We start from the raw sequence: 72,089 nt of genomic DNA, 5'->3' as shown, positions 1-72,089 counted from the left end.
TAGGAAACAGGGTAACCAGATCTCCTTAGTGGGTATGTGTAGTTTTTACTCCTGTATATCATACCAGTATTTAAGTATATATGATACAAAGGAATACTTCATAAATTAAAAGATAATATCTTAAGATATTATTACTATTATATGTTAGTTTCTGTGACATGCACTAGGTCCAGAAATGGCCACATGCACACTTGGGACAGAGAACCCAGAAGCTGCTCAGTCTGACAGGCTGGCTGCTTCTGCAATGATAATCTGGCAGTGAAAGGAAGAAGTTCCTGGGAGCTGGTGCTGCTGAGTCCACATCCTCCTGGTGCAGGTCTGGGTCAGTGCTGCTCTCTACCATGCTCAGAGAAGCTTCTTCTGCACATCCAGACCCAGGATGGAAGGAGAGTGAACTCACACTGGTTTCCTCTGACTGCACAGGGACACTTTGCACACGTGCACTAGCACTCACACACACGTGACACACACACAGTGACAACATAAGGACCCTAAAGTATGGAGAATTCACTGTTGAAAACAATATTTTTTTTCTTTTAGTTAGGGCCTAACTACATAGCACAACATGGAATGGAACTCACTCTGTAGACCAGGCTGTCCTGGACCTCAGAGATCCAGCTGTCCCTACATCCCCAGCATTGTGCTTAAAGGTGTGTGTACCACACCTGACTGATTCTTGGATTTTGAGCTCTTATGGGGTGCTATTAAGTATCACTAATGTAAGATGCACTGTTTCTCCCTAATTAATGTATAACTATAGTGGCATTAAGTAGACTGGCCATATTCAGATATCTCAGGCATCACTAAAGGAAACCTGTAACAACTAATCCAAGGAAAGAGAAATTGAGGACCAGTTGTTTAGTAGAAGTCACTGGTAATGTCTGTCCTTTATTTTCATTACTGGAAGCCATCTGATTGCTGACTTGGCATCTTTAAAATGCCATCTTTCTGGTCATATGTTTATGAACTTTCTTCTTGTGATTGCTTTACAGATGTTCATGTTTCTACAAATGTGTGCATGGCTTCATTGTTGTCAGGGTTTCTGTCCTGCCCAGTTCCCACAATTGTTAAGTCCCAAAGAAATCACACAGAAATCTACATTAGTTATAAACTGATTAGCCCATTAGCTCATACTTCTTACTAACTCTTAAAGTTATATAGCCCATTATTAACCCATTATTCTTATTTGTGTTAGCCATGAGGCTCAATACCTTATTTAGCAGGGCAGTCACATCTTGCTTCTTCTGTGGTCGGGTCAGGACTGCAGAGGAATGGACTTCCTCATTCCCAGAATTCTCCTGTTCTCATTGACCTACCTATACTTCCTGCCTGGCTACTGGCCAATCAGAATTTATTTAAAATAATAATTGACAGAATACAGACCACTCTCCCACACCAGTGCATTGTGTGATTTTTCCTAAAATTTTTCAAAGAATCATCTTGTCATTATTTTATTTTACTTTTCAAGGTTTGTGACAATGTATGTTTCATTTGTGGTAAAGTAATTGTAATATTCTTTTGTTCTTTGTTAATCTGTAAAAGACCTGTCAAAATCAGTATACACTTTTTGGGGGTTTTAAAGGGAGGTTGAGTATGTTGATATTTTGCATGTGGTTTAACAAATAAAGCATGCCTCTGGATCAGAGTGCAGAACTAAGCCACTAGAGGCCAAGGAGTGTTGGCAATCTCAGGAGATGAGAGAGGCAAAGGGATCTCTGCTGTAGGAAAATCCTACAGCCAGTAGTTTCAAGTTACCCGCCCACTGGGGAGTGGACTCTTATACTATGTATGCCAATTAAAGCTTGAAGTGTTGCCTTTTCCAGCGTGGGATTTGGTTTCTATTCTCCATTCCAAGAGACAATTCTGATTTGTAAGTGTACTCCTAAATAAATAACTGTCTATTATTCTCAACTCTGAGCTAGTGTGGGATTTCTTTTAAGCGTCCTTCTTCAGATTTCTGTTAGTTCAAGACCACCCTGGGCTACACGAGATTGAATCTGTCTACAAAAGAAACAGGGCTCCCACAAAGTTGACCCCAGAACTTGGGATCACATGTCTTTAATCCCAGCTCTTGGGAAGTGAAGAAAAGAGTGACATGATAGGGTGGGGAAAGGAATAGAAGTTGGGAAGAGATAGGAGCTCAGTGCTCTTTTACTAAAGAACAGTAAAGTCTGAGACAGTAAGTTTTAGCAGTCTGAGGATGCACCCTGAGGACAAGATTACCCCTTTAGTCTGAGCATTGGTAGAGGTAAGAATTCTCTAGTGGCTGGTCACTTTGCTTCTCTGATCTTCAGCATTAACCCTTGCATCTTACTCTGTGCTTTCATTATTAGCACCAATTAGAACTCATATTACTTCTGGTGCCCAGATGTTTGGGGTATGAATTCATGAAAGTGCAGGCACCTCCATATGCCGGAACTACAGACAATCAAAGTCATCACTCTACCAGCTAGGTTTTCCTTTTTTTTTCTCCTGATGGACTTTCCCTGAACCCCTTCTTGGGCTGCTGCTAAACTAGGCAGCTGCCATAAAATCATTCAGGTTTCAAACTGTTTTATGCAGCAACCGTGAGTATTACAACTTCATCATCAACATCATCAGATTTGGTGAGAAAATTGGGAATTCTGAAAGGAATAATTAGTTAAAAAATAGAGTTTTTCCAACATTAAAAGATTGGAAATACAATTAAAATAGAGCAATTAGGTCTCTGTATGATTACACGATGCATGATTTTAAAATGGGACAATTGAATAAAAAAATCATCAACTTAACCAGGATTGACATTCTATAAAATATCCCTACAATCATTTTTATAATCCTTGTTTTCACTTTAATAACTCTTGGTTAATCTCTTAAAAGTTGCTTAAGAAAAATAGTTGTTTGGTTTGACTCCCATTAATAAAACAGATTATAGAAATATTCAAATGTAGATAGAAGAAGTTAATGGAGATCCAGTTTCAGGGCTGCATCTGGGGGTCCTACCACCCTCAGATAGCCAAGGGTGTCATGGAAATGAGGATCCAGAAGCTAGTAGACATCTGGAAGAGAGGCTTCTCCCCCTGCTCTTCAAAGGAATTTGGGTGTCACAGAGCCAGGGTTCCTATGGCTTCCTGCTCCCACTTTGTACCTCCCCTGCATGTTTCTCTCACAGATTCACATATTTTTAGTTGCAGCTTCACTGTGAAGACTCATTCCACACCTAGAGAGCCTTTCTCTAAAGAACAGTGCTCAGTGGATGGGGTGCCTCTCCAACTATATGATAATGACAAATAAAAACAGGAGGGGAATGCTCCTAAGAAATGTGCGGATTTGTACCCACACTAAAAGACATTGGAGAAGAGTTGAGGAAGCAGCTACTTACCATGAACAAGAGGCAGACCAGGCAAGCGGTAAGTATAGGACAGAATGCAAAGATAGAAGGTGCTAATCAGACCCAGGAAGGACAGAGCCCACGTGGGAAGGGGCTGTGGTTGTATGTGTATGAAAGGGCTGAATACTGGTCTAGGATGGAAGTACTTGGTACCCAATGAGTAAGAAATGACAAGCAAACAGGAAAGAATATAGTTCCCTAAAACATATGGAGAAAGCCTTGACCTTCGAGGAGGTGATGCTTCTATAGAGGATAGAAGGTGATGGTTTGTGTGTCATTTGCAAGTGCTCACATCTTTCACATCACCATGGTATCTCAATATAAAGAAGGACAACCCATTGATTGGGAATTTCACCATTGACAGACAGTATAATTCAGCTTTAATCCAAAGAACATGAAATGGGCAGTGATTCATGATAACTCCATAGGTATAGACAAATTGGAGAATAATACTGAACTAGCAAAACAGTTAGAGTTAGCAATGCTCTCCATTGGAGATTCTGGTTGTTTCCTCAAGGAATTCTTACTGCACTGGATGACAATGCCAAGTAAGTAGTTAGGTGGATTATCACAAGAAACATCCATATGATGGGGAAGACATGGCAGTTCTCATGAAAATCTGGTGATTTCCCTATGTGGACATCAGCATATGTTCATAATGGAAGATATGGCAGACTGAGTGAGTGGCTTCTTGATAGTCTTTCTGTCTGGGAAGCCAGTGATGACCACAAGGATATCTTTTCCCACCTCACCTCCCAGTGTTTCTCATTCCCTATTAACCAATGGCCCAGACACCACAAGACCTGTTAAGGGGTCCCAAGTTGGCATGAATCACTATAAATTTCCAGCCTTTTCTACCTCACTTATAGCTGCCCTTCCACCAGCTCTAAATCACTTTGAAAGAATTTGTTATAGTCCAATCACAGCAAATATATCCCTTTGTTTAATGGTTCTATAGATAATAGTTTTCTTTGTGAATGAAATAAACTCTGTAAGGACACGGTACACACAGCTCTATTTCTCTTCTACTCAGGAATTATAAACAATTACTACACATGAGTGCCTCAGGCTGCCTGGGAAGAGAAGATGCTGATGGGGAATGTGTTTTGAGCTATATCCAGAATTTTTTGTTTTTTTTAAAGGATCAACATCATGGGCCCCCAAAATTGGAAATGGTACATCTCCCTCCCAGCTTCCATCTCCCATGAACACCACGCAGCTTTCATCTACCAGCCAATTTCTCAGTAACAAGGAATTTAACATCAATGCAGCAGTCATCCCTGCCATCGTTCCGTTCCATATGTCATTATTTGCATTTGCATTTACAAGTGTGTGAAGAGTAAATCTCATCCCCAAGGAGGTAAGGAGCAGACTAGGGTTTCACTTTGGTACTTGGTAGGGTTAGTCTGCTGAGGACATGGAGCAGGTGTCCCACTAGGTATCAGAGATGTGAATTCCAGTCTTCATGCTTCAATAGCAAGGGCTTTATTTACTAAGCAGTCTTGCCAGGCACCAACACTGACGTTTTGATGGTCCAGTTGACTATTCCATATACTATGTTCTTCTCTGTAGGGATAAGTCCCACCCCTTAGGGGGCATGTTCGCCTCGGGCTAATGTCTGCCTATAAATTTGGCCAGCGTGCTCCCAGCGTAGCTTCTGCTTTCCTGGTCTCTGCTGGAACGGTGGTTCTGTAAGTCTCTTTCGACATGAATACAGTGTCCGTGTAATTATTTTGGGGCATAAGCTAGCCAAGCAGGCGGCTGGGGTGTTGGGGATGCAGCCCCGCTGCTCCTATTACTACACTTCTCAGACACCAGGAACTGGATGAAACAAGTTTCAGAATGTCTCACTGTTGGCAGAAATCACTAGTTGTTTTCCCCATTCCCCTACTCAAAATAATCACATAGAATCTATAGTATTTGCAATACTGTTTGGCCAGTAGCTTGAGCAGATTTTTAGCTAGCTATTAAATCCTAAAGTAACTCATCTCCATTAATCTGTGCATCACCATGTGACTATGGCTTATTGGCAAGTTGCCAGTGATTCTGTCTCCTGTGGGTGGCTACATGACTTCTATCATACTTTGCTTACTTTCTCTATATCTCTCTTTCATCTTTGCTTTACTCTTTTAAGCCATTGGCTGTCTTTATTAACCAATGACAATTAAATACATTCAGATCACACATCACCTTCCCTTTTCTGCCTAAACAAAAAGGAAGGTTTTAACTTTAACATAGCTAGATTACATATAACAAAACAAGTATTAATCAAGAATTATAGTGACAATATATCTACTTTATCTTTTATCATAACTAACAAAAACCATAATTATAACTATTTTTCAACTCCATCAGAGACTACAGAAGGATGTAATATTTCCTAAGAAAAGAGGAAGTGCATTGTAAGCAACTTTCAAAACTCTAGAATTGACAGAGACATCTCACTGCCTGAACAGTCACCCAAAGCTCTTTTGCAATATTTCAGGCACCCTACTCTCCATAGTATTAGGCAGACTTTTCCATAAAGCAGAAAATTTCAAAGACAATTGGCAGTTTGTCAGTCACTTTCTTCTGTGTTCTGAAGAATGTCTGGCAGACTCTTTCATGAAGTAGAAACCTCAAAGGAATGCCTCACCCTCTTTAGGCAGCTTTAGCACTCATTTTTCTGTGGGTCTTGCAATTTCAGTCAAGAAATTCAGGCAAGAGCAGTTTTTTTGCCCAAATGTCTCATTGTCATGAAAAGTCTTAAGTCCTTAAAACATTTTAAATGCCATATACTGTTAGTCTGTGAAAGGTTTGAAGAATACCTATTCATCTGAAATACATCTCTGTATGTCTAGAAAACCTAACTGAAATCACTACAAAATTGACTATTATAGATGCCTACCTATTAACCTATATTTCTTAATTATACATTACATTTTTAAGTGAGCTTCACAGACACAATACCTTAATCAAGAGCAGAAATATACATATAACAAAACTGACCTAAAATTGGTATCAGTAGACCAAGATGCATACCAATGGAAAGTATTCATTTCTATAGCATATTCCCCTTTAAATATAAATAAACATTTATAAACAATATTTGGGATTTTGGGCATAGTTCTTTCTAAACTGCTTTTAACTTTTTGTTGGGTGAAGCATTTTTATGGATATTCACAGCCACCTTCTGAGGTCTTGGCACAACAAACCACATTAGTCTGGAAGGAATCCACAGGTTCTCATTCTCTGTAGAAATAAAAGAATAACCTCTTTTCCAAAACAACATATCCTTATACTCAAATTTTGAAGTCAAGATACCTTTAAAGTACATATGTTGGTTTAGCTTAGCATTCCCTAGAATCAAATATCTCTCTGCAGTCAAAAAATTCAAAGAAAAGACAATGGTATATCATAATCCAGACTCTCTGTGTATATTTCATATTTACATGGATGATTTTTAATTGATTTTTATTGAGCTCTACATTTTTCTCAGCTCCCCTCCCTGCCTCTCCCCTCCCTCTTCAACCCTTCCCCAAAGTTCCCATGCTCCCAATTTACTCAGGAGATCTTGTCTTTTTCTACTTTCCTTGTAGATTAGCTCTATGTAAGTCTCTCTTTGGATTCTCATTGTTTTCTAAGTTCTCTGGGATTGTAATTTACAGTTTGTAGGCTGGTTTTCTTTACTTTATGTTTAAAAACCACCTACATGGCTTATTTCTAAGAAATTATTTTTCCTACAAGTTTACTCTGTCTCTTTAAAGACTTTGTTTCTTAAAAAAACCATTTACTTCTTTTTATAACTCTTTATACTCTTTTTCTTCTCTCTCCCAAGCCTACATACAGTTTTTGAACATACTGCCACCCATTTAGAGGTCTTTTTCATCTGAATTTGTCTTTATTGTGTATCTGTAGTCCTTTTCTGACTAGGACCACTTCTTTTTTTTTTTATTTACCTGCACAATGACGCCTTTATTTTTATACCAGGCCAAGGGGCTCTTTAACTCCTGTGTAGGACCACTTCTTAAAATGCACAATGGCATGGCTAGGACTAATGCTACTTTGCCTTTTGGCTCCACCCAATCCAACATGGTAGTGGTCAGGACACTGCCTTTGAGACTGCTGGGTGGGAGCCACACTCACTACCTCAACTCTGGCAACCAGTTGGCCCATGCTACCTACAAACCCATTCAAGTGCTCTGTCTCCTTAAAGGCCCAGAGTTCATGATATCAGCATGGCACAGGAAGCCAATGCATCAAAATCACATGGGATTTGTGTTTTCTGCCACTGCTGAATCAGGAAGGCCTCTCCACTTGCTTCTAGAAAACAGAGCCCACCCAAGAAAATGCTGCTACCAAAAAGCCATGATTAACCCTGCTCTTTTGTGTCTAAGATTCCTTTCCAAGCCTTTTCAGGTTTTATGTAGATTTAATCAGCCACACTTTGTTGGTAGATTCTGCTAGTTTATTTCCTGACTGCCCTGACTCAAAATAATCACAGAGAAGCTGATTTGCAATAGTGTTTGAGCAAAAGCTTAAGCTTATTGTTAGTTAGCTCTTATATCATACACCAACCCTTCTCCATTAATCTGTGTATTGCCATGTGGCTGTGCATTACCGGCAAGATTCTGATGTGTTTCCCGCAGGCGGCTACATGGCTTCTCTCTGACTCTACGTACTCTCTCTAGATACCTATTTCAGCCTGGCTTTACTCTGTTAAGTCATTGGCAGAAAGCAGGTTCTACATTAGCCAATGGCAACAAAACATATTCACAGCATACATCACCTCTCACATGAGCTCATGCGCATGTGCCACCACCATGACACTTGCCATGTACTCACTCCAGAGACTTTTGTCAAGTTATTTTCACACAATGTATTAGGACACCCCATCTTACTCATTCTGTCTCTCTCCTCTCCTTACAACATACAGTTGTGTCACTGTTTAAATTTTTATTTAAAGGGGAAGCCAACTAGGAATGGATTTATAGTGGCTTAGTGGGATTTGGCTCTGAGATCAAACTCTTTCATATATAGTTGATACTGACATGCAGGAACCACAAGTTGACTGTGGTGACTCACTAAATACCACAACACAAGAACATTTTGAAGAGGCATGTGGATTAACATGGAGAGTAGTATATGACGACACCTGCCAAGCAGAAAGGATGCAATGAGATATAACTGTAGACAAAAATGTAAAGTACTGCCCCAAGAACAGAATCACAACCTCAAGAGTCTACTCAGTTTCCAGCCACCACTCAGTTCCCATGTAGGAAAGACTTATCATCTAAGGAGTCATTGACCCAGTCATTATTGGTGTCTCCATCACTGTAAAAAAAGTTAAACACTACAGGAGGTGAAGAACAGGCAGGCCATTGGCACCTGACAAGGTCCACTGAACTTACGGTCAAGAAGTGAACCACATAGTTACAAGAAATCCTCTCCCAGTAAGCTTCTTGAGCATTGCATTTGCTCTAGAAAACTTCTCATGTTTTGAACCTATTCACATCACCACAAAAGACCAAAATTTGTGGAGTCAATCCTTCCATCCTCACTTGTTGTCTAGTGATTTAGCTCAGGTTACCATGTTTGTACCATCAGCTCTTTAGCCACTGAGCTGTCTCACTGACCCTAGGACAAGGAGTGGCTACAGTTGTGGTGAGCTATGGCACAGCAGGGTGACCATAAGGACAGTGCTGCTCAGTTGGAAGGCATCCAAAAAGTCCTTAATAGAGACATTTCTCAATTCAGTTTACCTATTTTGTTCTCAAACATTTCAAGTTCAGTTTTCTTTACCAAAAAACATGGTCATGTGAGTAGCTGGAGCGCAGACCTAGAGAAGGGAACATAAAACAACTTTTCAGAATTTAGACTGTGTGGAACTTAGAATTTATGCCTGATGGTAACCATTAAAGACCTACAAATGCTCTAATGTTTACTTTGCAATTCTTTATGGTTTAGCCAAAATGCTATTAGTGCAACGTTTTTGAAATTTCTGGAGTAGTGTCTGATGAACACAGGAGCATATAACTAGAATTCCCAACGCTTGGAAAGTAAAGGCACAAGGATCAGGAATAAAAGGCCATCTTTAATAACATAGTGATTTGACTCCATCTTTCTTTGTTCTCTTTCTCATTCTTAGACTATGACTTTGAGGAGATCAGGCTGTACCTTGCCTGCTTTAAAACACTCCTTATTATGTAAACTCATGGCTTCCAGACTGGGTCTTTCCTAAGGTGGCTCCATTTTACAAGCAACAAGTTGATGCTTGGGTATCTCCTGTGCTTTCTGTCACGTACCACCCATAGGGCAAAGCCAGATAAATGCCTTATTCCTAAAAGTGAAAAGACATCACTCATGGACATATCAAAATGAATTAGACACACGAGAATGGTGACATTAAAATTATAATTGTGATGAATAGTTTTATATCAACTTGACACAAGTTAGAATTATCTGTAAGGAAAGGACCTCAGTTGAGAAAAATGTCTCTATATGATCCAACTGTAGGGTGTTTAACTAATTAGTGGTTGATGGTGGAGGGCCCAGCCCATTGTTGCCAGACCCAAGCCTGGATGGGTGGCCCTGGGCTCTATAAGAAAGCAACAGAAAATGTCATGGGGAGTAAGTCAGTAAGCTGCACCCTTCCATGGCCTGTGCATCAGCCCTGCCTCCAGGTTCCTGGCCTCTTTCAGTTTCTATTCTAGTTTTCTTTCTGATGGACTATAATATTAGAGTGTTAACCAAATAAACTCTTTCCTCTGCAACATGCTTTTGGTCACAGTGTTTAATCACATTAATAGAAACTCTAAAAAGGATAACATGTGAAAAATCAGACCTGAGATATTTTCAAATATTCCAAACTGAAGGAGGAACAACAGCTTCACCTGGACTCACAGGAAGATCACATCTTAATCCTTCTATGTCCTTTCTAAAACCTACACACATACATCAAGTACATGGATATACACACACACATCATATACATACACACACAAATATATATACCTTTTTCAGAAATTCCATAATGTACACACACACATCACATACACGGATACACAAACACACCACATACCCGCATGCACATTATATATCTATACACACAATCACATACATACCTCCTTCAGGAATTATATAACTTCCACACATGCATTGCATACATGGACATACATATACACAAATCACGTACATACACAAACATGATATATGTATATATATATATATATATATATATATGTTCTTCTTTAGCCATTCTATACCCTACACACATACATCAAATACATTCAAGTACATGCATACACTTACATATACTGTGTGATATATAATAAAAGATCTGAATTTTAAAATTAGTAATTAATATTGGAATAAAAAACACATATTTCCCAGTGGCCATTTATCAAAAATAATTGAAATTCCTTGAGAAACTGTAGCCAAAGACACTGCTGTGGGATTGTGGATTCATTATTATTCAATACTGATATTGTAAAAAGATATAAGCATATCCATTTATATTTCTAACAAAGCTTATTCATGGCAGAATTTCAATTGTTAGAGGAATCCAATAAGAAATCAGTCTTTGGCAAAGTAATCGGGTACATACAAAATTTTGTCAATCAAGTTTAACTTCTTGTTGATGTAAATTAAATTCATCAACTGTGCCAGAGATTCATGAACAGACACTCTGCTTTCTCTGTTGACACAGACCCTACTGCATACTACAGTGTAGCCTTACAGTATTCAGGTGACACCTGACCCATGAACTAGAATGAGAGAAGCCTCCAATCCAGGTTGATGAAGAGTCAGAGGTAAGAAGACTGGACAGCCACATTGCTTCATCTGTGAGGGGTTCTAGCTCATAAGAGTTGTAAGGAGACTGCTTGTCCATCCCGGCTGCCCAAAATCAAAATAATCACACATAGAAACTGTATCAATTAAACCACTGCTTGGCCTATTAGCCCTACTTTCTTATTGACTAACTCTTACATATTAATTTAACCCATCTCCATTATTTTATAATTTACCATGAAGCTCATGGCCTACCAGCAAGGTTATGACGTCTGTCTCCAGCAGGGCTACATGGCTTCTCCCTTACTCTGCTCTTATTTCTCCCACCATTCAAATTAGTTTCTCCTGCCTACCTAAGTTCTGACCTATCAACAGGCCAAGGCAGTTTCTTTATTCATTAACTAATAAAAGCAACACATAGACAGAAGGATCTCCCACACCATTTCCCCTTTACTGTTTAAACAAAAAGGAAGGTTTTAACTTTAACATAGTAAAACTGGATATAACAAAACAGGTATCAAACAAGAATTATAGCTACAAAACTATCACATCTCGGTCTGGTTGGAAATATTTATATGTACTTTATCTTTTATCATAACTAAGGAAAAGTATGACTATAAATTCTTCAACTCCATCAAAGATTTCAGAAGGATATAACATTACCTAAGTTAACTGGAAGTTCATTGTAAGCAACTTCTAAAATTCTAGAATTGACAAGAGACATCTCTCTGCATGATCAGTCACCCAAAGTTCTTCTGTACCATTGGGGGCATCTTCAGCCTACTGGCTCATAGTATCTAACAGACTTTTCCACGAAGCAGGAAATATCAAAAAATTTCCACCGACATTGGCAGCTTGTCAGTTACTTTCTTCTGTGTCCTGCAGAATTTCTAGCAGGCTCTTTCATGAAGCAAAAACCCTGAAGGACGGTTTCACCTTTATGCAGTTTAGCAGTCATTTCTCTGTGGGTCCTGCATGTCCATTTCATAAAGCATGCCATCAAGCAGTTCAGGCAAGTGAAGTTTCTTACCCAGATGGCTAACCAACTCCATAAGGAGCCTCTTCGATGCCCATCTTCCTCTTGAAGTAGCTTGTGCTGCCAGGAGCAGATGTGTCTCATTGTCATGAAAAGTCCTAAGTTATTAGAACATTTTAAATGTCATATTCTGAAGGTCTTTGAAAGTTTGAAGATTACCTATCTAACTAAAATATATCTAGAAAACCTAACATGTCTAGAAGCTTGACTATTATAGTTAACACTATATTAATCTATATTTCTTAATTATACATTATGTTTTCAAAAATGCTGCACAAACACAATACCTTAATCAAGAGCAGAAATATATATACATATATATATATAGTATAACAAAATGGACCTTAAATTTGTATCAATAAACTGATATTCATACCAATGAGAATCTCTATAGCATATCCTCCTTTAAATGTAAACAAATACTTATAGATGATATTTGGGAATATAGGTATAGTTCTCTTCAAACTTTTTCCTGCTGTTTATTGGGCAAGGTAATTTTTGATGTGTTCATAGTGACCTTATGTAGGTTCTTGGTCTATCAAACCACATTAGCCTGGAATGAATCCACAGCTTCTCATCCTCTGTGGAAACAAAAGAAGAACCTCTTTTCCAAGGAACCATATCCCTAGATCTGTATTTTTAAGACAAAATACCTTTAAAACATAATGTAGGGTCTTGGTCTATCAAACCACATTAGCCTGGAATGAATCCACAGGTTCTCATACTCTGTGGAAACAAAAGAAGAACCTCTTTTCCAAGGAACCATATCCCTAGATCTGTATTTTTAAGACAAAATACCTTTAAGACATATGTGTTGGTTTAGCTTTGCAGCCCATACAATGAAATGTCTCTCTGTACTTAGCTTCTTCACAGTCAAAAAATTAAAAAAAATCACAATAATATTCATAATCCAGACTCTCTGTGTATATTCCATTTTAAATAACTTATTTTTTTACTCCTTTAATCTATGACTGTCTGTACTGTCTCTTTATAGACTTTACCTTTTCTAATACCTTTTACTTCTATTTGTAACTGTCTATATTATTTTTCCTTTCTTTCGCAGGGCTAGATACATTTATCCGACACTGTGACTCATTTAGAGGTTTTTTTTTTTTTATGTTTGAATCTGTCCTATTGTGTATCTGTAATTCTTTTCTGTCTTGAAGAGCTTTTAAAATGGTAAGCACCTTGGTTTCAGCGGCTCTGGATGCTGGCTCAACCTCTCTCCACTTTCAAAATGGTGGAGGTACCATTACTTCCAGCTCTGGGACTATTGGGTAGGAGCCTTGCTCAGCATTCTAATCATAGTCATGGCAGAATTTCAATTGTTAAAGGAATCCAATAATGAAACAGTCTTTGGCCAACTAATCAGGTATATACAAAATTTTGTCAACCAAGTTAACCTACTTGGTGATGTAAATTAAATTCATCAACTCTGCCAGAGATTGATGAACAGACCTATGCTTCCTCTGCTGACGTAGGGCCTACTGCATACTACAGTGTAGCCTTACATTATTTAAATGACACCTGACCCAGGAACTAGAATGAGGGAAACCTCCAATCCAGGTTGATGAAGAGTCAGAGGTAAGAGGAATGGACAGCCACATGGCTTCATCTATGAGGGGTTCCAACTCTTAAGGAATTGTTTAGCAAAATTAAGAAAGAAATAAAGCAATGCATAAAGAAGTGACTCTCAGATCACATCTCACATATCTCAGGTTTTCTGAAAAGGTCTCTGCTGTTTATTCATTACTTGTGACCCAAGTTAGGCCAGTCCCAAAGCCATGTGTGTCCAGGCAAACATGTCAATTTCAAGAAGGATCATTACTACATGTGCTATTAAAATATTACCTAGATTCATTGAGGTATCTTTTTTTCAAGGCTGATGTTCTCTAATCTGAAAGCCTGCAATTTGTGACTTTATTCACCTTTCAGGAGCCACATAAGTGCAGAGGCAGTTGAAGATCACTTTGACAGGTACAAAGACTTCAGCTCAATAGTTGAACCAACTTTGCGACCATTTTAGTTAGGTTTTATTGCTGTAAAGAGACACCATGATCACAACTACTCTTATAATAGAAAACATTTAATGGGTCTGACTTACAGTTTCAGAGGTTTAGTCTATTATCATCATGGCATCATGGCATGACATGGCAGCTTGCTGGCAGACAGGGTGTTGGAGAAGAACTGAGAGCTTTAAATTTTGATCTAAAGGCTACAGCAGAAAAGTCAGTCACACTGGCTCAACTTGAGCTTCTAGGAACTCAAAGCTAACCTCTGTGGTGACACCCTTCCTCCATCAAGGCCACACTTTCTCCACAAGGTCACATTTAACAGTAGTGCTACGCTCTACGGGCCAGGCATTTAAACACCTGAGTCTATATGGGTCGCATCAATTCAAACCACCAGTCACAGTTCAGATGTCTATCCTATCTCTCTCTTCCTGGAGGACATGAGATGCACCAGACAGAGAGAAACATATAGGTCTTAGGCTCCTACAGTGAATATTTCTTGGCTGATGACTGATGACTTGGTGCTTATTGTCATCCTAGAGGTGAGGTGAGACATCAAACTCACTGTCTCAGACTGAGCAGCAGGCTTTGTGCTTAGAAGACAGAAATTTGAGTGTCTCTAGGTAGCTGCCTGGATCCTCACCCTGTCCTGCTGTGCTAGATGTAGCAGCAGCTGTGTTAGGAGGGACCTGTGAGGTCTCTAAGATCTTCACACTCCTGAGCACTGGGATGTGCCATGTGCAGTTCAGCCTTGGACCCCGAGTCCAGGTTTGCACTCTCAGTCCTCACTGCTGACTCCACTGGGCCTGTTCTTCAAGGAAATCCAGGCTTCAATTTAATAGCTTTACACAATGGCCTCTCTACTAGTCCTTCATTCAGGGACATTCCTGACACATGGTTGGCTTCAGCATCTTTATTCCATTTCTGTCCTTAACTCTAAATCCAGGATCATATGACTGAAGCTACCATGTTCTGCTATTTTCTGGGGCTAGAACATTGCTCCCTCATTCAATTATACCTTCATCAACCTTTTGTCTTTCACTGTCTGCTTAACTGTCCTGAAACTTACTTGTAGACCAGGCTGACCTCAAACTCTGAGACATGCCAGCCTCTGCCTTCCTAGCGCAGGGCTTAAAGGCATACACTACCACACTTGTTCTAACCTTTTCTTTAGTTTCTTTCTACAGGTTTGAAATTTAGCTGTTTGGAATCTTGCCCTAAGGTCACCTTTCCCCCTTATTCCATTTCTTAATCCATTATCTCATTGGACATAGGACTTAGCTCCATTCAATTTCTCGGTGCTCTTTTTCTCCTCAAAATTTACTATGCTCACCTTGATCCTTTTCATTATTAAATCTTCATTACCTATAACATCCGCACAACAGTGTCTGTATTAGGCTCTTTTGAGATGTATTCTGACAATGGAACTAATCCAAATCTCTTCACTTTAACCTCAGGCTACAAGAGCAAATGGTAGCCACTTTTTTTCTTCAAAATATCACAAGAATAATCTCTAGGCAGCATGGTAAAATTCTTCTCCTCTGATACCTCCAGACTGAGTCCCCACCATTCATCAAATCACACTCAGTACCACTGTCTTCCATGCTGCTACTAGTATGGATCATAAAGCAGTGTTTAAATCATTCCACCATTTTCATAACCTAAAGTAGCAAAGTCCAAATTCTTCCCCCAAAACACATGATCAGGCATATCACAGCAATACCTCAGTCCCTGTTACCAACTTCTGTCTTAGTTTGGGTTTCTATTGCTCTGAAGAAACACCATGACCATGGTGACTTTCCTAAAGCGAACATTTAATTGAGGGTAACTCGCTTATGGTTTCAGACGTTGCGTTCATTATGATCATGCAGGGAAGCATGGCAGCACGCAGGCAGATGTGGTGCTGGAGCTGAGAGTCCTAGATCTTGCAGGCCGTAGGAGTTTTTGATTGACTGTCACACTGAGGGAAGCTTGAGAAAAAGATACTTCAAAGCTTGCCCCCTCTGTGACTGACATACTTCCTCCAAGAAGGCCACACCTCCTAATAATGCCACTCACTTTGGGGGCCATTTTCTTTCAAACCACCACAGTAACTAAGGCAGTGTCTGTGATCAAAAGAACAGGCGACTCTACAGGTAGGCCATAAAATAAGTAAATCTTAAAAAAAAAAGCGAGTTAAAGAAGTTTTAAATAAAATAGTTCTTTTTAAAGTTGACATATCTTCTTCTGACAAAGATTAACCTTATGGGTTTTGTTGATCAAATAAATACATTTCCTACAGAAATCTTTTCTTATCCAAAAACATTCCCTTTTCATTGTGACTGAGTTTATACACGTATACCATTCTCTTTCTCACATTTACTGGTCTCTTTCGGTTTTACTGTCTTTCCTAAAATTCTTCACAATTTGTGAGACTCTTTTCTTAAGTTATTAAAAGCCTGGACATAGTTCACATTTGACTCTTTCTGTCATTTACAAATGTAGTTAGATGATGCCATCAAAGTTACAGTGCTATTGATTAAATGTTTCAGCACCTAATGTCAGTCATCTGGTGATATTGCACAGTTTGTATGGGTCAAGTTTGTCAAAGGTCAAAGGGAAAGTAACTAATTTGTTACATTTTCTTACATCCAGTGAATTAAAAGGAATTGGGACTAAATTTAAATGTAAACCTATATGTAAAAGCCAATTTGTATTAGCTCCTTTGGGGGAAATCTTATGGGAACATATACATATTCGCATCACATATATCACAGTATGTAGCTAAGGTAGATAGCTAAGTATATCAAATCACATGTGCTGCTATCAGCTGGATCCATAGAACAAATGGCACCTAAGCAGTTACTTAGAAGAACTACAGAAACTCTAATTAGCATCTCAAAGCACAGGTAGAAACTGTTGTAGTATGAGCGGCAGGGCTGCATCCCCGCCACCCGGCTGCCTGCATGGCTAGCTTTATACCCGAAATAATTACACGGACACTGTATTCTTTTAAACACTGCTTGGCCCATTATATCTAGCCTCTTCTCGGCTAACTCTTGCACCTGTACTAGCCCATTTCTAATAATGTGTGTAGCCCACGAGGTGGCTTACCAGGGAAGATCTTAACCTGTGTCTGTCTGGAGTGGGAGAATCCTGGTGACTGCTTTGACTCAGCTTCTTTCTCCCAGCATTCTGTTCTGTCTACTCTGCCTACCTAATTTTATGTCCTATTAAAGGGCCAAGGCAGTCTCTTTATTTAACCAATGAAATTAACACAAAACAGAAGACTCTCCCCCATCATAGAAACTGTATTTCATTAGAGCGCTTCCAAAGTGGACATTCGAATCCCAACCATGAAGACTTCACTCTAAGTGCCATGGGGACACAGCTTCTTCTCTGAGTTCCCTGCAAGGAATTTTCTAGGCAGTGTGTGCTGAAAGAACACTGGGTAGGGGGTGTCCCGGACTACAGGTCACTCAGGCTGCACAGCAGCCTCAGACATTCTCTTGAGGTGTATAATGGTATTGCCTAGTGGCTGAGTTATTATGAGAATGCGTGAATGAAGGCTACAATTGAGGAGCTCACTAAAGTTGGGAGGTGGAGGCACATGCCTTTAATCCCAGCACTCAAGAAGTAGAGGCAGGTGTATCTCTGTGATTTTGAAGCCAGTCTTGTCTACAGAGTGGGTTCCAGAACAGCCAGGAGAAACACAATGAAGCCCTGTCTCAAGAAGAATAAGAAGATGAAGGAGAAGAAGCTCACCAAATAGGAAACTCTAAGTGAACAGACGCTCAGTATGGAGAGATAGCTGAGTCATACAGTGCTTGCCCTGTCGGCATCAAGACCCAAGTTTGAGCCCTAGAATCCATGTTGTAGAGGGAGGGGTGGTAGAGCATTCTGGCCAGCTCAGAAGTGCTACGGTAAAGACAAGTGGATTCTTGGGACTCACTGGCAGGCAACGTAGTCTTTCTCTTGGTAATCCCCAAGTCGGTGTCAAACAAAAGATGGAAACCAGAAAGAGAACTACAGCCTTGATCATCTCTGTCATCCCCTGCATGGGAGGTGTGTGGGCACTGCCCCTGAGCATAAGCACTCAGTCCTGCCCTTCACAACCAACACAGGAAGTACGAAGTGTAGGAGTAACATATTCCTGACTGCCAGTGCTAATATTTTCTTTATAAACTGATCTCTGCGGTTGTTTGTTTTATTATTTTTTTTGAGACAGTATCTCCCCATGGAACTTTGCCTGGCCTTTAACTCAACAGAGATCTGCTGCCTGCCTCTGCCTCCCAAGGGCTGGGATGAGAGGAGGGTGCCACCATGAGCAGCTAAGAAGTTGCTTTCATTTTCAAAACTGCAGCCTTGTAAGCAAGAGGCCCTGCATTTCATCCTCCAGAACCCACACGAATCTCCCAGAAGAGATGGTTTGCGTCTGTAATTCTTGACACAGGAAGATTCCCAGCATTTGAAAGTTGTTCAGTCCATCCAAATCTGTATTCCCAACTTTAGAGGAAAACCCTACCTCAAAAAAACAAGTTCACTCTCTGCAAGACATGTGCACACCCAATATTGACCACTGGCTTCCACAGGCAAGATGATGAGGGCCATAGAATTGACTAGAAAAGCGCAACTTAGCCGGGCTATGGTGGCGCATGCCTTTAATCCCAGCACTCGGGAGGCAGAGGCAGGCGGATCTCTGTGAGTTCGAGACCATCCTGGTCTACAGAGCTAGTTCCAGGACAGGCTCCAAAGCCACAGAGAAACCCTGTCTCGAAAAACCAAAAAAAGAAAGAAAAGCACAACTTTCAGACATGATAGACTACAACTCTGATTTCTCAGGTGGGGCTGAACTTAAGTTTTTTAGGGTTTTGCCTTATTGTTTTTTGTTGTTATTGTTTTGTATTTAGTTTTTCGAGACAGGGTTTCTCTGTAGCTTTGGAGCCTGTCCTGGAACTTGCTCTGTGGACAAGACTGGCCTCAAATTCACAGATATCTACCTGTCTCTACTTCTTAGATTTTTAAGACAAAAAACAAACAAACAAAAAACACCAAGAGCAGTCTGAAAGCAAAGATATAGATAAGAAGAGAGGAGGTGGGGTGTGGAGCTGAACAACCATGACCAGACAGATGCTAGGAGGCTCCCTAGGAAGGCAGCAGGAAGTTGGACATATCAGAGGTGGGGAGTGGGGATGGGTGTAGCTGACCCCACAAAAACATGCACACTGCATCCTGGATAACTTGCCTCTGGTTGCAGCTCCCTGTGGGCACTTTATTTGTCTTCTGTCCAGCTTTGCTGCCCCAACGTCTCCAAGGGCAAGGCCAGTGAGAGCCTGCTATGGGTAATCCAGGGCTCCTAGCACTGTGGATGCAAAAGCTTGGAGTCCCTGCCTTCAGGTGCCTTCCCACAGCCTGAGTGCTCCCTAGAATATGAGTCACCGGAGTGGCAACATTGCCATCCTCAGGGAGTGGGCACCAGGATTCAGGGACCTTGGAGTGGCTCTGAAAGGATCTGGGCAAACCAATGAGAACTAGGAACCGATTTTAGCTAGATCAAGGAGGAACGGCCTAAAATCTACAGCCCAAATTTCAAAAACTTTCTGGGGGTGGAGCCATTGGCAGGATTGACTAAGACTTTTCCTTAGTTTTTGATGGCCCAACTTGCTCCTATAGCAGCCATGTCTGGAGAAGAAACCATGGCACTGGGTGCAACCACCAAGCTCACTCACTGCCACCTATTTCTGTCCCTGCTGATGGGCAGGATGTGTCCCAGGTTAGCTGATGAGTTCCCAGAATCAGACCGTAGTGGAGTGGGCCGAGGTGTGGAGAAACAGAGTAGAAGGTAGCCTGGGAACTCAGCTTCTCTGGAATCTTTCTAGAAGAGTCCAGGCCTCAAGTTCCCAATCTCTGACACATCTTCCACAGAAAGGTTTTTTAAGTGAACTGTCCAGGGAACAAGGGAGGCTGTGTCAGTCAAATGTCTCTTCCTGCTGTGGATCCCAGTCATCCGGCCATCTGGGTGACTGACTGATTATACCACTTCTGTAATTTCTTTTGAGGTTCTTCTCTGCATACTGGGCCTGTCTACCTAATGACCTATCTCTGTAGTAGGAAAGATGTCCAGATAGAGGCTTTGTGGTCACTGATACCCCTCAACCAGAGACTCCTGTCCCAGGGTTCAATATGATGCTAAGAGCCACTTTGGATAATGCATTTTAGGGGCCTGAGTTAGCTGAGAGGTCCTGAGCTCTTGCTGCTCTTTCAGAGAAACAGAGTTCAGCTTCCAGCATTCATGGCAAGCAACACACGACAGCCTGAAACTCTGTCTCCAAGGGATCTGAGGCTGCCTGCTGACCTTAGTGGACACCCACATGCATGAGGACATACTCACACACAGACACAGAGACATACATCAATTTTTAAAATTAAAGAAATGGTACACAATGATACATGTTTTTCTGCTGCCCTGTGTCACCAGAGTTCATATTGTGATTCTCCAAATAGGAAATTCCCTGCGCTGTACCCAGCACCTTTCTCTACTATAGATGCATCAGAGGCATAAATTGGATAAATTACCATTGGCACTATAGAACTTTCTCTCTCTCTCTCTCTCTCTCTCTCTCTCTCTCTCTCTCTCTCTCTCTCTCTCTCTGTGTTGCATTCCCCTAGAAAAGGATTATTACATCACATTTATAAGAGAGAGAGCTAAGTATCTTGTAGAAAACAAGTAACACGGGCAAATTTCAGGAACGACTTGTAGTGTTTTCATAAGGAGAAATCCTCAGACATCAGGAAGAAATTCTAAATATACATAGTCGATGAACTTCTACTTTCAAAGCAGCCACTTTTTTCTTTCCTTGCTTTCATTTGTTGTTGTTGTTGTTGTTGGTGGTGGTGGTGGTGGTGGTGGTGGTGTCATTTCACGAATCGGGTGAGTTGTGGTTGATTTCCTACTTTCAGACCAGGTTTGATCATTTGAAGTTGGTGCTGAGAGCTGAGAGTTTGCTGTGCTGGTTTGAGTTCTGGCCTCTGAGGCTGCGGTGTGTCCTGTAGGTGTCCTCACTGGAGTCTGCTCTTTCCTTCCTCATCGTCTTCCTCAGCACAGGGTTCTCCTTTTGGTGGATCCTGCTGTCACAAACCAGTTTCCAAATGCACTGGAGGGTTTCACCCTCTCGTGTGCTCTGAGTCCATCTTCCTCCAAGCACAGGTGACAGCACCATTTATGGTTCAGTGCTCAAGAAGTTCAGCCATGTGCAGTCCATCCATCGACCCAGCTCCTACATGGATTTTCTTAGACATAAATGTTCACTTCATTATCCATGTTAATGTGTAGGCTTTGTTAGCTTCTGCTTTACAATGAACACGAGAGTCCTGGGTGGCAGAGGTGTTCATGTCCATCAAACTCTCTCATGAGATGAAAAAGAACCTCAGGTGATAATGAGGATGCACTTGAAAAGCTGAGGGCTGGGAGAAGGAAACATAGACTTGGGAGAAAATGTGGCAATGATCAGAAAAGGGTGGTAGATGCAGAAGTGGGGAGAAGGGGAGAGGAAGGAGACTGAACGTGAGACAGGAAGATCTGGTACCTCCAGCAGGGACGGCAGAGCCCAGAGAGATTATTTCCTAACACCAATATGCTGCGTTATTGATAAATGCCCCTTTAACAAAGAAATCCATTCCTATTTCAGTTCTTAGTCTCCTGTGGTAGATTTGAAGCAGTGTTAACTCAGCCCAGCATGGTGCTCACAATCACCTGCAATTCCAGTTCCAGGGGATAAAACACTCTATTTTGGCCTCCATGGGCAAACAGCATGTACATGGTGTACCCACATATATTCAGACTAAACAATACCCATGTGCATATAATAACAAAAATTTAAGTAAAAATAAATTTTAAAAATCTGCTTTTCTATTTCATATACCGAAATACTGATGTAATATACTCAGTTAAATCACAAGGTCAAACGATACGTGTGTTTTCTTGTGTGTAAATGTTATTTACTGAAATACACATAAAAACAGAGTTCTGAAAACGAGTTGCCATACATGTCAGGGGCCATGAGAGTTACACCAGGTGACAGCTAGTGTTCAGTTGTCAATCCACCAGAGGAGTGGTTATCTGATGGAGGTTCATCCTGTCCAGACAAGATCTGCAGGACCATTGACTCTGGAAGCTGATGTTCACTTTTGCTAAAGCAGTTCTGTGTCTCCCCAATACCTGTGTTGTAGTGTGTGTAATTTCATGTAATGTGTACACATAATTTTATGATTACACCTCAATCTTATGTGCACATATATCCATGAATGGACAGAAATATGACTTTTTGTTTAGCTGTGTAAGATTGATTTTTAGAAAATACACTAGGATATGCTTCATAACCTGATCCATTGTCCCATAAGAACTGTAGACACTTAAAAACCTGCTTTTACTAACTACACACAATTAGCTCTTTTTCACCTCAGAACAAGTTCAATTAGACAAAGGCTTTTTTGTTAAAAGAGAAAATCATAGCTACGTAGAAGGTCTGAGTCACAGGTGTCTACCAAGGACTACACAGAGCACGCTTAGGAAAGTACACTTATTCTTTGCTTGCAAATCTGCTGACAAAAGACACGTTTCAAAGTTTGTCTCTGGGCACTGCGCCCACACTTTCACTGATCATGGTCTTGTTCCTGAGACCTTGAGGTCCTGTGTTGCCATGGTAGATGGCTCGGTTTCTTACCACTCAACCTAGGAATGTGCCGATGGCCATTGAAAGGTGACTCTTGAAACTTTTTCTTTTGCTCCAAGCCTCTGGGAAAAAAGTATTTATATAAAGAGAAGAAGTTAGGAGGAATTAGAATTAAGACAGGAGAATTAGAATAGGAACAGAACAACAAAGAGGGATGCTAAGAAGGAGACTGTGTGAACCAAATCATTTCTTTGCCCTCAAATATCTTAGGTTTTCCCCCACTTGCTGTAGCATCTTGACTGGACCCTGAAGGGGTTTGAGGGACTGGTACCCAAAAGACCCTTTACATACACAAGTGAAAGGATGGTTACAGAAAAATGTAAAATAGTAAATGTTTATATTAAAAGTAAGTAATCTTATTAATACTCTGAAAAATAAATGCAGTGCAAAATAACCTCTGGAAGTAAAAGATAGAAAATATGAAAGATAAGACAACATTTTGCAGAAATAGGAATCAGATACACTAGAATAAAATCAATGAAATAGAAAATTCTATGAGGACACTGATTCCTTTATCCCTAGAGCTCCCAGTCCTCACTTAAACATCAACGAAGAAGAAGTATTATTTGTTGGGATCCAACTCCAACATAAATTATTTCTCTGGATTAGCGTGGAGATACAGGAATAATTGAGACACAGTTCACACAGCAATATCAGAAGGAAGTCTCAGGGTACATTCAAATCCTGAAGATCACCAGTGTTTATTCTCAAAACAGCTTTTCTATCCAAAGGTAAACTGAGGGGGGAGTTCATTAGCATCCCGTTTCCTGGGTAGCAGGAAATCCCTGGGTAGCATCACATCCACAACTGTGGCTGCTCTGCCACTAGCTTGGATTAACACCTCTTCCCAGGCGATCTCCATAATTACAAAAAAGGGAGCAGAACAACATTAGCATATCCTGACCCACGTGACAATCAGTCTGCAAGTGCTAGATGACCACCTCAGGTGCGAACTGTGGCTTCAGAGCCTAGCTACCATACAATGCAGAAATATGTGGTCTGTATAATATTGTCCCACAACTATTCAGTGATACCCAAGTCAATAAAGGTTCTACACCAAATGAAGAGAATGAGGGCAAAAATTTCATGAGCCCCTCAACAAATGTAGAAAAAGGTATTAAAACTCAGGACATTTTCTGATAGAAACCTGTCAATCAACTAGGTATGAGAAGAATGTCCTTATACACATGAACACACACGGACACACACAGAGAGACATACACTACAACATAGCTAACCACACAGCTAACAGTGAGAAGTTGAATTCAAGAAGATACCCACTTTCACAATTTGTACTCAATATAACAGTAGAAATACTAGGCTATTGGGTGAGAATGAGAAATAAAATGCATCTACACAGAAATTGCATATGACATGATGGTATATTTAGAATACCCTGAAGAATTCACAACTCTAAAGTTAAGAGTAACACACTGAGTTTAAATTGGTAAGATAAAAAAAATCAACAAACAAAAATTTAGTTTATTTTCACACATTAACAGCATATAATGTGAAAATTAAATTAAGAGAACTGCTTCATTATCTGTAAGACCGAAGAGAATTAAATGCTTACAAATAAATTCAGTCAAAAGGGTAAAAGATCTGAGTATGGAAAACTGAAGACAGATTAACAAAGAAACCAAAGAAGACACATATAAATGTGGGTATAAACTATGTTCACTGATTGGAAGAAATGTTGTCAAAATGTTCATACTAATCAAAGTGACCTACAGATTGTCTGTGATCTCTATTGAAATCCTGAGTATTTTCCATAGGAGGGAGGCAAGTTCATACAGAAATATAGAAACCTGCAGACAGTCAATTTATTTCTTAATTTTCAGACTTATGCATATTAGTGTTTGTTCACATGTATGTCTGTGTACCACAGTGTTGTGCATGGCTGTGGGCCACCACCTAGGTGCTGGGACTTGAACTCTAGTTCTCTGCCAGAACCAAAGTTTTTAATGGCTGAGCCACCTCTCCAGCTGCATTCAAAGATTATTGAGAATCAACACAGCAGCATGTAACACATTTCTTCATTTCAAACTATACCCAAAGCTACAGTTATTGAGACAGCATGATAAAAAACAACTACTGACCAAAGATGGAACAGAGCAGGTGTTATGCCCAAAGTGCAGATCCCCAAATTACCACCTCAAGACCGAATCTGATGCAAGAGCAAAGAGTGTTTGTTGCAAGTTAACTTGGTATTGTAATTTAAAAAGAAACAGCATGAGAGAGAAGGATGCCATGTGACAGAGTTCACATGGAGAAGATTTATTAGGGGAAAGGGAACATAAAAAGAGGGAAGGGAAGGGGGAGACCAGCCCTGGGACAGGAGCCACAGAAGAGAAGAGAGAGACAGAATGAGAGAGGGGGAAGACAGAGAAACAGGCAGAGAAGCAGAGATGGGGGAGAGAGGGGGGAGGTAGATATGGCCCACCTTTTAAAAAGGAACATAGCAGATGTGCACAGAAGGTGCTCTTAGTGACTGCAGCTGAGGACTTATCCTGTTCAGGGCCCCAAGGCAAGGCCAGTACAGAAGCATGAATAGTAACACTTTGGTCCCTCTGGCTGTCCTGTCCTGAGAAGCAGTAGCAGTAGTGATGGTAGCAACAGCAGCAACAGGGGCAGAGAAGGAGAAGTCCCGAGCGTGGAGAGGAGGGGATTTTATTGAGAAGAAGGTTTGGGGGATTTCAAGCCTACAGACTTGTGTATATGGAGACTTCTGTCCCACTCAGCTTTTGTCAGAGGGGCACTCTCATCTTGCTTCCTCTGCATCTGGCTGGCAACTGCATCTCTCTGCCTTTCCTCTTCCAAGAATTCTCTTGATTTGGTTGCCCTGCCTATACTTCCTGCCTGGCTACTGGCCAATCAGCATTTTATTAAACCAATATGAATGGCAAATATTTTCGATATACAAAAGCATTATTCCACAGCACATTTGCAATTGGCTGTCCCACATAGGGTGAGGGAAATTCCAAGTCTACACACTTGGGATTGGCTGCCTCCTGTAAGGTGAGGGAAATTCCAAGTCTACACACTTGGGATTGGCTGCCTCCTGTAAGGTGAGGGAAATTCCAAGTCTACACACTTGGGATTGGCTGCCTCCTGTAAGGTGAGGGAAATTCCAAGTCTACACACTTGGTATTGGCTGCCTCCTGTGGGCTGAGGGGAATTCCAAGTCTACACACTTGAAATTGGCTGCCTCCCAATGTTTGAGCATAATTACAAGTCTACACACTTGGGACTGACTGCCTCCTATGGGCTGAGGGGAATTCCAAGTCTTCAAGCTTGTGATTGGCTGCCTCCCAAGGTTTGAGGGGAATTCCAAGTGTGTACACTTGAGATTGGCTGTCACCCAAGTGATAAGGGGAATTCCAAGTCTACACACTTGGCACTGACTGCCTCTTGTGGGCTGAGGGGAATTCCAAGTCTTCAAACTTGTGATTGGCTGCCTCACAAGGTTTGAGGGGGAATTCCAAGTGTGTACACTTGGGATTGGCTGTCACCCAAATGATGAGGGGAATTCCAAATCTACACACTTGGGACTGACTGCCTCCTGTGGGCTGAGGGGAATTCCAACTCTACACACTTGGGACTGACTGCCTCCTGTGGGCTGAGGGGAATTCCAAGTCTTCAAGCTTGTGATTGGCTGCCTCCTGTGGGCTGAGGGGAATTCCAAGTCTACACACTTGGGACTGACTGCCTCCTGTGGGCTGAGGGGAATTCCAACTCTACACACTTGGCACTGACTGCCTCCTGTGGGCTGAGGGGAATTCCAAGTCTACACACTTGGGACTGACTGCCTTCTGTGGGCTGAGGGGGAGTTCCAAGTCTACACACTTAGGACTGACTGCCTCCTGTGGGCTGAGGGGAATTCCAAGTCTACACACTTAGGACTGACTGCCTCCTGTGGGCTGAGGGGAATTCCAAGTCTACACACTTGGGATTGGCTGCCTCCTGTGGGCTGAGGGGAATTCCAAGTCTACACACTTGGGACTGACTGCCTCCTGTGGGCTAAGGGGAATTGCAAGTCTTCAAGCTGGGGGTTGGCTGCCTCCCAAGGGTTTAGGGGAATTCCAAGTATTCAAGCTTGGGATTGGCTGCCTCCCAAAGTTTGAAGGGAATTCCAAGTGTACACACTTGGGATATGCTGCCTCCCAAGTGTTAAAAAGAATTCCAAGTCTACAAGCTCGGGATTGGCTACCTACCAAGTGGTGAGTGAAATTCTAAGTCTGTACACTTATGATTGGCTGCCTCCCAAGTGGTGAAGGGAATTCCAAGTCTATACACTTGGGATTGGCTGCCTTCTGTTGTGCCGAGGGGAATTCCAAGTCTTCAAGCTTGGGATTGGCTGCTTCCCAAGGTTGAAGAGAATTTCAAGTCTACTCATTTGGGATTCGCTGCCTCCAAAGGGGTTAGGGGAATTCCAAGTTTACAGGCTTGCAATTGGCTGCCTCCTGTGGGCTGATGGGAAATCCAAGTATTCAGACTTGGGATTGGCTACCTCCCATGGTTATTCCAACTCTACAACCTTGGGATTGGCTCCCCCATCCGGGCTATGGTCTGGAAAAGGTCATTGTACATCTCTAAACTAGCAATTACTACTTCCCTACTCAGGGATTAGTTGGATTTTCCTGCTCAGGGATTCCTTGGTTTTCTGCCATGGGCTAAGAGGGCTCTGATTTCAGGGCCAAACTTTGCTTCTTTATCTTCTCCTTTATAGATGTTAGGCTCCAAATTTAGAAGCAGGAAAAATTTCCTTAACAGACTCAGATTCTAGGGGCAAAGTGTCTTATTTTGGCTCTGAGTTCAGAGATAAACAGATTCTTTCAATGACCCAGGATCAAAATCCAGGGTGTGTTTCCTTCACAGGCTTTGGGCTCAAGATACTCAGGGATTATGCCAGGGCTATGGATCACAGATCTTGCTGGGGCCTGGATCTCTCACAGGGAACCCAGAACCAAGCCTGCACACAGATCCTTAACAATGATGACAGGATTAAGAATTGGGGGAAGGAAAATTTCTTCAATAAATGCTCCTGAGGAGACTGGAAAACACCATGCAAAGGCTAAACCTGTACCTCACAGAACCCATCATACAAAAGCATCCTTAAAATGGACTGAAGATTTAAGTATAAAATCTGATATTGTAAAACTATTCCAAAAACTGTAACTCAAACATTTTGATATGTATTTTTGTAATGACATTTGAAACTGAACACAAAAATCACAGATAACAAAAGCAAAAATTAAAACATAAAATTATAAAGGTAGAGGCAAGAGGAAAAGCATATAAACAGAGGACCAGGCATAGTGCTTCATATCACCAGGGAAATGCCAGTCAAAGTCACAGCAAGTGCTGGGCAGGTAACTCAGTGGGTAAAGCACTTGCTTCCCTAGCTTGAGGACCTGAGGTGAGCTCTCAAGTACCATGTAAAAGTCAAGCATGGTAGTGTGGGTATGTAACTCAGCACTGTTGGGCAGAGATAGGTAAAATTTGGAGTGTCGTGGGCCAGCCAGTCTAGCTGAACTGAGAAACATCGGATCATGTCTTCAAAATAAGGTCCAGAGAAATAGAGGAAGTTGTTCAACATTGTTCTCTACTTATACATGCACATTCACAAAAACACATGGATGCATGTTCACTCACATACCATATAAGCAGATAGATATCCAAGCCCATAGTGTACATTGCCACACCTAGGCTTGTGCTGCTGAGTGCTGTAAGAAAGCAGGCTGAGTAAGCTATGAAGAGCAAGACAGTAACCTTTCCATGGCCTCTGCATCAGCTGCTGTCTCCAAGTTCCTGCCCTGCTTGAGTTTCAGCCTTGACTTCCCTCAATGGACTGTGACTGGGCATACAGAAGCCAAATAGACCTGTTCTTCAATTTGTTTTAGTCATGGTATGATGGGGGAGAGTCTTCTGTTTTGTGTTAATTTCATTGGTTAAATAAAGAGACTGCCTTTGCCCTTTGATAGGACAGAAAATTAGGTAGGTGGGGTAGACAGAACAGAATGCTGGGAAGAAGGCAGTGAAGGCAGTCGCCATGATTCTCCCACTCCAGACAGATGCAACTTAAGATCTTTCCTGGTAAGCCAGCTCGTGGTGCTACATAGAATATTAGAAATGGGTTAGATCAATATGTAAGAGCTAGCCAATAAGAGGTTATAACTAATGGGCCAGGCAGTGTTTAAAAGAATACAGTTTCCATGTAATTATTTCGGGTAAAGCTAGCCAGGTGGCGGGAAGTAGCCCGCTGCCACTCCTCACTACAATGGTATTTCATCACTGCAATAGAAACCCTAACTAAGACACAAGACAACTGAGTTCCAGGCCCAGAACCCACTGGGGGGATTAGGCCTCACTGGCAGAGGAAACAGATCTGCAAGAGGCTCAAAAGAACAGAGCAGTGGAGATTTTGTGGACAGAGCATCTTAACTCTGGACAGATGGATCCACAGTGGCTGGCCTTGTGGTTGACTGCAGTTGGACTTGTGAGAGCTTGACAGGTTCCAATGCAGACAGGTTCTAGTGGCCTTTTGTCCTGTGGGAGGATGCTAAGGTAGAGCCAATCTCCCATATTATTGTGAGGCAGTGACTGAAAAGGTTTGTTTGTCTGGGGACTCTAGATGGTCTTGATTGTCCATGTGATAAAACACTGAGACAGATAGTGAGTCTCAGGATTAGTAAGGGTCCATGTTGAAGGAGGGCTATAGACTCTGATAATCCAAAAACTGTAACATGGACAAGAACTAGTGTCTTGAGTGTGAGTTTAGGAAGATCTCCTAAGAGTTAGATAATCTGATAGGGACAAGGGAAGGGGGACTTAGAGTGGGAGAGGGAGGCCAGTGCAGAAGAAGGTGAGAAGAGGGTAGAGTGGAATACCAGAATTGATACAATTGTGTTGATAGGGAAATGCAGAAAATGAAGTCTCCTTAGGGAAGGTGGAGGAAGGTAAATCAGGAGAAGGAAGTAGGGAGGTAAAATAAAAATATGATACCTGGATAAACCACGAGGGGTCTTACTATTAACTAATTACCTAAAAATATAACAAATGTAATTCAATGTATAATTATACATATTTATTTTTAATTAACTTTTCTCATGGGGGCTGATGGTGCTCCCTCCAAGAGAATACCTAACAAAACCTCAATATCAGGTAAGAGAAGCCCTCCTTTGAGTTCTTGGTCAGCGCTATTTTAAAACTCCCAAAACATACAGTCTACTGCTGTTGCTATTGCCTACCTAACAGAGGTGGAAGGTAAGTCTCTATTGCTGAAGACACCATGCACTTTAGAAACAGGATCCAGATGCCCCTGAACTGCAACTGACCTAAAGTCATCCCTCTGAGGGACTACCTTTCATTGTTCCAAAAGGTGCCATGCAAACTTCCAAAGGAGGGAGGCAACCAACAGTTCCACCCAGCAATTGATGCCTATGGACCACATCAATGAGCAGCATGCCACAGTGACCCTTATAGGTACAGAAGTGGCACACATACCTTGGTGGTAACCAGAAGCTCTCTCGCTGAACTCAAGACTTGCTCAGGAAGAGGAACATCATGACAGTCCTTTGGGTGCTGCCACTCCCCCTTTCTATCAACCTCAACCAGATGAATCATGATGCTGTAGGCATGGAATTTCATGGTCTTTCGCCCTGTGTACATCACTTGGTCCCTTTTTTATTACCAGGTACTCTTTTCGTGATGTTCCCTGTAATGTAGAACAACTTGAACCAGAGATCTGAAGAAAACATGGTTATGTACACATACCTAGCATAGGGCACAGGATAACCAGATCTCCTTAGTGGGAGTGTCAAGTTTTTACTCCTGTGTATATAACTTATCAGTATCTAGGTCAGTGTGAGACAGACTAGGAAGACCCCCACCCTCCCTAAGTTATTTGGCTAGGAATTAAATTGTGTTAAGAATATATTTTGTAATACATATTAATTATAACATCCCTGTAGTAGGCAGAGATATGGGGCTTTTCCTCAGTATGCTGTGAATACCAATGGTTATTAAAGAAGCTGCTTTGGTCCTATGACAGGACAGAATATAGCTAGGCCAGAAAACCTCTGGCTCTTTCAGGAGATGGAACATTTGAATGAGATTTGTGAGCAGATTGCTGCAGCTTGCTTGATGGCAACTTGGACTGTCTGTGTGCCTGGAAGTGTTGTGGTGTGCATGGCTCATAGGTGCAAGTGGCCCCACCATGCTGGACTGGGTGGGGCAAGTAGGAAGTACCATATTTGACCTAGTAATGTTGCAGCTTAGATTCTTAGGAGCTTAGCATTTTAAGAAGTGCTCTGGCCAGAAAAAAATTACAGATATGCAATAAAGACATTTGAAATTTCTTACTTCATGGAAAAGTCTGCTGGATAGCATGGGCCTGTAGGCTGAAGATTGGATTCCCCAACAGTAGAGAAGAACATTGAATGACTGGCCAGGCAGTGAGATATCTCTGTCAATTCTAGAGTTTTGGAAATTGCTGACAATGCACTTCCTGTTTACTTAAGTAATATTATATCCTTCTGGAATCTTTGGTGGAGTTGAAGAATAGATAATTATTATTATAGTTTTCCTTAGCTATGATAAAAGATAAAGTAGGTATAATATTGTAACTGTAATTCTTGCTAGATAACTGTTTTCTTATATGCAATTTTACTGTGTTAAAGCCTTCCTTTTTGTTTAAACAGAAAAGGGGAAATGGTGTGGGAGGTCCTTCTGTCTATGTGCTGCTTTTATTGGTTAATGAATAAAGAAACTTCCATGGCCTATTGATAAGGCAGAACTTAGGTAGGCAGGGGAAACTGAACTGATTCTGGGAGAGAGAAGGCAGAGAGAGAGAGAGAGAGAGAGAGAGAGAGAGAGAGAGAAAGAGACTATGGAGCTGCCAGAATCAGACATGCTGAATCCTTGCCAGTAAGTCACTGCCACATGGCAATAAACAGATGAATAGAAATGGATTAAATTAATATAAGAGTTAGCCAATAAGAAGCTAGAGCTAATGGACCAAGCAGTGATTTAATGAATACAGTTTCTGTGTAGTATTTTGGGGCTAAGCTAGCCAGGTGGTAGGGAACCAACAAAGCAGGCCCTCCTTGCAACACTTAAGTAGTAGTATATCTTCCTGGAGTCTTTGATAGAGTTGAAGAATTTATAGTTATAATTATAGTTTTCTTAGTTATAATAAAGATAAAATAGATATAAATACTATAACTATAATTCTTGCTTGATTCCTGTTTTGCAATATGTAATTTTACTATGCTAAACCTTCCATTTAAATTAGACAGGAAAGAGGAGGTGATGTGTGATTTTCCTCAGACTGCTGTGAATACCACTGGTTAATAAAGAAGTTACTTTGGCCTATGACAGGGCAGAATATGGCTAAGTGGGGGAAACTAAATTGAATGCTGGGAGAGCATAGGCAGAGTCAGAGAGATTCCATGTCACTGCAGAGGGAGACAGGTGCTGGACCTTGCTGTTAATCCTCGAGCCTCATGGTAAAATACAAAATAATAGGATTGGGTTAATTTAAGATGTGAGAGATAGCTAGAAATATGCATAAACTAATAGGCCAAGCAGTTTGGTAATTAATATAGTTTCTGAGAGATTGTTTCAGTTCTATGTGGCCAAAAAACAAACAAGCAGTCTCTGCCAACAAGACAGTATTCTTTAGAACAAAATGATGTATTTATTGTTTAATTGTGACTATACATGATAGAAATATATATTCCATAACATAAAATATAATATTTTATAGTATCATCATTATTATAGCTTAATCTCTGTGACATGAACTGTAGTAATAAGGGCGGCGGGGCTGCATACCCAGCACCCCGGCTGCCTGGCTAGCTTATGCCCGAAATAACAACACACAAACTGTATTCATTCAATCACTGCTTGGCCCATTTCTATCTAGCCTCTTCTAGGCTAATTCTCACATATTAATTTAGCCCATTTCTAATATTCTATGTAGCACACCTAGGTGCGCTTACCGGGAAGATTCTAGCCTACGTCCATCCTGGGTCGGAGCTTCATCGCGTGCATCTTCCCAGGAGCGGGGGAGCATGGCGTCTCTCTGAGACGTCTGCTCCCGAGAGGAGAGCTGTCGAGTCTGAGCTCACTTCCTCATCCTCCCAGCGTTCTGTTCTGTTTACTCCTCCCACCTATCTTCTAACCAATGAGGGCCAAGCAGTTTATTTTTATTTAACCAATGACCTTCCTCCATCAATGAACTACATAGTCCATCAATATCCACATGTACACTGGGGACAGAGAACCAGGAAGCCACTCAGTCCTGCAGCCTGGCTGTCACTACAGTGACAATCTATCAGTAGAGGCTGGAAGGTTCTGGGAATCTCATGCTGCTGCGTCCATATCCTCCTGGTGCAGTTCTGTGGCAGCACTGCTCTCCACTGTGCTCAAAGAAGCTTCTTCTGCACATGCAGACCTGGGATGGAAGGAGAGTGAACTCACACTGGTTTCCTCTGACTCCACAGGGACACTTTTACACAAGTGCACTAGCACTCACACACGTGTGACACATACGCAGTGACAACCAATAAAAAGTAAAATAAAATAAGGACCCCAAAATATGGAAAATATAGGATTAAAATCCACTGTTGGAAATATACTGAAGCAGGGTCTCACTATGTAGACTAGGCTGATCTGGAACTCACAGTGATTCACCTGCATCTTCCTACACAGGATCAGGCTTAAAGGTGTGTGCCACCACACCTGACTGTTCCTTAGATTTTTTGGTATGCTATTAAAGTATTAGAACTTTACAACTGACTATTTCACCCAAATTAATTTGTAAAACCAGTGACATTAAGTACACAGACAATAATCAAATATCTCAGGTATCACTAAAGGAAACCTATAACAACTAGTCACAGTAAATGCAAACTGAGGACCAGTTGTGTAGTAGAAGTCTCTGGTAACTGTGACAGGAACCCAGACCTTACCACAACTGACTGCATGACGAAAGTGCCATTCAGGCCATAAAACTGAGCACATAGATAGCACTGACTGCAAAAATGAAAACAAAAGCCTAATCCATCCAAGCCCGTAGTTGAGGGAAAGTCTCTGAGTGTACTAACCTTGCTTTTTGGCTTCTATAGTTCCACTTCTGGCTAACTGTTCTTGTTCACTAAAGTATGTTGACCAAGAACATAGTTTTTGTGCTTGAAAGTTCTATCTGAGAAATGCTTGGTGCTACCCTGGAATCCCACACACCCTGTGTAGTTGCTGACCAGCTAATAAAGAGTTTTTGTTGATTTAAACCCATATCTGAGCAACCTTCTCTGGTGAGTATTCCACAACATTTCCGGATATCTCATGTAATTCCAGAGCAAGACCTCAAGACCATGGCGGTCTCAGAGTGCCTTGGAACAGGGATGAATGTGGTGGTCAAGGAGCTTCTAGGGCACTGGTTCTCCACCTGTGGGACACAACTGCTTTTGGGATTCACAGATCCTTTCAAAGGGGTCACACAACAGATATCCTCTATATTAGATATTTACATTACAATTCATAATAGTAACAAAATTAGTTATGAAGGAGCAACAAAATAATCTAATAACCTTATTACAATATGAGGAACTTATTAAAGGAAACATGTAGGAAGGTTGAGATCCACTGTCTTAAGGGCTGTGCAACATGAGTTCTGGGTCCCCAGGCTCCCTTTGATCAGTTCCTGCCTAATGCTACAGAGGGGTCTGACGTCTCCACCCCAAAAGGAAACAAATCAGAAATCCCCTGGTCTATCACCTCTGGAGGTGACAACAAAGATTCCATGAATGAGACATCTATATCCTTCCCCCAAGGCTCAGGAGCCATCATGAAGATGTCTTAGTCAGTGTTTACAGTAGTAAGGTTTTCTTTCTTTAGTTTATATATTTATTGTTATTTTATGTATATTCATCTCTAGTGTTTACTTTTATCCTCTGTTTATGGGTGGTTTCCTGCACATAAGCACGTGCACCACGTACATGCATGCTGGCAGAAGGCCGAAGAAACATCTGATTCTCTAGAGTTGAAGTTACAGACAGTTGTGAACCACCATGTAGGTTCAGGAAATTGAACCTTGTTTAGTTGAAAGAGCAGCCAGTTTGCTTAACCACTAAACCATACCAGATCTCCAGTCCCTAGAAAAGGTAATTTTTATTTATTTACTTTTTTTTTTACAAAGTTAGGGGATGGTAAGGGTTGATCTGGAAGGAGTGGGGCAAAGGATTAGCCATAAATATGATCAAAAGACATATATGGAGGCATAACAATCACAATGGATTAAAACAGTGAGTTCAAAGACAGGCTCCAAAGCTACAGAGAAACCCTGTCTTGAAGAAAACAAAAACAAACAACCAAACAAAACGTTGATTTTAAAAAAGCTAAAATAACAATTAAGGGCCACCGGATGAGGACAAGATGGAAACTTTTTTTGCAGTAGGTGTGGGAACCGCACAGGGACAAGTGCGGGTAAATTCCAGTGCATTCTGCAGAGAACCAACAAAAGGCACCGACCTTATTCTGTCTACATCTCTCCTGATTCTGTTGCCAAGAGTTGCTGAAGGTGCAGCTGCCGCAGCTGGTGTTGAGTGTGGTGAAGGGACCGCGTGGTGTGGGAGCCCAGGGCAACAGTGTCCTCCCTCTCAATTCACAGTCCGAGTGCTCCAAGTGCCCAAGAGCGATGGGGAACATGGTTCCCAGGGAGGGAGGACCAGAGCCACAGTGCCCAGAGGGATCCCTGGAAGAAATATAGGAAAAGACAGGAACTAGGATCCTGCATGATTGGAACACTTAAAGGACTGAACTCACAGCCCTATTACCCTGGGCATTGCAAATCTCTCTGTGGGGCCCCCTGAGGGACTGTTCTGAGAAATCCCCCATTTTTTCCAGAGCTCCAGTGACATCTGTAGGTAGCCGGGTCTCAGGAAGGAACCATGGCAAAGGAACTAACGTCCATGTGCAATCATTCTCACAATCTGAGCCTTTTGGTTCTACTCGGTTACTTGGGGACCAAGTTGCCAAGGTCAAAATGGAGGGTTGCTGGGGAAATGGAGACAGACCTGGCTCTAAGCCAGGAAGTTCACAATACCCTTAGGCTAGCTGGAAGTTCTTGGGTACATCTCGTCCCCTTCTTCATCACTCCAGCCTCCTGGCTCTTCCTGGACCTACCTCACCCAGGCTTTTGTTGATTAAAGAACTTCGGGGAAAAGTTATATTGAGCCCTAGGTGGCAGAAGGGAGTGCTTGTGACACGTGCCTTCATCACCACTGGGTCGGGGAGAGAGGGGTCACAGGATGACTAAAATCCTGTCGCCAGGACAGAATGTGGTAGGTACAGTACAAGACCTCCCTGGGAGGCAGTCTCAGCTCAACTGGACCTAAGGCATGCTACTCTCTGAAGACTGTCTTCCCAGGATTCCTTACAATCCTGGTGGATTCCATCCACCATTCTGGGACCTCTTTGTCCTTGAACTTTCTTTCCCACCTTCCTAAAGTATCCTCCAGCACCTGACAGTAGATGCTTCCAGGGACAAGGCCACAACCACATACCTGTTGCTTTTTTCCCTCTTAGTTAATTATTGTTGTTTTAAGCAGGATTTCACACATTAGCCTACATTATAAAATTGCAACAATCCCTCCTATTCCTCAGTTTACCAAATGCTAGGATTACAACTTTGTGCCACTGGGCTCAACTTCAGTTACCATGAGACTCAACAACCACCATCACTATTCGAGCAGGAAGCATGGCAGCAGGCAGGCATTGTGACTGGAGGTGCAAACTTAGAGCAAACATATTTTTAGTTCAGCTTGTTCTGGTAAGGTTTGGTTTGAGTTTATGAGACAAGGACTCACTGGTTGTCCTAGAACTTTCTATGGAGCACAGGCTGGCCTCAAACTCAGAAAGATCCACCTGCCTCTGCCTCTCATGTGCTAGGATTAGAGCCCTGTGAAATCATGCCCAGCTGAGAGCCCACATCATAAACCTTAAGCATGGTCCAGAGATGAAGAAACAGGAATGGGTTTCAAAGCCACACCCCAAGTGACATACTTCTTTCAGCCAGGCCATACCTCCTAAACGTATCCAAACAGTTGCCCCTAACTGGGAACCAAGTATTCAAACACCATACTCTATAAAAGACAGGTTCATTCTAATAACCACACCAGACATCCACAATAGCATCTCGGGGTTAGTATCTGAGTGACAGGGCAGTAATGAAGCAATACAGAAAGAATGAGTGGACTTGCTGTGGGGCTTAATGGTCATTTTTGTTTGGACATGATTGGTCCTCTGTTGTATGAGCTGTGGTGGGCTGCTTCCCGCCACCCGGCTAGCTTTACCAGAAATAATTACACAGAAACTGTATTCATTTAAACACTGCCTGGCCCATTAGTTCCGGTCTCTTATTGGCTAATTCTCACATCTTGCTTTAACCCATATTTAATAATCTGTGTAGCACCACGAGATGTGGCTTACCAGGAAAGATCTTAACCTGAGTCTGTGTCAGGTGGGAGAATCATGGCAACTGTCTGACTCGGCTTCTTTTCCCCAGCATTCTATTCTGTTTACTCCGCCTACCTAATTTTCTGTCCTATTAAAGGGCCGAGGCAGTTTCTTTATTTAACCAATGAAATCAACACAAAACAAAAGTCTCTCCCATATCAGTCCTCCTAAAAAGATAATCTCAGTCTGTATTGGAGGTGGTTCAGCTTTAATTGTTTTTAGATTTATTTTCTTTTAACAGCATGTATGTATGTGCACCACATATGTTCCTGGTGCAATCAGAAGTCAAAAGAAGGCATCAGATCTCCTAGAACTGGAGTTACAGGCAGTAGTGTGCCACCATGTGAGGTTGCTGAGAATCAAACCTACATCCTTTTCAAGAACAATGCCCTTAATCACTGTACCACCTCTCTAGCCCCAATGGTTCAGATTAAACATGAGCACAGGAGTCGAGGTTTTCATGTGACAGCAGCTTTCACCTTCTTGATTATCTGTTTTGTCTTTAAATATTAAAATCCAGACACATCTGGATTGTCTAACCATCTATCTATATTTAGAATCTTGATGTTATCTTAGCCATGACCCCCTTAAGCAGTTAGTCTTCAAAGTGGGCCCCCCTTACTCATCAATGGACCACTGTCCTTGATGCTACTGCCTTTTGACCACTCTACTTGATGGGATTTTTCTGTACCATATTTCCTGGGATTTAAGAACACAGTGTCCTAACCCCACCCCAGCCTTGAACAATCACCATCCCTGAACTGCCAGCATTGCCAGTGCCATTCTTTCTGGCCCTTCTCACTGTGCTTCCCAACAGGGATGCTCCAGTGTTGGCAGAGACTGTTCGTTCATTTATCAGCCACCCAGACACTATATTAATTACAACACTGCTCGGCCAATTAGCTCAGGATTCTTATTAATTAAGTCTTATCTCTTACACTAACCCATATTTCTTGTCTGTGTTAGCCATGTGGCTTGGTACCTTTTTATCAATCACCAAGGCATTCTCATCTTGCTTCTTCTGCATCTGGGTGATGACTGTAGACTGAACTTTTCCTCTTCCCAGATTTTCCTATTCTGGTTGCCCCACCTATATATCCTGTCTGGCTACTGGCCAATCAGCATTTTATTAAATAAATACAAGTGACAAATCTTTACATGGGTACAAGACCATTGTCCCATAGTATTTCCACGTTTTTCCTTTCAAACAAGAACTCTAAATCTAATCTCCTTTGTTTAGCATTTTTCCTGACCATTATCCAAAACAACTATCATCAACAGTATAAAAAAAGACAAATATCCAGAATCCATTTTTTGTGTGTGGGGTAGTTATGGGTATAGTTTTCTAGGCTACTTCCTGCTGATTGGGGTGTTGATAATCTTATGGGGATCTAAAGAAAATTTAGGATTATGATCAAGTCCTGACAAGAATATTCTGTGAGGCTTGACCATCTCAGCCAGCAGTCTTGAGACTGTTCTGGATATAGAACTCAGAGGAAACGCCAACACAGGTCCTCTGAAATGTTGGATCATCTGTGCCATCTGGTCCTATCGGAGATTTTTCAGGATGTCTTCCTTGATCAAACCTGATTTTTCTTAACTTGCAATAAATCTAAGGCTTCTTATTTCCTGTGGAAACAAAAGCAAAACCTCTTCTCCAAAGTAACATATCTTTTTACTTAGGTTTTTAACTCAAGACATTTTCAAAATATATATGTTGGATTAGTCCTGCAGCATTTATAATCAAATGTCTTTTAGCAGCTTTACTCCTTCCTCAGTCATCAAACAATTCTAAGACAAGCCGGGTGGTGGTGGCGCACGCCTTTAATCCCAGCACTCGGGAGGCAGAGGCAGGCGGATCTCTGTGAGTTCGAGACCAGCCTGGTCTACAAGAGCTAGTGCCAGGACAGGTTCCAAAGCTACAGAGAAACCCTGTCTCGGAAAACCAAAAAAAAAAAAAAAAAACAATTCTAAGACAACACAATAACATACAGTATCTAGACTCTCTGTGTATTTTCCATCTTTACGTGGCTTTATTTTAAACTCCATTTATTTATTTTATTTTATTTTTTATTTTTGGTTTTATTAGAGTGGGTTTCTCTGTGTATCTTTGGCTATTCTGGAAATCACTCTTCAGACGAGGTTGTCATTGATACATAATAAAATATTGACATATAAAATTATTATTAAAAATAATTAATATATTATTATATAGTAAAATATTAATGTATAAATTATATTAATTTATAAAATAAGATAATTTATATATAATTTATATTAATATATTAATACAGTTTATATTGTTTTAATCTTAACCTTATTTAATTATTATATACTTTGGCAATGTCTATCCTGGGAAATATTCTATGTACAGATTAAAAATAATATTGTGGGGCTGGAGAGATGGCTCAGAGGTTAAGAACACTGGTTGCTTTTCCAGAAGATCCAAGTTCAATTCCCAGCACCCACATGGCAGCTTACAATTGCCTGTACCTCCTGCTCCAGAAGATGGACACCCTTGTACAGACATATATGCAAGAAAAACATGAATGTACATGAAATAAATGATTTTGAGAAATGGCAAGCATGATCATAAGAAAATAATATAGGTTATATAGTTTGGAGTCAGAATGGTTCACAGTAGAGGTCCACATCCTGTTTCCTTACAGAAATCTGGTTGTTCTTTCCATTATTGAAAGCGAGGAATTGGACCGGGGTGGAGGCACATGATTTTAATCCCATACTGTGGAGGCAAAGGCTGGTGGATCTCTGTGACTTCAAGGCCAGCCTTGAATGGTCTCAGAAAAGAAAAATAAATAAATAAAGACAACAAAAGCAAGGAATTAAAACCTCGGTCACCATGCTGCTATGCATTTCTCACTGCAGTCATAACATTTGCTTCATTCAAATTATTATTCATTTAAATAAGCAGATGTTTATGACTGTGATGTGCTGCTATTGAACATATCCTTTTGTCATTATGTAATTAATGTCTCTGCCATTTAAGATATCATGTTAGCAGCATAAAGCAGATAATATAACTAAAACATGAGAAATGGACTTGGAAAGACATTTACCTTAAGATGATACATAAATGATCAATAAGCACATGAAAACATTCAACGGTGTTTAGAATATGTAACTCAAGATAACAGTGAGGGGCATCCGTGTGTGTTAGGGTGGCTACTACAAAATAAATATCTTCAAGGATTTGGATATGGAGAAATAGTAGTTCTCATGGACTGTTGTTGGGGTATTTTCTTTCTTTCTTTCTTTCTTTCTTTCTTTCTTTCTTTCTTTCTCTCTTCTTTCTTTCTTTCTTTCTTTCTTTCTTTCTTCTTTTCTTTGCTTTTGAGATAGGTAGTCAGAGTATAGCCCTGTCTTTACTCGAAAATGCTAATATGCAATGTAGATTAGTCTGTCAATCTTGTATCTTTCATGACTTCAAAACTAGTAACACACCAAGTTCAGCTGACAGGTCAAGATATCACCTGGTCCCACTGATTCATATATCTATGTGCTGAACCTGGGGAAATTCTTTCCTGTTGTCCCTCAATGGTGGTGCTCTGTTATAGACCACAAATGCTTCCTCAGCCCTAACCTGATCAGGCAATAGTGATTTTTAGACCAAATACTACACTAATAGCCTCATCCCAATTCCTAATAAAGCCCTTTCTCCCCCTGCTCAGGAACCTCTGGAACTCGCTATCCACATTAATGTCAGAATTCTTATTTTCCAAGGATTCACGATAATGGCCCATTAAACACTGAGAGAGTATTCAATAGTGTTTCCAGCCCTGAATTCCAAAGTCCTCATCCCCAAAGCAACACAATTAGGTTACCACAGAAATAGCCCACTTCTCTGGGGCCAATTTCTGCCTGATTTTGTTCCTGTCACTGTGACAAAACACCATGACCAAAAGCAACATGGAGGAGAAAGGCTTTACTTGGCACCTAATTCCAATTCAGTTATAGTTACAGTCCAGTTCAGAGCTGTGTCAGGTTGACAGAGTGAACCTTCACAGAGTGCATGGAAAATTCTTCTCAATTCTTTTCTGAACCCCTACTCTCTCCCAAATAGCTCCTCTATTAAGTGTTTGATCTAGACCTCAAAAGTTTCTCTGTGGTTGATGGGGATGAAACACAGGGCATTGCAAATGAAGTGTAGGATTCAATACCCACCCAGAAAACTTCTCTTTAGGACAGAGATGGTTACAGAAAAACCACAACCAATCAACATGCAGTGCTATGGAGTCCAGTCCCAGTGGTTACATCTAAAAACCTCTCCCTTACCATAGGCACGGAGGGTATTGCAGACTGTGGACTGGCAAGATTGTAAGAGCCAGAGGAGCAGGGACTTTGCTGTGAGTAGCATCAGAAGCCACTACAGTGAAGTCTCACCAACCAGACTGTGAGCTGATGTGACCTGAACAAGGAGGAGAGCAATGACCACACCAACTGCTTGGGTAGGAGGAGCCCAGGATGACTCAACCCTACCAGAGACCTACAGGCAAATGAGTAAAGATGGGAGAAGGGGAGGTAGCTTTCCCCAGAGAAGAGCACAACAACTAGTTGCCCAGTGCCAAATGTTAGTCCTGAAAACATACATACATGTAACAGTATATAGACTCAACAGGTTCTATTTGGGGATATATACATATATACAAGTATATATATGCACACAATAGCAATTGATGGAAAAGAGACCATGAATTTGAGAAAAGAGCAAAGAGGCGTATATGGGAAGGTTTTGAGGGAGGAAAGGGAATGGGATATATTTTAATTAAAATATAATCTCAAAAATAAACAAAGACATTAATCCTCTATCTTTCCTGAAATTGAGTGAATCAGGCTTTATAGGGACAATACTTAATTCTAAAAGCTTCTCTTACTGCCAAAGTGATATTGGAAATGAAAACAAGAACATTATCCAACTGTAGGGACTAAGAAAGTCCAACCAAGGAATGATGTGTTCTGTGAGGACAGTGGGTCCCCCTCAGACCCTGTCTTTTATGGTAGTGATGTCAACCTCTTGTATGAGAACATGTAAATAAAATCAGTTTGTCAATCATGCACACACTGGGAGGAGGGACAGAGATGAAGCGAATGTCTTAGTCTGTCCTTGTGTCCCTCAGTAAGATATGGTTCCGATAGAAAGCCAAAGATTTGTACATCTAAGTCATTCAGTCAAGCTGTGGTCCTGTCCACCTGTGGCCTATTCTCAGTCCCCCTCCCCCTCAGTCTGAAAAGTGATCTGACAGGTCATTAGAAGTGTGTGACATCTCTTCCCAGGACACAAGTTGTCCCTCTGCCTGCAGCCCTCTCCTTACCCAAGTGTTAGTGGGGGGGGGGTTCTGTCATGTCCCATAGCCGTTCAGTCCCAGAGAAACACACAGATGTCTACATTAATTATAAACTGATTGGCCTATTAGCTCAGGCTTTCTTATTGACTAATTGTTATATCTTACATTAACCTATAATTCTTGTCTCTGTTATCCACATGGCATGGCGTGGTAACTTTTATCAGTGAGGCATTCTCATCTTGTGTCCTCTGTGCCTGGGTGACACCTGCAGACTGAGCCTTTCCTCTTCTCAGAATTCTCCTGTTCTGGATGCCCCACCTATACTTTCTGCCTGGCTACTGGCCAATCAACATTTTATTAAACCAGTACAAAGTGCAAGACCATTGCCCCACAGCACTCCAGCATGAGATTCCTAGAGAAATTCTAGGCTCCTTGAGGTCTAGTGTTTCCATACTCTGTAGATGGAGAGACTCGAGTAATCTTTAGTCTATCTGCTTTTATTTCATTCTTTATTTTTTGTTTCATTTTTGTGTTTATTTTTGTTTAGCTTATTGCTTTGGGTTGTTGATACAGGGTCTCTCCGTGTATCCCTGGATGTCCTGAAACTGAATTTGTAGACCAGGCTGCCCTTGAAATCATAGATATCATTATGCCTCTGTTTCTTCAGTGTTGCAATTAAAGGCAAGAATATCTACATTTCTTCCAGACAGGTTACAGAGGGACAGGGGAGTCGGGTGAGAGACAACTGGAGGGGGTAAGAGGGAATATGGAAAAGAATATAATGAGAAGGAGTTTGGATGAGAGAAGGGCAGCCATGACGTCCAAGAAGAATTGGAAAGGGGTGTTAGGAGGAGGAGTTGGGAGGAAGGTCTGGAGTGGAGGCAGTGAAGCAACAGAAAAGAGGAGGGAAATGAAGAAGAATACGGGGAGGCCTAAAGGGAGGGGAGGCTGCTGGGACGGGTCAATGTAGAGAATGGGTGAGGACTGTGTTGGAATCCAAGGCAGCTGTGTGAAGGTGAACAAGGCTAAGAGTGCAGGCATGGTGAGCCAGACCAAAGGTGGCAAGAGCATCCAGGGAACACGGTGTTGTTGTGGTAAGGGTAGAGAGTGAAGCAAGGGAAGGATGGATGGGAGGAGGAGACTAAGGCAGTGTGGGCTGTAGTGGAGCTGAGGTTTGAGAGGGAGGAGAGAGCTAAGAGGGTAAGGACCACAAGGGTACAGAGAAATTGAAGGCAGAAATGAGAGTATGGTAAGGAATAGGATAAAAGGCACTACCACACCACATTAAAAGGTCAAGAGGGGAATGAGGATGGCTTGGGGAGAGAATAAGGCATTGAGGTATAGGGGTTGTAGGGTCAAGATAAAGGGGTAAAGGAGGAAAGCAGCCAGTGAGAGTTTGAGGGCTGCCAGCAGAGCAGAGAGGGCCCTAAAATTGGGGCTAAAAAGAAGGAAATAATCTGTGTGCAGCCCTAAACAGTAGGGGTAGGACAAGGCAGAGTCGGGGGAGAGGGGTGTTGGTGGGAGTTAGTGGAAGGCAAGACCAGCCAAGCTTGGGTACTTGGACAGGGACTGGGAGGATGTGAAGAAACCCCTCAAACAGTCACTAATACTTCCTCTCTGGCTGCAGGTAATGACTGCTGCACAGGCCAAAAGCACTGACTTTATTCCTGACTTTCTACCATGCTTCAGCTGCTTTGGGTCTCCTGGGCAGCAGTCACTTTGTATGGGGAAAAGACCACATGGAACAGGAGGCCTGGGGACACCAGAGCCACAGAGCCCAGGCAGCTCAGCTTCTGTCCAGGTGCCATGGCCTCTCAGGAGAGGACTTGAGCCTTCCAGAGCCACTCCTGGTTGCTGATGTAACCACAAAACCTCTAAGACAAAAAGTGAAGGAGTGTGACAGACAAAACCTGAACAGCCTGAGGTCACAGCCCTGATTCTGAAATTTTCCTGAATGTCATCAGCAAGAAGCTAGTGTTTATTACAGTGCCCTTCACATCTAAGGCTGAGTTTAGAGAAGGAATACCATGATCTCTGCCAATCACCAAGCTCATTAAGTGCACCTTGGCTCTGAGCCCACAGTGTTGGAGTACAGCCCAGGAGTTTTGGTGATTGAACAACAGATCTTAAGGGGACAGAGGATTACAGTACCAGGAAGGAAGGATGCTCCTACCTGAGCTGATGATCCTGGATCACCACCCCTCTCTTCCAACCCTCACAGGCTCCTTCTGGAATACTGTACAGTCCAGACCTTGGGGTATGCTCTCTAACTCACCACATACTCGTTCCCTTAGAGGCTTTCAGAAAAGCTGAGAAATTACAGCAGGAATGTGAAACAGGGCTAGAGAAAATGAAAGTCTGATGTGGCATTCCTGGCCTCCTCAGACACACTAAGAACTGCACATCCTGTTGGTAAACAACCCTCACCCTCACTCCAAATCTAGGAGACAAAGAACAATGCAACCACCATGGTTGTTCTCACCTTCTATTTAGTTGACATTCTGAATGGATATCACATGCATAGTTTTGTCTCCCAACATTGCCATATCTGACCACACACTTCAACCTTCTGTTCACATGTAGAATCAAGTAGAGTGTGAAGTTCTGGTTTTTACAATTAGAAAAGGAAATATGCATTAACTTACTCCTGTTTATATCTTTAAGGTTTCTGTACATGTCAGAGTCTATTGAAAGGTTTGTCCATGGAGGAAGCACTTTGTGAGAGGACTGAGCTTCAAACAACCCCTTGGGAGTGTGAGGTGTCAAGGGATTGCTTGGAGAGGTTTGGGTGGAGCCTCGTGGCTCTTTTGGTTTTCTTCTACTCTTTTTCCCAGTTTCTGGAACAAGACGGGCTCTTTCCCACAATGCAGCTTCCCTTGGAACTACTGAAGATACTTCCCTCTCTGATGGCCTCCCTCATCTTCCCAGAATGCATGCTGGTTAAAATTCAAGCTAAGTTCTGCCCAAGGTCTCTCTGATCAAGAGAACACATGAGCTGGAGAGGTCATAGACCCTGGAGGAGCACCTAAAACTGTCATATTCCTATACCAACACAGATTCTAATTATATTTTAAATACATATCCTTGTACCCTCCCACAGGCAAGTGTATCTCTATGGCCAGGGCTGTTGGCATATACCTGTAATCCCAGAATTTGGGAAGCAGAAGTCCAAGGATCACTGAGGCCAAGGTCAGCTTGGTTTACATAGCAAGTTCCAGGACAGCCAAATCTACCTAATGAGACATCCTCTCAAAAAAGAAAAAAAAAAAGGAAGGAAGAAAGAAAGGAAGGAAAATGGGGAAAGGTATATTAATATATAAGAAAAATAAAGAGCATCTCTCCATATCATCAAAAAGCTGCTATTGTTTTGCAGCGAACAGAGATTGTTATGAAGATTTACATGTGTTTGAAATGCAGAGAATAAGTGACCTTGTGTGCCCAACCAAACCTGATACATCTACAGTGCAAAGCCTACACCTAAGACTCGGGAAATACTGGAGGAAAGTGATGGAAAGATTTTTAAGAGGCAGAGGACCAGAATGCTTAAGGCCAGTGTCTCCTAGCCATCCCAGGGATGCCATACCCATGAAATCTTGACAATATGACTGTCTAAGGACCACCTGCATAATGGCAATATCAATTGACATGCCTTGTGCATAGAAGAAATTTTATAGGGCCCTGACTCTACTTGACAAGCTATGGGCTGCCAGTGATTGCTGAGAGAGTGGAAAAGGACCTTCTCCAACCACCAGTCCTCCAAAAGGTTATCCAATTACAAGTGATCAATCATCAACTCACAGACATACCAGCACTACTAAATGTTGTGTGTCTGTGTGTATTTTATGCAATGATAATGATTAAAGATGAGGTCATGAATAAGAGAAAGTCAACAGAAGGAGGGCAAGGAGTTGAGGGGACAACGGGAGGGTAGAAATGATGAAATAACAGGACAGAAGGAGGGTAGAAACGATGTAATTACAGTACTCACAAAATTCTAAGAAACTCTTCATTTTGAATTATTTTTTAAAAAAGGACAGAGAACTTACCAGATATATAGTTCTCTCTTAAGAAATGTCCCACTGTCCCCAAAAGAAATATACAACCTGGGAGCAAGGGCCTAAGCATTGTCTTTCACCTTTACCCTGTTATCTTAATTGATTTTGGCTCCCAGTTATGAGCTATTAAATGTGGAATATGACAGTTGGATTGGTACTGAAGAAGAAATAGTCATGTGACTGCTTGGAGATTGACCAAAAATCAATTTTTAAATAAGTTTCGACTCAGTCAAGACCCAGGTTTAAGTAGTGAGTAGCTCGACAAACTCAGAAGAAGACACAAGGGCATTATCTTGACTGAGCATAAATATTTGTTATTTAAGCAAGTAGCTTTTCAATGGTGATGCTTTCATAGAGAACAAAAAGCCTTGTGCACACAAAGAAGCACTGGAGAAGCAGGAAAGTTAGACATATAGCTTACCTCTTCAAAGGGATGAGCTGTGAAGCTGCTCTACCTGAAATCTAGGAATGAAGCCCTTTAACAACCTAGTTATCCTTTGCTTTCAGATGAGGGATGTTCTACCTTATCTCTCAGAATTTATGTCGTTACTTATCCAAGACCTTCTTCTCTGGTGTGGGAGTCCCCTCTGTGTGCTGTGATTACCATTAATGAATAAAGAAACTGCCTTGGCCTGATGATAGGGTAGAACATAGGCAGGCAGGGAAGACAGAACTGAATGCTGGGAGAAAGAAGGGCAGAGTCAGAGGGACACTATGGAGCTACCATCAGAGATAGACGTGCTGAAACTTTGCTGGTAGGCCATGACCTCGTGGTGACACACAGATTAATGGAGATGGGTTAAATGTAAGAGTTAGCCAATAAGAAGTTAGAGCTAATGGGCCAAGCAGTGATTTAATGAATACAGTTTCTGTGTGATTATTTTGGGTTAAGTTAGTTGGGCAGCCAGGAAGAACAAGCTGCCTGCTCCCATGCAGCACTTCCCAAAATCTTGAGCATTGCTTTTAGAGCATAACGTCTATTTTTATGAATGATGTCACACATGCTTTATAAAAGCTTAAGTGACTTCTATGTTATCTTAGGGCCAGGTCAATCCTGATACCTACAGACATTATGTTTATCTCAGTCATTCCCTTCAGACTATAAATCCTGGGCACTATCTCTGTGTCAATAGTAACCATTCTTGCAAAAGAAGCCAGATGGACTCTGCAAGGCATTTCAAAGCAAACATGTCTTAAATTGTTGCTCCCTTGGGACTGAATTGGCTGTTCTCTGAATACTTCCTTCAAAAATTGTGCTGTGCTTAAATATGGCTAAAGTAAGATGATCTGGGGCAAACTTTAGAAGTCCTGGTCCAGCAGCAGTTACAATAAAATTGATAGTCAAGTTTTATTCTTGTTTCTTCATGGATCCTTTCCCCTGTTTCTGCTGTAAAGCCTGCAGGGAAGTCACCACAGCTGCTGCCACAACATGGCATGTGGGACCCTCAGAGAAGATAAGAAAAGTTTTCTTTAAATAGAAATCAGGAAACTCGGTCCTCTCACCCAAGGGGTTGAGACTGTAAGTGAGAGAGCTAATAACATGGGCCTTCTCAGTCCTTTGAGACAAAACATTTTGTACAATTATTGAGATCTTTGTTGAGATCTCAAGGAAGATAAATATTCAGAACATCAACTTTATATGCATAGCCCATGAAATGGGGGATAAAATCCATGTTAATCATTTTACAAGCTGCAGTACATAATGTATTGCTTGGAACATGTCAGGAGATTTATAAAAAACGACTTTTTCTGCCACACATCTTGGCAGGTCTTGGCATCTAGCCAAAGGAGACTTCTTTGACTGCTGAAGCTTCACATTAGTTAGAGCTAGACTCTGACTCTCGTGAGTCATCTTTCTGCATTTCAGAGACTTCCTGTCTGCAGCTTGTAGGACTGCCGGGGTCTGGTAGAGCAGAGTAAGTCCCGAGAAATTACATGTGGAACTCCAACACTGCAACAACAGCTAGCTGGACTGCCTCAATGTAGTGGCCTTTCATTTGTATTTTAGTAAATAAAGCTTGCCTGAAAATCTGAGAGTAAAACAGCCCCATTGATCAGGCTTGCAGACCAGGCAGTGGTAACATACTTTAATTCCAGTAGCCAACTAGATGCCATAAAAACCAGCCATGGCATCCTTTAATCCTACTGGTGCATGCCTTTAATCCCAGCTCTAGAGAAGATTATAAAATGGGAGGAGATAGCTCTTAGACACAGTCTCATTCTGAGATTCCTGAAGGCAGGACTGCCAATTTTGGACTGAGGTTGAGGCATCAGCTGGTGACTGGTGATTTGGGATTTCCCTTTGTATGCTGTGATTACTATTAATGAATAAAGAAACTGCTTTGAATCCATAGCAGGACAGAACTTAGGTAAGTGGGAAAAACTAAACTGAATGCTGGGAGAAAGAAGGGCAGAGTCACAGAGAAGCAATAGAGTCCCCTGAGACAGATGCTAAAAACTTTAGCTGGTAGGCCACTGTCATGTGTCGATACACAGATGAATAGAAATGGGTTAAATTAATATGTAAGAGATTACCCAATAAGAAGCTAGAGCTCATGGGTCAAGCAGTGTTTTTAAATAACATAGTTGCTGTATGATTGTTTCGGTTCTAGACAGCAGGGATGAACAAGCAGCTCCTTGCAACAGACTGGCTTATTTGCTTTTTGGATCTTCCGGTTGAATGCTAATTTCTTTCTCTGGGCTTTATTACTCATGCTTCATTATTAAGAGCTGGATGCTATGCTTTACAGATCTTTAGGTTAAACCCCAATTACTCTCTCTGAGTTATTAATCGTGTTCACGTCAGGACTTAATTTTTTGTCTGTTTGCTTGATTTTTCTTTAAAAGATTTTGTTTTTCTTTATAGCAGAAATAACTCAATGTTAAAGATTCTTTTATGGAAAATATTTCTTTTTCTTTTTCCCTCATAGTGGGTGTTTGACTGTAATCTCCAGCTCACTCTGCTTGATCCAGAAAACCTCATTTCTCTCTCTCCAACCCCCTTCCTCTCAGCGAATCTCCAACAAAGAAAAGTTGCCAAAAAGACCAGTTCCATCCACATTTTTGGCAGCTGTGTTAGCTCTTACTGTAAAGTTGCCAGTAGCCCAAATCCTTCCATCCAAAGTGTTCTCTGAGTCAGCAGAGAAACCTACTATCAAGACACAGAAAACCTATTAATGGGAATAAAACATTATCAATGGTCCCTTCAAGGGATTAAAAAAATTAGAAACACTGTCTCCACCCCCAATAATAAAAAAGTACAATTTACAGTACAGAGACAACTGCAGTCAAATCGTGAAACACTAAGCCACTGCTACTTACATTTCTAGAGGTATTTGTCATGTATTATATAGAGGATGTTACCTTCTCCTGGTCATCTAATTACTACTTAAAAAATCACCATACTAGACCTGGATGGAGGTGGGTAGTCCTTGGACTTCCCACAGGGCAGGGAACCCTGATTGCTCTTTGGGCTGATGAGGGAGGGGGACTTGATTGGGAGAGGGGGAGGAAAATGGGAGGTGGTGACAGGGAGGAGGCAGAAATCTTAAATAAATAAATAAACAAATAAATAAAAAGAAAAAAAACGCTTAGTTTTCTTGGCAAAAGCAAATTTAAAACTTTTGGGTCATATTATTAGGAATGCTCTTATCTGTTTTTCTTAAATCTGTCAGTTAAATTCTACAACAAATGTAATATCTAATACAGAGTAGGCTATTAATTTGTTAAATAATGTAGGTGCTGAAGAGGTAACTCAAAATAATCCCTTACTAATAAGATCCTATAGAAACCACTATGCTGCTAGATAAAGATTAGGTGAATTATTTGTTTCACACTGATAATAATAGACAGGTTATATTGGCATGTTACTTGAATCCTGTAGATAATTATCCAAAATTTTTCCTCTTAAAGATTTTTAAAGATACCCTACAGGCATCACCTAAAATTACATCTAAAATCATATAAATTTATGATTTTTAAAAATCTAAAATATATTGCTTTTAGTTCTTTTATGTATGATTTTTTGAAAGGACAAGGAGCATGCATTCTATATACAAATTCCAAAGGTGCCTTGAATTTTGTACACATCACAGGAGATATAGCCCAAAAGCAGAAGTTTGCCATAATCAATCAACTTTAATTGGATGTTTTTCAGCCATTAAATATTTAACTGACTTTGCTATTTATTTAAATTTGAGTGACAATTTACTGGATTGACTAAGAAAAATCAGAGTCTTCATGTCATAATGGATAGCTTTGAATCTCCTGTTTGCACACCTTCACTCAAAATAGTTATCCCCCCCTCCCAAAAAGAGATTAAGGCTCAATAGTAACTGACCTCATGTTAAATTAGCACATAGATAATAGAGGTATCTCTGTGTTCTATATACTCTTTATCTCAAAATTTATAAGTTCATTGGATATGCTTAAAACATCTGTTTAAATTTAACATAAAACTTGTAACAAAAGGCAGATAGTTAAATCTATACCTAGGCAAATTTTATTTACTATAGCATTATATATATATATATATATATATATATATATATATATATATATATATGATTCAGCTCTTATTTTAAAAATTAGGTCTACTAGATTATAATGTATAAAATATATTTTTTTAATAACAGCCACATGGTTTGTCTTGATCTTAGCTGATGCTTCATCAGGATAAAAAATTCATGTGCCTGGGAGCCATCTTTACTAAAGTTAAAAAAAATGCATACTACATAATTTCACCATCATCTTAAGAGACCCACATGGTATAAACCAACTAAGACAACACTCTTTTTTTATTTTTATTGAGCTCTATATTTTTCTCTGCTCCCTTCCCTGCTTCTCCTCCCCCACTCACCGTCTTCAACCCTCCTGCAAGGTCCCCATGCCCCCAATTTACTCAGGAGATCTTGTCTTTTTCTACTTCCCATGTAGATTAGATCTATGTAAGTCTTTCTTAGTGTCCTCATTGTTGTCTAAATTCTCTGGGATTATGGTTTGTAGGCTGGTTTTCTTTGCTTTATGTTTAAAAACCACCTATGAGTGAGTACATTTGAAAATTGTCTTTCTGGGTCTGGATTACCTCACTCAAAATAATGTTTTTTAGCTCTATCCAGTTTCCCGCAAAATTCAAGATATTGTGTAGGGGAAGCCTAGCCAATCACCTTGCTTGAAGGGTGGGATCCCCTTGGACTAATATTTACTTATAAATGTTGCAGATGTGCTTCCTGCCTCCCCTTCTGTTTCCTGCTCTTTGTTGGAACCTTGGTTTTGTAAGTTATTCCCTTCTTCCCCTTAATAAAGCTGATATTAAAGTTAGCCTGATTAATCCTATTTGCTGGTCGTTTATGCCCCATCATTTTGGTGCCCTAACATGTGGCTTTTTGCCTCCGCCCCTGAGTGCGGCCCCACGGCACAGGGGCCTCTTTCCTCTCTGCTGCGCCACGGATTCGGCTTTGAACTTTGTGTTGTTATTTTTATGCTGTGTAGTATTCCATTATGTAAATGTACCACATTTTCCTTACCTATTCTTTAGTCGAGGGGCATTTAGGTTGTTCCCAGGTTCTGGCAATGACAAACAATGCTGCTATGATCATAGCTGGGCACATGTCCTTGTGGCACGATTGAGCATTCTTTGGATATACACCCAAAAGTGCTATTACTGGGTCTTGAGGAAGGATGTTTCCTAATTTTTTGAGAAATCATCACACTGACATCCAAAGGGGCTATACCAGCTTGCATTCCTACCAGCAATGCAGAAGTGTTTCTTTTTCCCCACAACCTCTCCAGCATAAGTTGTCATCAGTGTTTTTGATTTTGGCCATTCTTACAGGTGTAAGATGGAATCTCAGAGTTGTTTTGATTTGCATTTCTCTGATGATTAAGGATGCTGAACAAGTGTCTTTCAGCCATTTTAGATTCCTCTGTTGAGAGTTCTCTGTTTAGGTCTGTTATTTTTATTTGGATTATTTGTTCTTTCGATGACCAATTTCTTGAGTTCTTTGTATATTTTGGAGATCAGACCTCTGTCTGATGTGGGGATAGTGAAGATCTTTTTCCATTCTATAGGCTGTTGTTTTGTCTTGTTGGCTGTGTCCTTTACTTTACAGAAGCTTCTTAGTTTCAGGGGGTCCCATTTATTGTTTCTCTCAGTGTCTGTGCTGCTAGGGTTATATCTAGGAAGTGGTCTCTTGTGCCAATGCGTTCAAGTGTACTTTCCAATGTCTCTTCTATAAGGTTCAGTGTGGCTGGCTTTATGTTGAGGTCTTTGATCCATTTGGACTTGAGTTTTGTGCATGTTGATAGATATGGGTCTATTTTCATTCTTCTACATGTTGATATCTAGTTATGCCAGTCATTTGTTAAATATGCTTTCTTTTTTCCATTTGATATTTTTTGCTTCTTTGTCAAAAATCAGGTGTTTGAAGGAGTGTGGATTAATATCCAAATCTTTTATTGGGTTCCGTTGGTCCTCCTCTCTCTTCTTATGTCAATACCAGGCTGTAGTAGTAGTAGTAGTAGTAGTAGTAGTAGTAGTTAGCAGCAGCAGCAGCAGCAGCAGCAGCAGCAGCAGCAGCAGCAGTAGTAGTAGTAGTAGTAGTAGTAGTAGTAGTAGTTAGCAGCAGCAGCAGCAGCAGCAGCAGCAGCAGCAGCAGCAGCAGCAGTAGTAGTAGTAGTAGTAGTAGTAGTAGTAGTAGTTTGAAGTCAGGGATTGTAAGCCTCTAGAAGTTCTTTTATTGTACAAGATTGTTTTGGCTAGCCTGGGTGTTTTTGCTTTTCCTTATGAAGTTGAGTACTGTTCTTTTGACTGTGAAGAATTTTGTTGGGATTTTGATGGGGCATTTTATTGAATCTGTAGATTGCTTTTGGTAAGATTGTCATTTTAATATGTGAATTCTGCCTACCCAAAAGTATGGGTGATTTTTCTACTTCCTGGTGTCTTCTTCAATTTCTTTCTTTAAAGATTTAAAGTTCTTGTCATACAAGTCTTCCACTTGTTTGGTTAGAGTTACTCCAAGATATTTTATGCTATTTGTGGCTATTGTGAAAGGTGTTGATTCTCTCATTTTTTTCCCAGCCCTTTTATCATCTGTGTACAGGAGGGCTACTGATTTTTTTTTTTTTAGTTAATCTTATATCCTGCTACAGTACTGAAAGTGTTTATGAGTCATAGAAATTCCTTGGTAGAATTTTTCGGATTGTTTATGTAAACTATCATATCATCAGCAAACAGTGAGAGTTTGACTTCTTTTCTGATTTGTAGCCTGTTGATCTCCTTTTGGTGTCTTATTGCTCTAGCTAGGACCTCAAGAACTATATTGAATAGATATATAGAGAGAGTGGACAACCTTGTCTTGTTCCTGATTTCAATGTAATCGCTGGGAGTTTTTCTCTATTTAGTTTGATGTTGGCTGTTGGCTTGCTGTATATTGCCTTTATTATGTAAACAGTCTTCCTGTTTGGGCGATGGTGGCACACACCTTTAATTTCAGAACTTGGAAGGCAGAAACAGGCAGATCTCAGTGAGTTCGAGGCCAGCCAAGTCTACAGAGTGAGTTCCAGGACAGGCACCAAAGCTACACAGAGAAACACTGTCTTGAAAAACAAAAAAACAAACTAACAAAAAAACGCTTAGTCTTACTAAGCCTTCTGTTTAGTATTTTATCTTTCTTTTAGACTAAAGAGACAACAATAACTCTCCAGGATAGTTTAGATTAGAATAGATTTTTGAATGTTAAATTTCTAAGGATATAAAGGTATATTCAGTTTAACAAAGATTAACTTAGAGATGTGTATCTAAAGTTGTAAAATGCTAAACTTTTAAAAGCAATTAACTTATAAACCAGTACCTTCACTAACATACAATACACCTTCAGAAACACACCAAGGAAAATAAGTAAGTAAATAAATAAATAACTGGTGACAGCAGATTCACATATTCCCTTCCAAGGACCTGATGTGACAGTGGTGGACAGGTGCATGGACCTGATGTGACAGTGGTGGAGAGATGCAGGGACCTGATGTGACATCTGTGGACAGATGCATGGACCTGATGTGACAGCTGTGGACAGATGTGTGCAAATAATTTCTAAGTCACTAACAAGGAACTCCTAAGGGTTCCGTTGGTCCTCCTTTCTGTTCTTATGCCAATACCAATGAGTTGTATGTCATGTCAGCTACAGATCTGGGATGAGCTTGGGTTTCCAGGACTCACTGGCCAGGACCATAGCCAACTCAGAGAGCTGAGGCCAGTGAAACACCTGTGTCCTAAAGCAAGGGGGATGGAACCTGTGGATCCACACCGAGGTTAATCTCTGTCCTATAAGTACACACCACAGACCCACACCTTCACAAACATACAGCTCACCAGGAAGAACACACTAGAAAAAGTAACACGAAATTCAAAAATTCTCTACCAGGGATCTGGACTTTTTCTATGTAAAAGTCTCTTCTAAAACAGGGAGAAAAACCATTTTTATTTCACGTGTATAAGCACTTTATTCATGTGTGATTCTCTGCACTGTGTGTGTGCAGTGCCCATGGAGGAAAGGAGCCTGCATGGAGTTCCCCGGAACCTCAGTCCCCCAGGCTGTGAGCTGCTGTGTGAGTGCTGGGGATCCAGTCTGGGTCCCCAAAGAGCAGCTGGTGCTCTTACCCTCTGAGTCATCTCTACCCACAGACACCCCAGAACGTTTGCGAATCTCTGTGCAGGGTCCTCTGCGGGATGGTACTGAGGACTCCCCCATTCTCTCCGCACCTCAAGTCACACCTGTCGGGTGCCAGGACTCAGGAAGGAACCATGGCAAAGGCTGTAGCCACTGGAAGCAATCTTTCCCTAGCCTTTTCCTTCTACGAGCTGTCTGGGGTCTTTGCTGCTTCACAGCTGAGAAGCACGGCAATGTGTACACATGGCAGCTGGAGCAGCAAGCTGAGAGCCACTGTCTCCTTTTCAGTTTTCAGTTTCGTTTGGGTTTTGTGTTGTTGGTTTTATTTATTTATTTTTTTCTGTATGTAGCATGCCTCTTGGTGGACTATACTTTTGTTTGTTGTTTATTTTTTGAGACAGGGTTTCTCTGTGAAACAGTCCTCGCTTGTCCTGGAACTTGCTCTGTAGACCAAGCTGGCCTCGAACACACAAATCCTCCTGCCTCTGTCTCCTGAGTGCTGGGATTAAAGGTATGTGCCCCTACAGTCCAGCTGGTTTGGGCTTTTGAAATAAGGTCTCCCCATATAGTTCTGGATGTCCTAGAACTATGGATGGACACAAATTCATAAAGTTCTGTCTTACTCTGCCTCTCAAGATGAGAGCTATGTGATACCAGGCCTACCTGAGAACACACATCTTAAACCTCAAGCAAGGACCAGAGATGATGATATGGGAATGGTTTCAAAGCCACACCCCCAGTGACATACTTCCTTCAGCCAGGCCATACCTCCTACAACTATCCAAACAGCTGCCACCAACTGGAGACCAAATATGTGAACATCCTATTCTACAAAGGACAGGCTCATTCAAGCCACCACACCATCCATTCACAGGAGCATCTAGGGTTCTTCCCTGAGTGACAGGGCAGTAGTGAAGCAGTGCAGAAAGAATGACTGCATTTGCTGCTGGGCTGAATGGTCGCTCTTGTTGGGGCCTGATTCTTCCTCCTGGGACTGCAATCAGGGTCTGTCTTTGAGGGGGTTCAGTTTTATTTTTGTTTTCTGATTTATTTTGTGTTAACTGCGTGTATGTATCTGCACCACATATGTGCCTCGTCCTGCCAGAGATCAAAGAGAACATTTGATCCCCTGGAACTCGAGTTACAGGCGGTGACGAGTTACCATGTGTGGTTGCTGAGAGTCAAACCTGGCTCAGCTACAAGAACAAGTGCCTGTAATCACTTCCCCAATGGTCCAGTTTAAACAATGGGCACAGGAGTCGAAGTTTTCATGGGACAACAGCTTTCAGCTTCTTTGTTCATCTGTTTTGTCTTATTTTTCTTTGCTTGTTTTGGGTTTTTATTTTGTTTTGTTTTTTGACACAGGGTTTCTCTATTTACCTCTGGCTGTCCTGGAACTTACTTTGTAGACAAGAATGACCCCAAACTCACAGAGATCCACCTGCCTCTGTCTTACTGAGTGCTGGAATTAAAGGCATTTGCCACCCCCACCCAGCTTGTCTTTAATTATTAAAATCCAGCCACATCTAGGCTGGCTAAGCATCTTTTTATGTTTAGGATTTTTGTGTTCTGTTAGCCATGACCCCCTTAAGCAGTTAGACTTTAAAATGGGACCTCTTTCTCATCAATGAACTATTGCCTTTGTTGTTAATTTCTCCTGACCATTCGGCCCTATGGGGTTTTTCTGTACCATGTTGCTAGGGTTCAGGAATACAGTTTCCTAACACCAACCACAGCCTTGATACAACATCATCATCCCTGAGCTTAGCAATGCTAGTGCCCTTCTCCCTGGTCCTTCTCACTGTGCTTCTCAGCAGCAATGCTCCAGCATCCACAGACAGCATGGACTCTGCACACTTCCCCTGGAAATGTTTGCTGTTCCATCCACTCGGGCACATGCACTTCTCTGAGATTCTTGATCCCCACTCTTCTACTGCCAGATTTAAACAGCCTAGATTTTCTGTGTTCTGTGCTCTGGGCTAGCCTCTGACCAGCTTCAGAAAGATATCCCTGACGTACTGCACTACAGGGGATCGATCTTGACTGGGTTATTCTAGTCTCATTCTTTGTCTGTGATAAAATATTCTTCCAAAAGCAACTTGTGTGAGAAACATGAACTTGCTTAGAGTTTTACTTGCTGTGAAGAGTCACTATGACCATGGCAACTCTCAGAAAAGAAAGCCTTGAATTGGGGCTTGCTTACAGTTTCAGAGGTTTATCCCAGTATCCTCATGGTGAGGAGCATGGTGGTACACAGACAGATATGGTAGCTGAGAGATATTGTATCTGGATCCAAAGGCAGCAAGGAGAGAGAGACTCTGGGCTTGGAATGGGCTTTTTGAACCTGAACACCCACCCCCGACTACACACTTCTTCCAATAAGGTCACATCTACTCAAACTTGGCCACACTCTCAATTCCTCTTAGGAAGTGCCAACCCCTGATGACCAAGCATTCAAATAGATGAGCCTAGGGAGGCTATTCTTATTCAAACCTCCACAGCACTGACCTTGTATAGTTTTCATACAAAGGCATCTGCCAAGGCCTCTGCCCTTCTCCCTGGGCATCCTTTCCATGCTTGGCAAATAAGAGTCATCCATGCTTCTCCATGGAAGAGAGTGGACATATTTCATATCACATCTACTTCAACAAATGTACTTACATGTACTTTTCTGAGTCTTTACACACACCCTGCCCTTCCAGCTCTAGAAATTCTGAACTTTCTGTTTCATGCAGTATGGCCCAGGCTCTGCAAGCCATTACTGGAGCACGTGGGCATTGTCTCCAGAAAATCATGGCTGTTTGCTGACTACTGAAAATCAGACTGTCCAAACATGGGGAGATAGCTGACTAGTAAGGCCTGTTTCACAACCGTGAAGACATGGGTTTGTTCCCTAGTGACCCTGTAATAGAGCCAGGTGTGGGGCTGTGTGGTTTTCCTGTCAGTAGTAGTAAGAAGGGGGAGGCAGGAGAACCATGGAGTCAGTGTCAAGCCTGTCTAGCCTGCTTGGTGAGAATCAGGGCTTTTTAGAAACCTTGTTTAATCAATTCTGCTGTGACACACTTGTAAGAAAGTATAAAAATTGTTTTCCTTCACAGATCTGGAAGTGTGAGTTTAAATACTTCCTTCTAAGACATTTTTATTATTGTTGTTGTTAATTATTATTATTAGTGTTTATTTGGACATCATCAGGGATGCTTTCTTTCAATCACCTTCATAAATCCCTCTTCCGGCTTTAGCAAAACAGTTTCCTTTTATCAAACTTCCAACTAGATTTTTCTTACATTCTGCTGAACAGAACAGCTCTAGGGTATGGTGTCTCTGTTGCTGCTAGAAAAAGTCTAGGAGACCAGGGGACATAAGTGAGCTGGGAAACAACTGCCTGAGGAAGAGAAGAGAGATCAGGGCTTCGAGCAGGTCAGACAGAGATCTCTTCTTAAGAATGACATAGGGATGTGGTTTAATGGGCGAGGATTTGAGATCTGATGTCCAACATTGCTGTGTGAAGTGGCCCAGTGGGAACACGGTGAGTACTATGATCACAGCTCCCCTCCCATGACAAGTTGCAGCATAGTCCAGGAGGTCTTTCCTGAACTCCAGGCTCCATGTTGAATTTACTACGTGTTCTGTGATGCCTCCTTTCTATGTGCATTCAGTAGATTTTCAGTCCCAGGAACAGATACTCTCTGACAGATCTTATTCCTCAACACTTCATTAGAGTCCCCCAAAGTACTTGTGAGATAAATGTTCCTGGTGATACTGTGTGCATCTCAGGATTCTAGCACCATCAGACAGTCAAAGATGGCACGGAAATAAGGAACCAGAAACCAGTGGACATCTTGAGTAGAGGCTTCTATTCCTGCCCTTCTGCCCTTCACAGGGATTCAGAATGCCATCTAGTGTCACAAACCCATAAGTCCTGTGACTTTCTGCTCTCTCTTTGCACCTTGTTTCTCTCACAGATACACACTCTTAGTTGTGACGTCATTGTCAAGGCTCGTACCACACCTGGGCAGTCCTGGTGTGAAGGGCAGTGCTCAGTGGATGGAGAGCCTTTCCTGCAGTATGATAATGACAACAAAGCCACTCCTTTGGGAGACCAGAGAAAGGTATTAAATGCCACTCCTATGTGGACAGATTTGGTCCAAGGGCTGGAATACTCAGGGCAAGAGCTCACGAAGAAGTTGGCTAACTCCATACAAGAGATGACCAAGACCAGTGGTAAGTGTGGGATCAAATACAGAGCCAGAAACAGTTGGCAAGAGAGAACAAGGGCAGAGCACATGTGGAAATCGGATGGTGAGTGTGTCTGTGTGAGGGAGCTGAGGGTCCAACCTTGGTCCGAACTTGGAAGCATGTGGTACAAAGAGCAAGTCATGTGGACAAGATAATGATATATAAGCCAGTGGGAAAGTCTTAACGCTTGAAGAAATGATGGATCTATGAACGTAAAGCATGATGATAATTGTATGTGGTCTGCAGGTCAGCCCACTTTACAGACCACCATGCTTTCTCGGTATGAACAAGGACAAAGTGTTAGAACCTCCTGGAGATTTAACACCAGTGGAAAGTACACCTGCCTCTTGAACACTCTAAATATGAGCTGGACACCGATTAGTCTTGAAGTGATGAGTACTTCCTAAAAGATCTCATGATAATCCCCACAGCAGACTGCTGGCACTGGCTCAAGGAATTCTTAAAGCACCAGAAGGAAAGCCTAGATTATCAGAAAGCAACTATATCACATATAATAGGCTGGGTGGGTAATTTCCTGGTGGTCTTCCTCTCTGAGATCCAGTGATGACCACGGGGATTCCTCTATCTCACCTCACCTCCCAGTGTTTCTCATTCCCTATGAATCAATGGTCCAGACACTGCATGGCCTGCTAATGGGCCCCACATCTGCATGCATCACTGAACCTTCAGCCTTTTCTTCCTCACTTGTAGCTGCCCTTCCTCCAGCTCCACATCACTTTGAGAAGCTTCACTATCTTTCTTTGGCATAAATAAACATCACCAATTGAGCCCCCATCCAGAAAGTCCTAACCAAAGTAAATGTGTCACATTGTCTGATGGTTCCACAGACGGTTTGTTTTCTTTGTTAATGACATAAACTCTGTAAAGACATCATCCACATAGCTCCACTCCTCTCTCTACTCAGGAGTTATAAACAGTTATTACACATGAGTCCCTCAGGATGCCTAGAGAGAGGTGTTGATTGAGGTGTGTTTATAGCTTTATCCAGAATTTTTCTGATTTTTTTTAAAGAACAAATGTCAAGGGCCGCAGATACCACAGAGGTTACATCTTCCTCCCAGTTTCCGTCTACCAGGCTGGTCCCCAATAACAAAGAATCTGCTGTCACAGCGGCAGCCATCCCTGTCATCATCCTGTCTGTCATTGTTTGCCCTTGCATTTACAAGTGTGTGAAGAGGAAATCTCATCCCCAAGGAGGTAAGGAGCAGGCTGGGGTATCACTCTGGTTCTTGGTAGGGTAGTCTGCTGAGGACACAGAACAGGTGTTTCACTGGGTATGGGGGGATGTGAATTCCAGTCTTCATGCTTCCATAACAAGGGCCTTACCCAGGGAGCCATCCTCCCAGCCCCCAGCATTGACATTTTAATTGTCTGGTTACCAGTCCAATATACTGTCTTCTGCTCAGATGTTACGGCATAAACGAACGGCAAACAGAATTAGCCAGGCAAGCTCAATATCAGCTTTAATAAGGGGAGAAATTACAAAACTACGGTTCCAAAGAAGAGCAGGCAATGAAAGGGAAGGCGGGGAGCACACCCACCAGATTTATAGGTAAACATGCACCTCAGGGCTACCCGCCTCAAAAGGAAGGTAATTGGTTGGGGCTTCCCCTACATTCAGACAATAGAACTGAACATAACAAGCTTCTGAATGCACACTTGCATGCACTCCTGTCCTGGCCCTTAGAGGGACCCTTACCATGTCCTCATCGCAAACACAACTGCAAAGATGTTTTCACACAGTCAACTAGGACTGCCTGTCTACTCTTTCTGCCTAGCTTCCCTCTGTGCCACCTGCAACTGAGAGGCTGCTGACCCCAGGATGGGTCTGTCTGAGAAGGGCTTGGATGGTCTGTACTCAAAATCCCCTTCATTTGTCAGGAGTCATGGGTCATTGGGTTACAAGGTAAGCGATGCCTGTCATACTTCTCTCCTAAGGTAAAGGGTTGAGTACTTTCAGACTCATAGTCTGGAGCTTTGACTGTCACTGCAAAACCTTTCCAGACAGAAATCTTCAGCTGCCCGTGAACTGTCCCGAACTGCCACAAGCCATAAAGGAAAGAGAGGCTCATGGAATCAAATGGAGAGTTACTCAACCAAGCCACCAAATTGTTTTTTCAGGAGAATGAGATCATGACATAGGATTAAAAGCATTTACTAAACCAGACACACCCAAGAGTCAAGAATCTTATTAAAAAGGCGGAAGAAAGGATGTAAGAGAACCCTGTGTTCCAGTCATGACATGGCTGTTGCCATGCTGAACTTCCACAGCTCTGAGCACTTGCATGATCCCTGCACAAAAGCAGGCCTGTCAGCCTTCCCTTCATGGAGGGAGAGGGGTCATGAGGCTCCAGAGATCCCTGAGAATCTATCTGTAGTTAATGGTGCTGTGGAGCGGAAGAGACCGATTTCCTGTGTTCTGCACCTCCACTCCAGACTGCAGGCCTGATCAGTGACTGGCTTTGTAAAGTTCATCCTTCCCTCCATTTCTACAGAGCGACTTTTACACAGCCAGCATCCACACACCCAGGATAACAACAACTGTGCAGACAAAGCCTGCCATACTATTCGACTATCAGCGGATATCAAACCAAGTCATGATTGAATCTTATGAAAACTGATGTTGGTACCAGAGACTTGATCTGGGGTGATGTGTGAGCATGCACACACGCATACACACACTCACACCTATGAGAGAACAGAGTACCAACAACACAAAGGTCCATCTTGGGGAACCATCGGGTTTTCTTTGGGGTTACTAACAGGGTTGTGGTGAGGAGTTACTTACAGGAGCCGGAATGGATTCACAGCAGCTGCCTCCCTGTCGAACCCACATCAGCTCAGGCAGTGACTCAGGAAACTGCACAGCTGAAACCGCACAGCTTGCAGGCTAGGGAAGGGTCTGGGGTCTTCTCTGAAGCTGCTCAAAATTTCTCCTTCTACAGCCTGGGTGAGTTCCTTCTAAAACGTTTAAGTTTCACTTTCTCAACCACAGGAATTTGCTTATTTCCTGTTCTAAGCAGCCTCCCCCTGTTCTGAAGAGAGTATTGATGTAAAACGAAAGACTGAAAGACATAAGTGACTTTTTCATCAAGGCAGAGGACATCCCCCACAGACAGATTAAAGCCCAAAGTGTCAACTCTGCAGAGGACCCATGTTATTTGATTTCCAGTCCCTCCTTTGTTTATAATAAGTGAGATAGTCCTTCGGGTACCAAGTGACAACAGTAAACAGCTTGTTTATGCTTTAAGCTGTCTTCTGTTCTTAGGAAGACCTTCTTCCCCCAAACCACTCCACAGTTTAACACTACTGTCTTTAACCAATGAAAAGAAGCAGAAAGTAGAGCAAGAAAGTGAAGCATAATTAATAAAAACTCGGAGAGAGAAATTGGAGTTCAACTTGAAGTTCCAAAAAACAAAGCAGCCAGCTTTTGGACTAATGAGCTCTTAACCTCGACCTCAGTCAGAAATGGCGTTCCTGCGTCCAGGAATCTCAGAATGAGACTGTGTCTGCCAACTCTCTCCTCCTGTCTTATAATCCTTTCTAGGGCTAGGATTAAAGGTATGCACCACTGGGATTAAAGATATGTACCTCCCGATTTCTATGGCCACTAGTATGGCTACTGGGATTAAAGGTGTGTGTTACCACTGCTTGACTATAAGGCAGATCAGGGTGACTGTTTTACTTCATGATCCCTAGGCAAGCTTTGTTTATTAAAAAACAATTGAAATGCCACTACAAGGAAGTGTCCATAAATATCAGTTTCAATCATCTCTAGTATCACTCGGAAATCATGTGGTTCTCCAGAGTAACCTGGGAGCTCCAGTTATTCAAATCTGAGAACAAATCAAGTACAGCTACCTGATGTATAAGCACACTACACAGGGCACTCTGCTCTAGACCAGTGCTTCTCAACCTCCCTAATGCTGCAATCTTTTAATATAGTTCCTCATGTTGTGGTGACGCCAACCATAAAATTTAATTCATTGTTACTTCATAACTGTAAATTTTCTACTGCTACAAATTGTAATATAGATATATGATATGCAGGATAATTCATGTGTGATCCCCAAATGTTCATGACACACTGGTTGAGAATCAGTTGCAACCGTGCAGAAGGTTAATGCCTGACTAAAATATAAGTTATATTGTACAAAAAAATATTTTTAAGACATATGGCCTCACACTCAGGTCTTAATGCAACAGACACTACCTTCAGTAGTAAATCAAGGTGCCTTGCTTAGGAAAGGGTTTTGGGGGCCGTCAGTTTCCAATTACTAGGCCATGAATATTATGAGGACTAATAACAGAAAAGGTTCTCTTTCTTTCTTCCTTTCTTTCTTTTTCTAGACAGGATTTCTCTATGTTGCTTTAGAGCCAGTCCTGGAACAAGCTCTTGTAGACCAGGCTGACCTTGAGCTTACAGAGATCCGCCTGCCTTTGCCTCCTGAGTACTGGAATTAAAGAAGTGGAGGACTACCGCCCAGCGAGAAAAGTGGATTTTTTGTTTTGTTTTTTAAATAATGTAATGAAACACAATTTTTTTTTTGGCAAGTACTAATGGACTGATGGCATGCTTAATCCCAGCACTCAGGAGGCAGAGGCATGCCTATCTCTATAAGGTTAATGCCAGTCTGGACCAACAGGGCTACATAACTTCCTGGAGGCATTAGACTTCTGCTAAGCATGTAAAAGCTACAAGAAAACTTCAGTCCTTCTTTAACAATGATTAAAAGTCAATCCAGCCACACCTCCTACTTTTCTTAACTGTGAAGATAGTTGAAACCACAGGTCAGCAAGCTAGGTGAACTGAACCTCAAAGAATGAGAAACTCCTTTAAGAAAGGCAGGGCCACAACTTCACTTTTTCCTGAGATCAGAAAATAGTGGTGGCTACCCTACATAAATCAGAAGCCACGAAGCTTCAAGAGGCACAAACCCAAGGTAAACTTAAATATGCCAATGTGCCGTTATAGCTGGGGACCTCAGGATTCTCTCTCAGTGGTTGTGAAAAGCTCACAACAGCAAGAACAAGAGGATTGGTACAGGAAACCCAACAGAATTTTTGCTAGACACTCCATCTCGGAAGAGCAAAATATATGTTTTATTTGATACATGTGTGACAGCCTCCAAGAAGAGCCTTTTCCCCCCTGGGTTTTCTTGTTGTTATTTTGTTTTAATTTGCACCAGGGACTCACTAGTGAACCCTGGCTGTCCTAAAACTCAATGTGTAGCAGGCTGCTCCTGAACTCACAGAAATCCACCTGCCTCTGCCTTCCAAGTGCTGGGATTAAAGGGTGTGCCACTATGAAAAGTCATTTTTGAATCAACAAATGGAGTTCAAAAAATATAAAGGATAAGCTATTGTGGAATATTAGTTAAAGATGTATTACGTTCTTTTATGTTGTGGAATATTTGTTTAGTGATGCAAAGATGTGTTAGATTCTTTTATGTTGAATTTGTTTAACTCCATGAAACTGAATTACTTTGACTGCCTAAAACACCTGATTGGTTATAAAGAGCTGAACGGTCAACAACTAATGATGGGGGAGAGTCTTCTGTTTTTTGTTAGCTTCATTGGTTAAATAAAGAGACTGCCTTGGCCCTTTAATGGGACAGAAAATTAGGTAGGCGGAGTAAACAGAACAGAATGCTGGGAGAAAGAAGCTGAGTCAGTGAGTCACCATGATTCTCCTACCGGACACAGACGCAGGTTAAGATCTTCCCTGGTAAGACATCTCGTGGTTACAAATGGGTTAAATCGATATGTAAGAGCTAGCCAATAAGAGGCTGGAACTAATGGGCCAGGCAGTGTTTAAAAGAATACAGTTTCCGTGTAATTATTTTGGGTAAAGCTAGCCGGGTGGCAGGAAGCGGCCCGCCACCCCTATTACAACAAAGTAGTCAAGCGATGGAGTGGGAAGTCCTTCTGCATATAGTTTGCTTTTATTGGTTAGTGAATGAAGAAGCTGCCTTGGCCTGTGATAGGGAAGAGTAGAGTAAGGCAGGAAAAACTAAACCAAATGCTGGGGAAAAAAAGGCAGGGTCAGGGAGAAGCCATGTAGCCCTGCCAGAGACAGACAGAAGATTACTGGTAAGCCACAGCCATGTAGTCATACACAGACTAATAGAAATGGGTTAATTTAAGATGTAAGAATTAGACAATAAGAAGATATAGCTAATAGACCAAGCAGCATTGCAAATAACATAGTTTCTGTGTGATTATTTCATGTCTGGGCATCTGGGAAAGAACAAGTAGCCTCCCTAGGACAACAAGGAGAGAGAAATAGGTGGGTCTAGCAGGAGAAAAAAATGGGAGAGAAAAGAAGGAAGAGAAGGAGAGAGGACACCAGAGGCCAGCCACCCAGCCACACAGGCAGCAATGGAGTAAGAAGTAAAGAAATGAATATAGAATAGAGAAGGTAAAAGTCCAGAGAAAAAAGTAAATGAGATAATTTAGTTAAGAAAAACTGGGAAGGAGTAAATCAAGTTAAGGCCATGTATTCCAAAGAAAGAATAAGTCTCCATGTGTTTATTTGTGGCCTGAGTGGCGGGCCCACAAAGAGCAAAGAATAAAAAAGACTAACTACAGTAGACAGTTGAAAAATATGCTATAAAATAAAATAAAAATACTATCTACCACAACAGTAATAAATATGAAATCAGTAGCAGGAAAATATGTGGAAATCTTCCAACATCTCAGTGTCAAAGAACATGCTTCCATATAGCTATGTATTAAATATGAAATTTATAGGAAAACTAGGACATATTTTAACTTGAGAAAAAAATGAACATCAGATTTAAAAAATGCAATGAAAATCTTAATCCTATAACAAGTGGATAAAGCATATTTGCAGGTATCTTGGACAAGTTCTGGCAACCCACACTTCCAATAAATAGTTAAGCAGGAAATTTCTGCAATAGAGGAAAGAATTCAGGCTGATAATCCTTTGGAGCCTGATATTCTGGCTAAAATTCACCTGATAAGTCATGAGCACTCATCCCTTCTTATGTGTCACTGGGGCCTTCTAGGTTAGGATGGCAATAAGCAAGCACACAGACACGTTGGTGGAAACTCAGAGAGCATTTTCTAAATCTGAAACTCATGTTGATGAAATCATTTCAAATGTAGAAATGATAAAGAAAACATAAAGACTACAGTCCAGAATTAGTTTCATATTAGTACCTTTTTCAGAGGGGTAGGTCACATCCTGCTTCTTCCATGATCTGGGCAGGACTACAGAAAAGAGCTTCCTTCTCTCAGAATACTCCTGTTCTCATTGCTCCACCCCTACTTCCTCTCTGGTTTGGAAGAGACTCAGGAGAAATATGAACACTATGCTGTAGGATTTTCTCACCTCATCAAACTAAAATTTATGAAAAAACAAATGTAATATATTGTGTCACTTGGTATAATTATGTATATTACTGTACTAATATAATACAATATATAATAAAATATATTAACACATAATATATTACTATATATTATTAAATATAAAAATATATTACAACTGTGCCATAGACCATTTGAGAGACACTAGACAAGTATGAACACTATGTTGAAGGTAATGATGGAAAAATTATATTCTTACCTCATAAAACTGAAACTTATGATAGAGAACCAACTATAAAATATTATATTATTCAGTTGAAGGTGAACATGAAAAAGACACTGTGCACATATACCTAAAGCCTGTACTGCAAGCAGAATTCCCCAGTGGTGGACAGATGCAGTAGTGGTTCCCCTGCAGAAAATAAGAATTCAGTTCTGGGAGCATGAGCTGTGACTGAAGGGCATTGATTGGTATGTGAGGCTTATGGAGAGGACGAGGCCCATTCTCTACCCATGCTCCTCCTCCTCACACAGTGAATGTCTCAGAGACTGAGGAGGATTGCTAGATGGTGCAACTCATAGAAACAGATAACAGATCCTGGGAAGGGCCCAGATTACAGACAATGATTTGACTTTCTCTTCACAACCCAAAAGAGGAAAGGTAAAGTCATATCTTCAGTTTTAGTACACTCCTGTATCTCTGTCTATCTGTCCATCTGCCAGAGGATTTATTTTTGGCAAAGAGCAGACATGCCCACAGGTTGGCCAATCCTAATTGTGCAACACCCCTCTAGAGCAACGAGCTCTGACATACTCTTTCCACATGTTCATAGAGTGTTTTAAACATTTCTCTAACTCATGTACCAAGTCAGACCCTAAAAATCAGACGTCTCACTTGTGTGGATAGCTACATTGATGCAATTTTTAAATCAGCGAGGAGTTCATTGCTGAATCTCAAAGATGAATGGGCATCAGAGGCTGTGTACTCATCTCTTAGGTCTGCTAGAATTTGAAGACGAAAGTGCTGTGTGCTGACCCAGGTAAGGTTCTCCTGATGACCTGAGTAGTCATGATATATTGGTATTTGTTTTGTAAACAATAAACGAACTATGGGTAGGTTGGAGAGATGGCTCAGCGATGAAGGCCACTGTATACTCTACCAGAAACCCCACATTCAATAACAAACACCCACATGGATCTCACAATTACCTGTAACTAGAGTTCCAGGGGATCTGACACTCTCTTTTGATCTTCATGGTCAACTAGCATGTACATGATGCACACATACATACATTCAGACAAAACACCCATACACACAAAGTAATAAAAATGAAAAATAAAACTCTATGAACTTTTCTCTTGAGATAAATCATAAGGTTTGAAGATACTGCTTTCTTTTGTGCGAATGTTATTTCCTTGAAACAGACATTAAATATAACTTTATGAGAAACAGTCTCCCATGCACAAGTGAAAGAATGGTTTATTGGAAATATAAAATAATAAATGTTTATAAAATGTAAGTAAGACTTCCAGTCCATAGTCTTAATTTATACCCTAAAAGTGAATGCAGTGCAGAGTAACCTCTGGAAATCAGAAGACAGAAAATAAGATAAAAGAATCCGCAAAAATAGGAAACATAGACACACTAGAAAAAAATTAATGAAGAAGGAAAAAACTTAGTGAGAATACTTATTCCTTTACCCCTGGAGCTCTCTGTCCTGACTTGGGCGTTCTTTGATAAGGACTGCTCAGTGATGCCTAAGTCCATAAACGTGATGTGGATGCACCAAATGAAGAGAATGAGAGCAAAGGTTTCATGATCCCACCAAGAAGCACAGAGACGGGTTCAAAACTTAACAAACTTTCTGATAACATCTGATAAAACACATTTAACTGGTATGGGAAAATTCTGTATTTTGTCAATTATGTTTTAAGTAAATGCTGATTGGCCAATAGCCAGGCAGAAAGTATAGGTGGTACAACCAGACTGGAAGTAGAGGCAGGGCAATGAGAACAGGAGAATTCTGGGAAGAGGAAAGCCCATTCCTCTGCAGTCCTGCCCAGACACAGAAGAAGGAGGATGTGAATGCCTCCCTGAAACAGGTACCAAGCCATGTGGCTAACATAGATAAGAATAATGGGTTAATATAAGCTATAAGAGTTAATAAGAAGCCTGAGCTAATGGCCCAATCAGTTTATGATTAATGTAGACCTCTGTGTGATTTCTTTGGGACTTAAAAATTGTGGGAACTGGGCGAGACAGAAACCCCGACAACACTTAACATACTTAGCGCACTTTCTGATAAAATGTATGGGAATAATGTCTTTACACACACACACACACACACACACACACAGTCTTACACTACAACACAGCTCGCAGCACAGTTGACAGTGAAAAGTTGAACTCAGGAAGGTACCACGTTCACAACTTGAACTCAATATAGCTGTAGAAGTCCTAGCTAGAGTATTGGGCAAGAAAAAGAAATAAAATGCATCTAGTCCAGAAATGAAGAGGTTATGGAGACTCTGCTTGCACATGACATAACAGTATATTTAGACAACCCTGATGATTCCAGCAAAGTAAAGTTGAAAGTATTAGATTGAGTATAAAGTATTAGTATAAAAAAATCAGCAAACAAAAAACTCAGTGTCATTTATGTACACTAAGAACATGTGATCTGAAAATTACATTAAGGGGATTGCTTCATTTGTATGAGTCATACTTCCTCCTCAACCATTATGATGGGGAAGATAGATTTCAAAGCATTTCAAGCAGAAAAAAATCTGCATAAATACAGAGCCCAGAAATAGGGAAATAAAACCCCAAATGCACAATAAGGAGATAATAAGGGGTCAGGGATGAGTATTTTAGTGAGTATAATAGATACAAATTATGGAATCCATCAATTAAATAACTTAAACTCTTAGGCTGAACCTTTAAAACTCTAATATATAACACATGGTTCTCAAGATACTCTTGAAATGAAAATAAAAGGTTAAAAATTAAGGAGGTACTTAGTATGTGATGGTTCATCTTTATAAACAAGTTGAAGAGGCCCCTAGAAGACCCCTCTCTAGGTATGTCTGCTCAGGAGTAGATTAGGTGGGAAGATCCATCCTAAATGTCTGAAGCACCATCTCCTGAGCTGGGGTCCCAGACTGGATAAAAAGCAGAAAGGGAGCCAAGCGCTGGTGTTTCTCCCTCTCACCACCTCCTGGCTGTGGGTGTGAGGTCAGCAGACACCCCTGGTTCTTGCCTGTTGTGGAATAGTCCTTTACACTGTGTGAAGATGTGTCACTGCAATTGATTTAATAAAGGGCTGAATGACAAGTAGCTAGGCAGGAAGAGGTTAGGCAGGACTGCTGGGGACAGAGAGGAAGAAAAGCAGAGTTGCCAAAGTAAGCAAACCACGTAAAAGCACGTAGATTAAAAATATGGATACACTTAAATTATAAGAGCTAGTCAGGCATATGCCTAAGCTATAGGCCAGGCTGCCATGATTAACAATAAGTCTCTATGTCATTATTTGTGAGCTGACATTCTTGACTTGAAAGTTTGTCTATACTGGTCCCCATGACTACCTAGTCTGGTGGACTGTTTCCTTGATGTGGGAGGCAAAATCAATTCCACCTTCATTAAGTTGCTTTTGTCCGGTAGTTTGTTATAGCAACCAGAAATGTAACTAATGCATAGTATATCAACCAGGGCAAGATGCTTTATTGCAGAAACAAACACCAAATAATATTTACTGTATGCATAAAGACAGTTAGAGTTACAGTGAGATTTTTTTGCATGGTTTATACAGGGTTGCCTCTGCCATCCACACAAGACTGTGGAAAAGAAACTTTAATGATATTATAAAGGGTTAAATTTGTCACATAAATACAATAGAAAAAGTCCTTTTATGTAATATCTGAGCTGTATTTACCAGTTTTTAAAACTTATTTTTAAGAAGGTATGCTTGCCCACATTATATGCCACACATGGGTTGGCAAAGGGACTCTATGCATTAAGACAAAGGACAGAATCTCACACTTTATAGACATCGATTTAAAATGGACAAAAGACCTTATGATAACACCTGAAACTTTGAAATTGCCAGAGGGAAAATGTAGGCAGAACAAGATATAGGTATAGACAAGGAGCTTATGAAAAATGTCTCATACACCACAGGAAACAAGGACTGTCCCTAAGGTGTATTCCCCCTATACCACAAGAGATAAGGACTGTTCCTTAAGGTTTATTGTTGCCAGAGCTCCTTGCACTCCTTCAGCAATAGCCACTGAGATACCAGCCCATTGGGGCGTGGTCTCTCTCTCTCTTTAAAAAAGCAGCGACTGCCCTCCACTTGCTCTATTGCTTCCGGCTCCACTTTTGGCTACCAGGCTCCTTTCCTGATCGCACAGAGGGCTGTTGTCTGGGACGGTGATCTGTAAGGTTTTTCCCCTTTAAATAAATAACCATTCTATTAATCAAAATTCCAAACTGGTGTGGGATTGTTTGTGACTTATGCCTTCAGTGTATTCCCCATATACCACAGGAATCAGGGACTGTTCCCTAAGCTGTATACCCTACACAGGTATGACAAAATGCTTGAAATTGACAAGCACAGCAAAGCACACAACCAGCAGTTGTAGAGAAAGCCACAGAACAGGGGTTCTTGTCAGCTACACCACAGACAAGGGGCTGAAGTCTGAATGTGTACAGAGCTACAGAAACCACACACACACACACACACACACACACACACACACCCCTTCCAATCAATAAATGGAACAATGGAATGAACAGACAGTAGCAAAAAGAAAAACCACAATAGAGCAATAAACATCTGACAAGGCATTCAGCATCATCAGCCTTCAGGGAGATGCAAACTAATTACTTGATAGTACCACCCACTCTGGTCAAACCAGTTGTCAATGAGAAAATGAACGATAACCAGCCCCAGCAGGCTGTGAGGAAGAAGGAACCCTATTAGGTGCTGTTGGATGATAACTGACTCGGCCACTATGGAAATCGGGATGTAGGGTTCTCAAGCAACTGAAACTAT

At 41.4% G+C, this 72,089-nt stretch overlaps 1 long non-coding RNA gene across 1 annotated transcript; it reads right to left on the bottom strand.

Moving 5' to 3' along the window:
- Positions 1-28,001: 28,001 nt before the first annotated feature.
- Positions 28,002-62,656, bottom strand: LOC142835830 (uncharacterized). Its single transcript, XR_012907942.1, has 3 exons — positions 62,489-62,656; positions 35,434-35,656; positions 28,002-33,358 (listed from the first exon to the last, which is right to left on the bottom strand). It is a non-coding gene; the product is annotated as an uncharacterized LOC142835830 (long non-coding RNA).
- Between the last annotated feature and the right edge of the window lie 9,433 nt (positions 62,657-72,089).

Source organism: Microtus pennsylvanicus, chromosome 1, assembly GCF_037038515.1.
Source record: "Microtus pennsylvanicus isolate mMicPen1 chromosome 1, mMicPen1.hap1, whole genome shotgun sequence".
Lineage (NCBI taxonomy): Eukaryota > Metazoa > Chordata > Mammalia > Rodentia > Cricetidae > Microtus > Microtus pennsylvanicus.
This window is presented reverse-complemented; position numbering and strand designations above follow the sequence as displayed.